Genomic DNA, 71,954 nt, shown 5'->3' on the forward strand with positions numbered 1-71,954 from the left:
TTCGAGAGTCTGGTTATGCCTTTCGGTCTGACCAATGCACCTGCGGTATTCCAGCATTTCATAAACGATATTTTCCATCATTTGGTGGGGAGGTTTGTGGTGGTCTATCTGGATGATATTTTGGTTTATTCACCTGATTTTGAGACACATCGGGGGCATGTTAAGCAGGTGCTCCAGATATTAAGGAATAACAAACTTTATGCCAAACTAGAGAAATGTGTTTTCGCTGTCCCTGAGGTGCAGATTTTGGGCTACTTGGTGTCATCTTTGGGTTTTCGGATGGATCCGGAGATGATCCGTGCTGTCCTTGATTGGGACCATCCCGAGAACCTGAAGGCTCTACAGCACTTTCTGGGCTTTACTAATTTTTACCCGAAATGTATCCAAAATTATTCGATAATTGTGAAACCCCTCACTGACATGACTAAGAAGGGGTCTGATTTTTCCATATGGTCGGATGCTTCCCTCTCGGCTTTTTCTTCCTTAAAGAATCATTTTGCCACGGCCCCTATACTCAGCCAACCCGATGTTTCCCAACCCTTTATTGTGGAGGTTGATGCGTTGGATGTCGGGGTTGGGGCTGTGTTGTCTCAGGGTCTATGCGCTTTCTGTTCTGAAAAATTGTCTTCAGCTGAGAGATATTATGACGTGGGTAATAGGGAACTTTTGGTGATCAAATTGGCGTTCGAGGAATGGCGACATTGGTTGGAGGGGGCTGTCTATCCTATTACTGTTATTACTGACCATAAGAACCTGTCCTATCTCCAGTCAGCTAAACGTCTCATCGCTTGGCAAGCCAGATGGTCCCTGTTTTTTGCTAGGTTCAATTTTGTTGTCACTTTTCGTCCAGGGGTCAAAAATGTCAAGGCTGAAGCTTTGTCCCGGAGCTTCCCTGGTGGTGGTGACCGTGAGACCCCTGCCCCGATATTACAGAAGGGGGTGGTCATTTTGGCTCTTCATCCTGAACTGGAGGGTGAGGTGTTGGAGGCTCAGGGGGACGCTCCTGCCTCCTGCCCTTCAGGAAGGTTATTTGTACCATCTGATCTGCGCCGGAAAGTATTTAAGGAACATCATAACTCTGTGCTTGCTGGTCATCCAGGTGGTAAGGCCACCGCGGACCTCCTCTCTCGTCATTTTTGGTGGCCGGGGTTGCATCGGGATGTGATTGAACACGTAGCTGCTTGTAGTATTTGCGCGCGTTCTAACGTTTTGCATACCCGTCCGTCTGGTCCTCTTCTTCCGCTACCTATCCCTAGCAGGCCATGGACACACTTGTCCATGGATTTTATTACTGACCTACCGGTTTCTGCAGGGAAAACGGTGGTTTTGGCGGTTGTAGATGGTTCAGTAAAATGGTTCACTTCGTCACTTTACCGGCACTTCCCAATGCTAAGACACTTGCTCAGGTGTTCATAAATGAAATCGTGAAGCTTCACGAGCTTCCTTCCGATGTGGTGTCAGATCGGGGGTCCCAGTTTGTTTCCAAGTTCTGGAAGGCATTCTGTACTCGACTGGGGGTGCAGCTGTCCTTTTCCTCTGCCTTCCATCCTCAGTCGAATGGACAGACCAAGCGGGTCAATCAGAACTTGGAGACCTACCTCAGGTGTTTCATCTCCGAAAATCAGGAGGATTGGGCATCCTACTTACCGCTGGCAGAATTTACCATTAATAATCATCGTCAAGAATCCACGTGCTGGTCACCGTTCTTCGGTGCATACGGTTATCACCCACAGTTTGGTACCTTTGGTGGAGGAGCTTCAGGAGTTCCTGAGGGGGAACGTTTTGCCTCGTCGCTCTCCTCGGTATGGCGGGGTGTTCTGAATAATTTAAAGATCATTGGAGACAGGTATAAACGTATGGCTGACAGAAAACGCTTGCCAGGTCCAGGCCTGAATGTGAATGACTTTGTGTGGTTGTCTACCAGGAATATTAGATTGAAAGTTCCTTCTTGGAAGCTGGGACCTAGGTTTATTGGTCCCTATAAAATAACCACCGTCATTAACCCAGCAGCGTTTCGCCTTAAACTTCCTCGGGCCCTTAAAGTCCACAACGTGTTCCATAGGTCCTTACTCAAGAAATATGTGGAACCTCTTGAGCCCTCTCCTCTACCACTGCCCCCAGGTCCTCAGCGGGCCACCGAGCAGGACTGCATTGCAGTGCGGCTGATGAGGGCAATCTGGCCTGCTTCTTGGACCCCCATGTTCCGGAGGGCCCATGGCCAGATTGCCCTCGTCCTGTGCGGCGGGCAGGGAGCGATCCCTCCAGCTCCGCTCACGACACTAGGGAAAATGCCAGCGGAGCTGCTGGGATCCGTCCTCACCTCTGCTTCCTGCCCACCGCTTCCTCCCTGACACAGGTTCGCGCTGCTTGATGACCTCAGTATGCAGCGCGAGCCTGTGTCAGGAAGGACGATGCTGCGGGGGAGTGGTCTGAGGGCGAGCAATGGTGATGGTGGGTGGGAGATGAGGGCGAGCAATGGTGATGGTGGGTGGGAGATGAGGGCGAGCAATGGTGATGGTGGGTGGGAGATGAGGGCGAGCAATGGTGATGGTGGGTGGGAGATGAGGGCGAGCAATGGTGATGGTGGGTGGGAGATGAGGGCGAGCAATGGTGATGGTGGTGGGAGATGAGGGCGAGCAATGGTGATGGTGGTGGGAGATGAGGGAGAGCAATGGTGATGGTGGTGGGAGATGAGGGAGAGCAATGGTGATGGTGGGTGGGAGATGAGGGCGAGCTATGGTGATGGTAGGTGGGAGATGAGGGAGAGCAATGGTGATGGTGGGTGGGAGATGAGGGAGAGTAATGGTGATGGTGGGGGGAGGTGAGGGAGAGCAATGGTGATGGTGGGGGGAGGTGAGGGAGAGCAATGGTGAAGGTGGGTGGGAGATCAGGGCGAGCAATGGTGATGGTGGGTGGGAGAAGAGGGAGAGTAATGGTGATGGTGTGGGGGAGATGAGGGAGAGCAATGGTGATGGTGGGTGGGAGATGAGGGAGAGTAATGGTGATGGTGGGGGGGAGATGAGGGAGAGCAATTGTGATGGTGGGGGGGGGATGAGGGAGAGTAATGGTGATGGTGGGGGGGATGAGGGAGAGTGATGGAGGAGGTGGGAGAAGATATGACATGGCACTGGTGATGGAGGAGGTGGGGGGAGATATGGCAATCATGATGGAGCAGGTGAGGGAGATATGACATGGCACTGGTGATGGAGGAGGTGGGGGGAGATATGGCAATGATGATGGAGCAGGTGAGGGAGATATGGCATGGCATGGTGATGGAGGAGGTGGGGGGAGATATGGCAATGATGACGGAGGTGGTGGGGGGAGATATGACAATGATGGAGAAGGTGGGGGAGATATGACAATGATGGAGGATGTGGGGGGGGGGCAATGATGGGGAATTATTTGGACGCTATATGCTGTTAATATCTGGTCACAGTGTGGTGGTATTTCTCCCTTGTATGTATTATTCATTCACTATGTGATGGTAATATGTGGTCTGGTCACGGTGTGGTGGTATTTCTCCCTTGTATGTATTATTCGGTCACTATGTGGTGGTAATATGTGGTCTGGTCATGGTGTGGCAGTATGGGGTTCTCCGGGGGAAACAAGTAATAACCTCTCCACAGGATAAATGATAAAATATTGATTAGTGGGGGTCTGACTGCTGGGACCTGAACCGATGGGGATAAAAGCTCCACATTCTAACAATTCATTCCCTCAGTGGTTGTTCTTGTTTTTTTCTGGAAGCCCCAAATAGAATGAATGGAGCTGCGGTCAGACGTCCCACCCACTGCTGCATTTTAAAAAGGGGAGGTGTCCTGTCAGGGATAAAACGTCCCCATTCTTCCGATAGGTGCGTTTTTCAATGCTCGGACCCAAATGATCAGTAAGTGATCACCGATCCTGTGGATCTCATGGATCAGTGATAACTCGTTTTAACCAAAGGACCCCTTTAATGCAAACTACCGTAATTCTACATCCCAGTTACAGTATGTGCAGAGTAGATGTGAAGGAGCCCCCTGTGATTTACAGTCGACGCTCCACTATAACCGGGATATAGCTGTAGGGTGGGACCCGAGGATCAATTCTCCTGTGGGCCCCAGACACCCCAGTCCGACACTGGCCCCCAGTAATGGTTGATGGTAATCTAGAGTTCGAGATTTCGAGGATTGTAGATTCTCGTCTCCAACGTCGTTCCCTACAATACTTGGTGCACTGGAGGGGTTATGGTCCGGAGGAGAGGACGTGGGTTTCAGCATCAGAGGTGAATGCTCCCAGATTGGTTCGCTCTTTTTCTGAGTGTCCGGAGGCCACTCGTAGAGCGGGGGGTACTGTCACGGATGTGTCAGAGGTGACAGACAGTCGCCCTGCAGTGGTTTGCAGGAGATCTCCACGTTTTGCAATGCAGACAGCTGCCTAGATAGGAGGCTGTGTTTAGGACCCAGCGATTACCTCCCTTTAGTGTGGGTGTATATATACCTGGTGTGTCTAGGTGGGCGTCACCGGTTATACTCACTTCTACTTGGAACTTGGCTGAAACAGCATCACGTCCTCTCTGGAGTCTTGAGGCAGTGTGCCCTGTTGGAGTTTCTTCTAAAGCTGAGTTGTTGTCCCCCTGTGTTGTCTTCCCCTTTTGTCTTTAGAGTGCTAGCGGAGGTTGACTAGTGCTCATCTCCTTCCACCCCCAGCTATAGCCTTACGCCAGGGATAGTAGGTCGAGGCACGTGATCGGCGACAGCTGCAGAGGTTGTATAGGGACGTTAGGGGGAGACAGGGTGACGCTAGTCCAGATTAGGAGGTCACCTCTTCCCCCTTACCCTAGTGTCTGGGCTCCCTTTCCCTTTCCCCTGTGTGTTACACTCACATCTGGCATGACAGGTGGCTGCAGACAGGATCTTATGTTTCTCTGTATACAGGGAGCTCCCCCTAGTGGTGGCTGCAGACAGGATCTTATCATGTATCTCTGTATACAGGGAGCTCCCCTAGTGGTGGCTGCAGACAGGATCTTATCATGTATCTCTGTATACAGGGAGCTCCCTCTAGTGGAGGCTGCAGACAGAATCTTATCATGTATCTCTGTATACAGGGAGCTCCCCCTAGTGGTGGCTGCAGACAGGATCTTATCATGTATCTCTGTATACAGGGAGCTCCCTCTAGTGGAGGCTGCAGACATACAAGGAGTTATACAGGCATCCTCCCCTCCGTGCTCACAGACAGGACACACCCCGCACACAGTGATGACACAGCCGGATAGAGTTGTCAGGGTTGCTCTTTATTTCGGACCAGTCAGAGGTTGCACAGATTTCACAGTTCTGTTCGCGGCCGTCCTGCCTGTTCTGGTCGGAGCGGCGCTGCAGTCAGTCACTTATTGCCGTGTACAATAAGTAAAGTGCTTACATGGAGGAAAAAAAAAAATACATTTGTATAAAGATCCAATGATGTGGTTAGGTTTTGGTTAAGACGCGGTTTCTGTAGTGAGAGCTGAGGGGCTTGGGGCGGGGGGCTTTACACGGGGAGGGGGGGCACAGAGCAGCCTCATCTACAATTTACAAAGAGTCATTTACACGGGCTCTGTATGTACAACATGCTACATGTGGCGGCAGCGCCCGTCTCCTCCATATTGTCCTATTTACACCTTCATTGAGACAAATCAGTGACCAAAAAGACGAGACCCCCGAAGGCGTTACACGGGGGGGGGAGCGATGAGGCGGAGGTAGAGACGCAGCGCAAGAATGCAACATGGCACTCATGTTCACCTGGAGGCGTGCACACAGCGATTACCCCGGGGAGACCACAACGGCTCCAGACTGCGCAGCCACGTCGGCGGCGCAGCCACGTCACCAGAGTGCGCAGCTTGTGAGTCGGGGTCTATCAGCGGCAGCTTTACACCCAACATGGCCGGGATCGGTGAGTGACTGCTGCTGGCTGCAGTCACCTCGCTTTCCCAGACTCCTTTGCTACCTTCATGGAGAATTCTGGGTAATCAGGGCGCCATTGCAGCTGCTCCAGTTTCTGCCTCATGCCCAGCAGCGACATATATGGCGCTGTGAGTAAAACACACATCACCCTGAAGAGGGCGCCGACACAGAGCGCGGGGATTTTGGTCTAGCCTGTGCGTAAAATCAGCACCGAACAATTGCTCCCCCTAGAGGAGGATCAGCGACGCCACAACACCCAGCGACTCAACACGCAACATTACCGGCGTCTTACCGGGATCCCGCGACTATATTACATATATACACTGCAAGGCAAATCCGTCCGCCGCCATCTAGAGTCCCAACAGACGAGAAGGACGGCGGAGCTCGCACCGCGCGGCACCGGTCTCTAAAGTGCGTCAAGAAGAAGAGTAAGGAGCGGCCGCAGAGGAGGAGGTACGGAGTGCTTCCAGTTACCGGGGCGGGATGCACCCTCAGTCCCACCGACATTCACATTCTACAGTATGGGGGGGCCGGGGGCCCCACAGGTTGTATCCAGTGGGTGAAATGCAGGAGCAAAGACCACAAGTGACGCACCACGGACGGCACCCACAGGAGCAGGAGCCACAATCCTGCGCCGGCGGCAAATCAAGTAACGCTATAAATAACAGACGCAAAATATTAAATTAAAACGAAAAATAAAACGTCGCCGGGCGTCGCGGTAATGAAGAAAGAAACGTATGAGAAGGCAAGAAAAGGGAACCCCGCTGTCCAGAGCGTCCGGCAGCGGCGGCGTGGTCCCGGCAGAGTCCGGAGAAGACATCGATAGAGAGGTCCCACGGCTCATCTGCTTATTCAGGAAGGCTCAGGCCCATCACCTCCGGCTTCATCTGAAAGTACTGGCTCAGCCGAACAATGGCGTACCTGGGGGGAGAGCGAGAGTCAGGAGATCCCAGGACACACCACTAGAGAGAGAGCGAGAGAGTCAGGAGATCCCAGGACACACCACTAGAGAGAGAGCGAGAGAGTCAGGAGATCCCAGGACACACCACTAGAGAGAGAGCGAGAGAGTCAGGAGATCCCAGGACACACCACTAGAGAGAGAGCGAGAGAGTCAGGAGATCCCAGGACACACCACTAGAGAGAGAGCGAGAGAGTCAGGAGATCCCAGGACACACCACTAGAGAGAGAGCGAGAGAGTCAGGAGATCCCAGGACACACCACTAGGGGGAAGAGCGAGAGAGTCAGGAGATCCCAGGACACACCACTAGGGGGAAGAGCGAGAGAGTCAGGAGATCCCAGGACACACCACTAGAGAGAGAGCGAGAGAGTCAGGAGATCCCAGGACACACCACTAGAGAGAGAGCGAGAGAGTCAGGAGATCCCAGGACACACCACTAGAGAGAGAGCGAGAGAGTCAGGAGATCCCAGGACACACCACTAGGGGGAAGAGCGAGAGAGTCAGGAGATCCCAGGACACACCACTAGGGGGAAGAGCGAGAGAGTCAGGAGATCCCAGGACACACCACTAGGGGGAAGAGCGAGAGAGTCAGGAGATCCCAGGACACACCACTAGGGGGAAGAGCGAGAGAGTCAGGAGATCCCAGGACACACCACTAGGGGGAAGAGCGAGAGAGTCAGGATGTCCCAGGACACACCACTAGGGGGAAGAGCGAGAGAGTCAGGATGTCCCAGGACACACCACTAGGGGGAAGAGCGAGAGAGTCAGGATGTCCCACGACACACCACTAGGGGGAAGAGCGAGAGAGTCAGGATGTCCCACGACACACCACTAGGGGGAAGAGCGAGAGAGTCAGGATGTCCCACGACACACCACTAGGGGGAAGAGCGAGAGTCAGGATGTCCCACGACACACCACTAGGGGGAAGAGCGAGAGTCAGGAGATCCCACGACACACCACTAGGGGGAAGAGCGAGAGTCAGGAGATCCCACGACACACCACTAGGGGGAAGAGCGAGAGTCAGGAGATCCCACGACACACCACTAGGGGGAAGAGCGAGAGTCAGGAGATCCCACGACACACCACTAGGGGGAAGAGCGAGAGTCAGGAGATCCCACGACACACCACTAGGGGGAGAGCGAGAGTCAGGAGATCCCACGACACACCACTAGGGGGAGAGCGAGAGTCAGGAGATCCCACGACACACCACTAGGGGGAGAGCGAGAGTCAGGAGATCCCACGACACACCACTAGGGGGAGAGCGAGAGTCAGGAGATCCCACGACACACCACTAGGGGGAGAGCGAGAGTCAGGAGATCCCACGACACACCACTAGGGGGAGAGCGAGAGTCAGGAGATCCCACGACACACCACTAGGGGGAGAGCGAGAGTCAGGAGATCCCACGACACACCACTAGGGGGAGAGCGAGAGTCAGGAGATCCCACGACACACCACTAGGGGGAGAGCGAGAGTCAGGAGATCCCACGACACACCACTAGGGGGAGAGCGAGAGTCAGGAGATCCCACGACACACCACTAGGGGGAGAGCGAGAGTCAGGAGATCCCACGACACACCACTAGGGGGAGAGCGAGAGTCAGGAGATCCCACGACACACCACTAGGGGGAGAGCGAGAGTCAGGAGATCCCACGACACACCACTAGGGGGAGAGCGAGAGTCAGGAGATCCCACGACACACCACTAGGGGGAGAGCGAGAGTCAGGAGATCCCACGACACACCACTAGGGGGAGAGCGAGAGTCAGGAGATCCCACGACACACCACTAGGGGGAGAGCGAGAGTCAGGAGATCCCACGACACACCACTAGGGGGAGAGAGAGAGTCAGGAGATCCCACGACACACCACTAGGGGGAGAGCGAGAGTCAGGAGATCCCACGACACACCACTAGGGGGAGAGCGAGAGTCAGGAGATCCCACGACACACCACTAGGGGGAGAGCGAGAGAGTCAGGAGATCCCACGACACACCACTAGGGGGAGAGCGAGAGAGTCAGGAGATCCCACGACACACCACTAGGGGGAGAGCGAGAGAGTCAGGAGATCCCACGACACACCACTAGGAGGAGAGCGAGAGAGTCAGGAGATCCCAGGACACACCACTAGGGGGAGAGCGAGAGAGTCAGGAGATCCCAGGACACACCACTAGGGGGAGAGCGAGAGAGTCAGGAGATCCCAGGACACACCACTAGGGGGAGAGCGAGAGAGTCAGGAGATCCCAGGACACACCACTAGGGGGAGCTCACTCCATACAGATTTATACAGCTCTCGTTGATAAATCCTGTATGCAGAAAGCTCCTCCTAGTGGTCACTGCAGGCAGTAGAATTACTGATTATAGACTGATATTGGAAACCTGACAATACTTACCCCAAGAAGTCAAAGTCAATTTTGGAATATTTTGCTTGAATCAACGCCCAGAGACCCCAGAAGAAGTGAGAAGCCTGAAGTGAAGAGAAAACACAAGTCAGGCGGCTTCAGCAGGACGGACCTCCGTTATCTACAGGACTGGACCCTATAAAATCTCCAGGCTGACGATAGACAACACTGAGCGCCTCGCCCCAGGTCACTCACCAGAGCGAACTGGTTGACCTGCACATACAGGCGCTCCACCTCGCTCTCCGACACCTCGGCTCTGACACCCTTGTACTCCTTGTAGGCCTCCAGATAGGCTTGTAACCACTGGAGCTGTAGCGCCCTCTCTGGATAGAGGCTGTAGTCCACCTCGTTCACCCCTGGTGAGGAGAAGAAGGACAGGTCAGCAGCTGCCACGGGAACCACGGAAATAACAGGAGAGGACACGAGACGCTCTGTACCTGCAAACTCATTGAAGTGATTCCCGATGTCGTACGCCTGGTAGTTGTATCCGGAGTATTCATAGTCAATGAACTGCAGGTCATCTAGAGACAGAAGAAGGGTCATCGGTGCGGCGGGGGGAGGGGGTCACCGGTGCGGCGGGGGAGGGGGGTCATCTAGAGACAGAAGAAGGGTCACCGGTGCGGCGGGGGAGGGGGTCATCTAGAGACAGAAGAAGGGTCACCGGTGCAGCGGGGTGGGGAGGGGGTCATCTAGAGACAGAAGAAGGGTCATCGGTGCGGCGGGGGGTCATCGGTGCGGCGAAGGGCCCACACTGGAGCTGTAAACATTACAGGACCAGAGCTACTGTGTGAAATTATCAGCTGTACTTTTCACATTGTCCACCAGGGTCACTCGCGGTCGGGGGGGAGCGGGGCGCTGGGGGTCACTCGCAGTCAGGGTCACCCACCTCTCTTGTCATTGTAGATGATGTTCTTGCACAGCAGGTCGTTGTGGCACAGGACCACCGGGGAGCCCAGACTGGACAGCGTCGTCTCCATCCACACCATCTCCTCCTCCAGAAGCTGCCGGTCCGGGACGTCACGTACAAACCTGGAGGAAACGAAGAGATGAGACGACCCCAGGGGACGGCAGATAAATGGGAGCGCAGACGCCATGACACGCAGAGGACGGCCGTCAGCATCCCCAGAACGTAACAAGGGGAGGTTACAATGTATCTGTGTAGATGGACTCTCCCGCCTACACTGATACATTGTAACAAAGATCCTGAGACAGCAAGGAGCTGAAGTCTGCTGGAAAGCAGAAGGTTTCCGTTCATGATGAGCCGGCGGCGTCACACCGGGATCCCATCCTCACCTGTCGTGGACGAGCGGCTCCGAGAACTCTGTGGGGACGAGGGAGAAGTACGCCCGCATCTTCAGCCACAGGTTGGACTTGGGGATCCAGCCGTTGTGTGCGTGGATGGCGTGGATCTTAGCGAGCTGCCGGGCGATGAGCCTGCGATAGAGAAGGGGAGAAATAATGTAACAGCCCAGAAACAAGGCGACACTGCGAGAAAGAAAGACAATGGGGGGGGGGGGGGACGACAAGGCGACACTGCGAGAAAGAAAGACAACGGGGAGAAAAACAAGGCGACACTGCGAGAAAGAAAGACAACGGGGGGGGGGGACAAGGCGACACTGCGAGAAAGAAAGACAACGGGGGGGGGGGACAAGGCGACACTGCGAGAAAGAAAGACAACGGGGAGAAAAACAAGGCGACACTGCGAGAAAGAAAGACAACAGGGAGAAAAACAAGGCGACACTGCGAGAAAGAAAGACAACGGGCGGGAAACAAGGTGACACTGCGAGAAAGAGACAACGGGGGGGGGGAACAAGGCGACACTGCGAGAAAGAAAGACAACGGGCGGGAAACAAGGCGACACTGCGAGAAAGAAAGACAACGGGGGGAAACAAGGCGACACTGAGAAAAAGACAGGGGGGATACAAGGCAACATTACAGCGAGGGGGGATACAAGGCAACATTACAGCGAGGGGGGATACAAGGCAACATTACAGCGAGGGGGGATACAAGGCAACATTACAGCGAGGGGGGATACAAGGCAACATTACAGCGAGGGGGGATACAAGGCAACATTACAGCGAGGGGGGATACAAGGCAACATTACAGCGAGGGGGGATACAAGGCAACATTACAGCGAGGGGGGATACAAGGCAACATTATAGCGAGGGGGAGGATACAAGGCAACATTACAGCGATGGGGGAGGATACAAGGCAACATTACAGCGATGGGGGATACAAGGTAACATTACAGCGAGGAGGGATACAAGGCAACATTACAGCGAGGGGGAGGATACAAGGCAACATTACAGCGAGGGGGGATACAAGGTAACATTACAGCGAGGGGGGATACAAGGCAACATTACAGCGAGGAGGGGATACAAGGTAACATTACAGCGAGGGGGGATACAAGGCAACATTACAGCGAGGGGGGATACAAGGCAACATTACAGCGAGGGGGGGATACAAGGTAACATTACAGCGAGGGGGGATACAAGGCAACATTACAGCGAGGGGGAGGATACAAGGTAACATTACAGCGAGGGGGAGGATACAAGGCAACATTACAGCGATGGGGGATACAAGGTAACATTACAGCGAGGGGGGATACAAGGCAACATTACAGCGAGGAGGGGATACAAGGCAACATTACAGCGAGGGGGAGGATACAAGGCAACATTACAGCGAGGGGGAGGATACAAGGTAACATTACAGCGAGGGGGGATACAAGGCAACATTACAGCGAGGAGGGGATACAAGGCAACATTACAGCGAGGGGGGATACAAGGCAACATTACAGCGAGGGGGGATACAAGGCAACATTACAGCGAGGGGGGATACAAGGCAACATTACAGCGAGGGGGATACAAGGCAACATTACAGGGAGGGGGGATACAAGGCAACATTACAGGGAGGGGGGATACAAGGCAACATTACAGCGAGGGGGGATACAAGGCAACATTACAGCGAGGGGGATACAAGGCAACATTACACCAAGGGGGGATACAAGGCAACATTACACCAAGGGGGGATACAAGGCAACATTACAGCGAGGGGGAGGATACAAGGCAACATTACAGCGAGGGGGAGGATACAAGACAACATTACAGCGATGGGGGATACAAGGCAACATTACAGCGAGGGGGGATACAAGGTAACATTACAGCGAGGGGGGATACAAGGTAACATTACAGCGAGGAGGGGATACAAGGTAACATTACAGCGAGGAGGGGATACAAGGTAACATTACAGCGAGGGGGGGGGGGATAACACATTCCGGGGGAGATACAATGTAACATCCTGGGGCTGAGGGGGTCACAGCAGCCTATACAGGACCGTACACTGAGGGGCACAGACACTGGACCGCCGTATCCGCAGGTACAAGCTGCCGGTCCGAGCCTGATCACACCCTATTATGGCCACCGTAAGTTCCCTCCTTTTGGTGGCCCTGTGCGGTTGGGGGAAACCTCCAGATACCCCAGCTGTGACCCCACACCGCAGCGCTGCCCGGGGTCAGGGGTACAGAAGTTCCTTCAGAGCCGGGGACCAATACATAGATCAGTAGAGTATACAGCCCCCACCCCGCTACAAGGACTAATTCCTAGACATGTACAGCAAACTATTCCTGAAAGTTAGGACACCCCGCAGGCATGGACGGAGATTAATGGGGCGGATCGCCGGCTGATCCCATTAATGAGGAGAATGTGCGCAGTGACCACTGAGCCACAAAAGCCTCTTAACCGCTGACCGCTTACACAGGACAGAGGCGAATTACACAGATTTACCACTGTCACCTTCACAGAATCAGAGAAAAGAAGCGTCCACAAGGGGGCAGTAACAGGCAGGGCGGGGGTCTGCACACGAGAGGTCAGAAAAATGCAACCACCTCAGACACCGTCCTGTATACCCCACAGCAGCCCCTCATACTGCCCCGTATACCAGAGACCCCACAGCAGCCCCTCATACAGCCCTGTATACCAGAGACCCCACAGCAGCCGCTCATACAGCCCTGTATACCAGAGACCCCACAGCAGCCCCGTATACCAGAGACCCCACAGCAGCCCCTTATACAGCCCCGTATACCAGAGACCCCACAGCAGCCCCTCATACAGCCCTGTATACCAGAGACCCCACAGCAGCCGCTCATACAGCCCCGTATACCAGAGACCCCACAGCAGCCCCTCATACAGCCCCGTATACCAGAGACCCCACAGCAGCCGCTCATACAGCCCCGTATACCAGAGACCCCACAGCAGCCGCTCATACAGCCCCGTATACCAGAGACCCCACAGCAGCCCCTCATACTGCCCCGTATACCAGAGACCCCACAGCAGCCCCTCATACTGCCCCGTATACCAGAGACCCCACAGCAGCCGCTCATACAGCCCTGTATACCAGAGACCCCACAGCAGCCGCTCATACAGCCCTGTATACCAGAGACCCCACAGCAGCCGCTCATACAGTCCTGTATACGAGACCCCACAGCAGCCGCTCATACAGCCCTGTATACCAGAGACCCCACAGCAGCCGCTCATACAGCCTCGTATACCAGAGACCCCACAGCAGCCCCATATACCAGAGACCCCACAGCAGCCGCTCATACAGCCCCATATACCAGAGACCCCACAGCAGCCGCCTCATACAGCCCCGTATACCAGAGACCCCACAGCAGAAGCTCATACAGCCCCGTATACCAGAGACCCCACAGCAGCCGCTCATACAGCCCTGTATACCAGAGACCCCACAGCAGCCGCTCATACAGTCCTGTATACCAGAGACCCCACAGCAGCCGCTTATACAGCCCCGTATATCAGAGACCCCACAGCAGCCCCTTATACAGCCCAGTATACGAGACCCCACAGCAGCCCCTTATACCAGAGACCCCACAGCAGCCCCTCATACAGCCCCGTATACCAGAGACCCCACAGCAGCCCCATATACCAGAGACCCCACAGCAGCCCCTCATACTGCCCCGTATACCAGAGACCCCACAGCAGCCCCTCATACAGCCCTGTATACCAGAATCATAGAATCATAGAATGGTAGAGTTGGAAGGGACCTCCTGGGTCATCTGGTCCAACCCCCTGCTCAAAGCAGGATTCACTAGATCATCTCAGACAGATGTCTGTCCAGCCTCTGTTTGAAGACGTCCATTGAAGGGGAACTCACCACCTCTCGTGGCCGCCTGTTCCACTCATTAATCACCCTAACTGTCAAAAAGTTTTTTCTAATATCTAATCTGTGTCTACTCCCATTTAGTTTCATCCCATTGCTTCTAGTCTTTCCTTGTGCAAATGAGAATAAAGATGATCCTTCTACAATGTGACAGCCCTTGACATATTTGTAGACAGCTATTAAGTCTCCTCTCAGTCTTCTTTTTTGCAAGCTAAACATTCCCAAATCCTGCAACCGTTCCTCATAGGACATGGTTTGCAGACCGGTCACCATTCTGGTCGCTCTTCTCTGAACTTGCTCCAGTTTGTCGATGTCTTTTTTAAAATGTGGTGCCCAAAACTGTACACAGTATTCCAGATGAGGTCTGACCAAAGAGGAGTAAAGTCCGATAATGACTTCACGTGATCTAGACTGTATGCTTCTGTTAATACATCCCAGAATTGTATTTGCCTTTTTTGCTGCTGCATCACACTGTTGACTCATGTTCAGTCTATGATCTATTAGTATACCTAAGTCTTTTTCACATGTACTGTTGCTTAGCTCTATTCCTCCCATTCTGTATATGCTTTTTTCATTTTTATTGCCCAGATGTAGTACTTTGCATTTTTCCCTGTTAAAAACCATTCTGTTGGTTGCTGCCCACTGCTCCAGTTTATTTAGGTCTTTTTGAATCCTCTCTCTCTCTTCTCTAGTATTAGCTATCCCTCCTAGCTTTGTGTCATCAGCAAATTTAATCAGTTTACCCTCAATTCCTTCATCTAAATCATTGATAAAGATGTTGAACAATACAGGTCCCAGGACGGAGCCCTGTGGTACCCCACTTGAGACATTCATCCAGCTGGATGTGAAGCCATTTACAACCACCCTTTGAGTCCGATCACTAAGCCAGTTATGAATCCACCTAACAGTTGCCTGGTCCATTGCATACTTGGTCATTTTTTCAATAAGGATGGTGTGAGATACTTTGTCAAATGCTTTGCTGAAGTCAAGATATACTATATCTACAGCATTTCCCTGATCCACCCAGTCAGTGATTCTGTCATAGAAGGAAATTAAGTTAGTCTGACATGACTTGTTAGTTACAAACCCATGCTGACTCTGGTTAATCACTTCATTCTTATCCAGGTACTTACATACATGTTGTTTAATAATTTGTTCAAAGATCTTTCCTGGTATAGAAGTCAGACTCACCGGCCTATAGTTCCCTGGGTCCACCTTCTTCCCCTTTTTGAAGATAGGAACAACATTTGCTCTTCTCCAGTCTTCTGGGACTTCTCCTGTTCTCCAAGAATTTTCAAAGATTGTGGAGAGTGGTTCTAAAATTTCTTCTACAATCTCCTTCAGTACTCTGGGGTGTAATTCATCTGGACCTGGAGACTTGAACTCATTTATGTTAGCTAAATATTCCCTCACAATCTTTCTGTTTACTGATAACTTGGATTCCTCTATTCCTTTAAAAGGACAGTGAAGATCAGTTGATGTTACATTTTCTTTCTGAGAGAAAACAGATGCAAAATAGGAATTAAAAAGTTCGGCCTTCTCAACATCCTCTCTTACCATTTCTCCATTTTCATCCTGTAAAAATCCTATAGCATCTTTGACTTTTCTTTTACTTTTGACATACCCCCAAAATCCTTTTTTATTGCTTTTGACATCTCTTGCAAGCCTTAATTCATTGTCAGCTTTAGCTAACCTGATACGTGCCCTGCAGGATCTGCAGACTGCATTATAATCTTCTTTAGATATGCCTCCCTCTTTCCATTTAATAAACATTTCTTTCTTTCTTTTTAGCATGTGTTTAAGTTCTGTGTTCATCCATCCTGGTTTCCTTAAATGCTTCCCATTCTTCCTACTTTTCGGGATTGTTAACGATTGTGCTTTGAGAATCTCATTTTTAAAAATTTCCCATCCTTCCTGGACATTTTTGTCCTTAAGGACATCAAGCCATTGGATCCCTCCTATTCTCTTTCTGAGTCTCTTAAAATCTGCCTTTCTAAAATCTAACCTTGAAGTTTGAGTCTTCACATGTCTTCCTCCTCTAGTTATCCAAAATTCTATAATAGCATGATCGCTGCCTCCTAGGGTCCCAGCCACCTTTACCTCCTCAACCATTTCCTCCCTGTTTATAAGAATTAGATCCAAAGTAGCAGATCCCCTTGTTTTCTCCCCTACCTTTTGGAAGATAAAGTTGTCAGCAAGAGAGGATAAGAATTTGCTTGACCTGTTAGTTTTACTTGAGAGAGATTCCCAACAAATGTCTGGATAGTTGAAATCTCCCATGACCACTACGTCATATTTTTTGGAGAACTTGGTCATTTGATACATAAAGAGTTCATCCATATCTTCAGCTTGCCCAGGTGGCCTGTAGTAAATGCCTACAATGGTGTCCTTTCCGTTGTTCTCTCCTTGTATTCTTACCCAAACAGTTTCCACAGAACTCCCAGTCTCTGAAGCTTCAATCTCTGTGCAGATATTCGCTTTTCTAACATACAATGCAACACCTCCTCCTTGTTTATCAAGTCTGTTTCTTGCAAATAAGTTGTATCCTTTTAGCCTTTTATTCCAATCATGTGTATCGTCCCACCAAGTTTCAGTGATTCCAATGACATCATATTCCTTTTCCTGCATTAGTAGTTCCAATTCTCCTTGTTTGTTGCCCATGCTTTGTGCATTTGTATAAAAACATTTTAGTTTGTGATTGGTTTCTCTTCCTCCCATATTTTTATTATTTAGATTTTTTTGTCTTTGTTCTTCTTTTCCACTTCCAGTAGCAGAGATCTCAATAGTATTTGTCAGCTGTATGGCTTTTTCTGGCCTTTTGCTTCCCTTCCCACATTGTTCTAGTATAAAGCTCTCCTGATGAGTGTAGCAAGGCGACTTCCAAATACATGTTTTCCAGTCTTCGTAAGGTGCACCCCATCTCTAGCAAGTAGTCCATCGTATAGGTAATTCATTCCGTGATCCAGAAATCCAAATCCTTGTTGACGGCACCATCGACGTAGCCAGTTGTTCACCTGTAGAATCTTATTCCACCTCATTGTTCCATGGCCATCCACTGGGAGGATGGATGAGAAGACCACCTGCGCTCCCAATTCTTTCACTTTCTTGCCTAAGTCTTCAAAGTCACTGCAGATGGTTTCCAGGTCCTTTCTTGCGGTGTCATTTGTCCCCACATGTATTAGCAGGAATGGGTAGTGATCTGTAGGTCTGAAGAGTCTTGATATCCTGTCAGACACATCTGTAATTTTTGCTCCTGGAAGACAGCACATTTCTCTTGAGGTTATGTCTGGTCTGCAGATAGCGGCCTCTGTTCCTCTTAACAGGGAATCCCCCATGACCACCACTCTCCGTTTTTTCTTCACAACATTCTTCTTTCTCCATCCAGGAGGATTCTGAGGGCTTACAAGGTTATTCATTGCTGGCAAAGTCTTATTTTGCTGTATTTCTTCATGGTTCTCCTGCGTGAGAGCCTGGTACTGGTTCCTGAGCAGTATGGGTGCTGACTGCCTCTCGATCCTCCTGCTTCTGTGGGTCACAGGCTTCCATTCCTCTGTTTCCTCAGGTGCAGAGAGAATTTCTTCTCTTTCTGAATCATGAAGAGATAATTCTGCTCTGTCTAAGAACTCTTCAACTTCCTTAATGATTTTCAAGGTAGTTAACCTCTCTTCTAGATTTCCCAACTTTTCCTCCAACAGGGACACAAGCTGCATTTCTGGCATGTGAAGTTTGGCTTTTCCACTGGCAAGTCTGTGAACATGTAGCAGGATATGCAGCTCACCAAATGGCTCCTGGACTCTTCCATGTTCTTATTGTTAATGTTCTGAAAACAGTGAAAAAAGCTTAAAAAAAAGCTTCAAAATGCGCGCGCCGTTAGGCGCGCGGTTTACCGATGTCCTCTTTTCAGCTCCAACAGCCAAAATCCAGTGTTCTTTGAGCTCACGGAGACTCTTCACTTACCCCAAAATGCAGTGGGAATATGCAAATTATCTCCTCAGGACTCCTCCCTGGTTTACCGATGTCCTCTTTTCAGCTCCAACAGCCAAAATCCAGTGTTCTTTGAGCTCGCGGAGACTCTTCACTTACCCCAAAATGCAGTGGGAATATGCAAATTATCTCCTCAGGACTCCTCCCTGGTTTACCGATGTCCTCTTTTCAGCTCCAACAGCCAAAATCCAGTGTTCTTTGAGCTCACGGAGACTCTTCACTTACCCCAAAATGCAGTGGGAATATGCAAATTATCTCCTCAGGACTCCTCCCTGGTTTACCGATGTCCTCTTTTCAGCTCCAACAGCCAAAATCCAGTGTTCTTTGAGCTCGCGGAGACTCTTCACTTACCCCAAAATGCAGTGGGAATATGCAAATTATCTCCTCAGGACTCCTCCCTGGTTTACCGATGTCCTCTTTTCAGCTCCAACAGCCAAAATCCAGTGTTCTTTGAGCTCGCGGAGACTCTTCACTTACCCCAAAATGCAGTGGGAATATGCAAATTATCTCCTCAGGACTCCTTCCCTGGTTTACCGATGTCCTCTTTTCAGCTCCAACAGCCAAAATCCAGTGTTCTTTGAGCTCGCGGAGACTCTTCACTTACCCCAAAATGCAGTGGGAATATGCAAATTATCTCCTCAGGACTCCTCCCCTGGTTTACCGATGTCCTCTTTTCAGCTCCAACAGCCAAAATCCAGTGTTCTTTGAGCTCGCGGAGACTCTTCACTTACCCCAAAATGCAGTGGGAATATGCAAATTATCTCCTCAGGACTCCTCCCCTGGTTTACCGATGTCCTCTTTTCAGCTCCAACAGCCAAAATCCAGTGTTCTTTGAGCTCGCGGAGACTCTTCACTTACCCCAAAATGCAGTGGGAATATGCAAATTATCTCCTCAGGACTCCTCCCCTGGTTTACCGATGTCCTCTTTTCAGCTCCAACAGCCAAAATCCAGTGTTCTTTGAGCTCGCGGAGACTCTTCACTTACCCCAAAATGCAGTGGGAATATGCAAATTATCTCCTCAGGACTCCTCCCCTGGTTTACCGATGTCCTCTTTTCAGCTCCAACAGCCAAAATCCAGTGTTCTTTGAGCTCGCGGAGACTCTTCACTTACCCCAAAATGCAGTGGGAATATGCAAATTATCTCCTCAGGACTCCTCCCCTGGTTTACCGATGTCCTCTTTTCAGCTCCAACAGCCAAAATCCAGTGTTCTTTGAGCTCGCGGAGACTCTTCACTTACCCCAAAATGCAGTGGGAATATGCAAATTATCTCCTCAGGACTCCTCCCCTGGTTTACCGATGTCCTCTTTTCAGCTCCAACAGCCAAAATCCAGTGTTCTTTGAGCTCGCGGAGACTCTTCACTTACCCCAAAATGCAGTGGGAATATGCAAATTATCTCCTCAGGACTCCTCCCCTGGTTTACCGATGTCCTCTTTTCAGCTCCAACAGCCAAAATCCAGTGTTCTTTGAGCTCGCGGAGACTCTTCACTTACCCCAAAATGCAGTGGGAATATGCAAATTATCTCCTCAGGACTCCTCCCCTGGTTTACCGATGTCCTCTTTTCAGCTCCAACAGCCAAAATCCAGTGTTCTTTGAGCTCGCGGAGACTCTTCACTTACCCCAAAATGCAGTGGGAATATGCAAATTATCTCCTCAGGACTCCTCCCCTGGTTTACCGATGTCCTCTTTTCAGCTCCAACAGCCAAAATCCAGTGTTCTTTGAGCTCGCGGAGACTCTTCACTTACCCCAAAATGCAGTGGGAATATGCAAATTATCTCCTCAGGACTCCTCCCCTGGTTTTTTGAGACCCCACAGCAGCCGCTCATACAGCCCTGTATACCAGAGACCCCACAGCAGCCCCTTATACAGCCCCGTATACCAGAGACCCCACAGCAGCCCCTCATACAGCCCTGTATACCAGAGACCCCACAGCAGCCGCTCATACAGCCCCATATACCAGAGACCCCACAGCAGCCCCTCATACAGCCCCGTATACCAGAGACCCCACAGCAGCCGCTCATACAGCCCCGTATACCAGAGACCCCACAGCAGCCGCTCATACAGCCCCGTATACCAGAGACCCCACAGCAGCCCCTCATACTGCCCCGTATACCAGAGACCCCACAGCAGCCCCTCATACTGCCCCGTATACCAGAGACCCCACAGCAGCCCCTCATACTGCCCCGTATACCAGAGACCCCACAGCAGCCGCTCATACAGCCCCGTATACCAGAGACCCCACAGCAGCCGCTCATACAGCCCTGTATACCAGAGACCCCACAGCAGCCGCTCATACAGCCCTGTATACCAGAGACCCCACAGCAGCCGCTCATACAGCCTCGTATACCAGAGACCCCACAGCAGCCCCATATACCAGAGACCCCACAGCAGCCGCTCATACAGCCCCATATACCAGAGACCCCACAGCAGCCGCCTCATACAGCCCCGTATACCAGAGACCCCACAGCAGAAGCTCATACAGCCCCGTATACCAGAGACCCCACAGCAGCCGCTCATACAGTCCTGTATACCAGAGACCCCACAGCAGCCGCTCATACAGTCCTGTATACCAGAGACCCCACAGCAGCCGCTCATACAGCCCCGTATACCAGAGACCCCACAGCAGCCCCTTATACAGCCCAGTATACGAGACCCCACAGCAGCCCCTTATACCAGAGACCCCACAGCAGCCCCTCATACAGCCCCGTATACCAGAGACCCCACAGCAGCCCCATATACCAGAGACCCCACAGCAGCCGCACATACAGCCCCATATACCAGAGACCCCACAGCAGCCCTCATACGGCCCCGTATACCAGAGACCCCACAGCAGCCCCTCATACAGCCCCATATACCAGAGACCCCACAGCAGCCCCTCATACTGCCCCGTATACCAGAGACCCCACAGCAGCCCCTCATACTGCCCCGTATACCAGAGACCCCACAGCAGCCGCTCATACTGCCCCGTATACCAGAGACCCCACAGCAGCCCCTCATACAGCCCCTATACCAGAGACCCCACAGCAGCCCCTCATACTGCCCCGTATACCAGAGACCCCACAGCAGCCGCTCATACAGCCCCGTATACCAGAGACTCCACAGCAGCCGCTCATACAGTCCTGTATACCAGAGACCCCACAGCAGCCGCTCATACAGCCCCGTATACCAGAGACCCCACAGCAGCCCCTCATACTGCCCCGTATACCAGAGACCCCACAGCAGCCCCTCATACTGCCCCGTATACCAGAGACCCCACAGCAGCCCCTCATACAGCCCCGTATACCAGAGACCCCACAGCAGCCGCTCATACAGCCCCGTATACCAGAGACCCCACAGCAGCCGCTCATACAGTCCCGTATACCAGAGACCCCACAGCAGCCGCTCATACAGTCCTGTATACCAGAGACCCCACAGCAGCCGCTCATACAGTCCTGTATACCAGAGACCCCACAGCAGCCGCTCATACAGTCCTGTATACCAGAGACCCCACAGCAGCCCCTTATACAGCCCCATATACCAGAGACCCCACAGCAGCCGCTCATACAGCCCCATATACCAGAGACCCCACAGCAGTCCCTCATACGGCCCCATATACCAGAGACCCCACAGCAGTCCCTCATACGGCCCCGTATACCAGAGACCCCACAGCAGCCCCTTATACAGCCCCATATACCAGAGACCCCACAGCAGCCCCTCATACTGCCCCGTATACCAGAGACCCCACAGCAGCCCCATATACCAGAGACCCCACAGCAGCCCCATATACCAGAGACCCCATAGCAGCCCCATATACCAGAGACCCCACAGCAGCCCCTCATACAGCCCCATATACCAGAGACCCCACAGCAGCCGCTCATACAGCCCCGTATACCAGAGACCCCACAGCAGCCCCTCATACAGCCCTGTATACCAGAGACCCCACAGCAGCCCCTCATACTGCCCCGTATACCAGAGACCCCACAGCAGCCGCTCATACAGCCCCGTATACAAGAGACCCCACAGCAGCCGCTCATACAGCCCTGTATACAAGAGAACCCACAGCAGCCGCTAATACAGTCCCGTATACCAAAGACCCCACAGCAGCCCCTCATACAGTCCCGTATACCAGAGACCCCACAGCAGCCGCTCATACAGCCCCATATACCAGAGACCCCACAGCAGCCGCTCATACAGCCCCATATACCAGAGACCCCACAGCAGCCCCTCATACTGCCCCGTATACCAGAGACCCCACAGCAGCCCCTCATACTGCCCTGTATACCAGAGACCCCACAGCAGCCCCTTATACAGCCCTGTATACCAGAGACCCCACAGCAGCCGCTCATACAGCCCTGTATACCAGAGACCCCACAGCAGCCCCTTATACAGCCCTGTATACCAGAGACCCCACACCAGCCGCTAATACAGTCCTGTATACCAAAGACCCCACAGCAGCCCCTCATACAGTCCTGTATACCAGAGACCCCACAGCAGCCCCTTATACTGGCCCGTATACCAGAGACCCCACAGCAGCCCCTTATACTGGCCCGTATACCAGAGACCCCACAGCAGCTCCTCATACAGCCCCTCATACCAGAGACCCCACAGCAGCCCCTCATACAGCCCCGTATACCAGAGACCCCACAGCAGCCCCTTATACAGCCCTGTATACCAGAGACCCCACAGCAGCCCCTTATACAGCCCCGTATACCAGAGACCCCACAGCAGCCCCTCATACAGTCCTGTATACCTGAGACCCCCCCGGTGGTCGCTCATACAGTCGCGGCTGTGATCAGGTACCTGCAGATCTTCGGGTTGCAGACGTGCTCCGGATCCAGCGCCGCTCCTGGCATGAACTCGTAGCAGAGGCCGTTGTTGAAGGTGCAGTACAATTTGGGGGCGCAGCCGTGCGACTGGAGAACCCGGAAACTCTTCAGCTCCTCGTCGCGGTCCACGAACAGCTCGGTCTTATTCCCGTAGATTCGCACCAGTACCACGTCCTCCATCGCCTCTCCGACATAGCAGCCAATCAGCTTATTGGTGATCCCGTCTGTGAAGACCTGAAGAGCAACACGGAGAAGGTGTAAACGTATGGGACGGGTACCCCGATAATGAACAGAATATCACCGCTTCCACACTTCGCCACCTGCCTGACGTCACAGTTACGTCAGACGGATCACGTAATACGGATCTGCCCTTTGCACCAACGTGACGTTCTGAATCCCCTCAGGGACGTGTAAGGTCAGATTGCTACAGTTCTACACAGACACCCCTGTCCACACAGGTACAGGAAGGCACCGGGAATGAGAAGAGGTGGCCCACTCAGTCACTGACGTGGCACCACACTCGCTCACACCCCTGACAGGCTGTGAGGTCCCTTCACTAGTCCTAGAGAAGCAGAACCCTGTCGGCCTGGTAGAGCTGCCACCAGTTCCTATTAAATATAATTCCCGCTAGCGGACCATGGGATTTTAATCGGGCCAGGAACCAGCCCCGGTAGCCTGTTCGTTGGACCAAATAACGGACATGAGAGTTCGTGGATCGAGATAAAAGAGCAGCCCAAGGTTAAATGATATATTTAATCGCCTTAAGGGCACACTAGACAATATACTATATACATAAGGGTTATACATACATAATGGTCAGATATGCAAACACAATAGTAGTGGTACAAAAGATATAAGCAGATATTAAGAGTCAGTTACCAGTCAGATGGAAGGCCTAGCTTGACGGGGTGGGGCTGCCACATGAGAGGCTTGTGGTCCCCTTTGTTACGGGACTTCTCCCATACGATGTGTCGTCGCGACCTCCCAGGGAAAAAGACACTGGGCTATAGCTGCAGGAGCGCTTAACCTCTCTGGGTCACTCCCCCTCCTGCCCCCTGGTTGGACCTAAATCTCCACCCCTGGTCTCGCTCAGCTAAAAACTCCAAAAACTAAAATAGACTATACTTCCCTAATGGACGGTCCTAGGGTGTCGGTTTTGGTGTCACTGGATCCAGCAGGGCCCCTGCTACGCGGGGAGACCAAACACAGTGGCCCTAGGGGTTTCAGAAAGGCTGTGCAGTGCATCTCCTCATCCCTACGTGCTAGACTGTGCTGGAAGCCAGGGTGACATTCCTCCTGTTTGTGTGATTCCAAAAATCTATTTGGTGTATCACTTGGATGTATCGTATTCCCATAACTCGGTATTGAATTATACTTGTCTAACAAAGGACATGTCACATGGCTGGGGTCCACAGGGGGTCTTCCTGTGGCAGCTCCACAGCAGAATGTGGGGGTTTTGTCACTCACTATCCCTCAGCCCCTCCCTTCTTGTTTAGCTATAAAAGTGTCCGGTTACAGCTGTACATTGTAGACCTCTATAAATCACCCGCCAAACAGGGCACACTGATTGACATGGGATTATATCTTGAATATTCTTCACAACGGATACCCTGATAATCAAAGAAGGTATAAGTGTAGGGGGCGGGTACCCCAGTAATGTATAGGGCAGGTACCCCGATAATCAAAGTATAAATGTACAGGGCGGGTACCCCGATAATGTACAGGGCAGGTACCCTGATACACAGAAGGTATAAACGTATGAGGTGGGTACCCCGATACACGGAGAAGGTATAAACGTATAGGTCGAGTACCCCGATAATGTACAGGGCAGGTACCCCGACAAAGGAGAGAGGTCGCCAGCGCTGCCGATAAACAGTCTCACTGACATTACACGATTATAGAAAGTTGTATGAGAAGTCTTTGCTCGGTAAATAACTTCTTACATGATGACGGAGCGTTACTGGGCGCATCGTCCACATTACACAATTATCAGGAACGAGGGGGTCCGGATGGGCCGGTGACAGTCGCTGGATACATTGTGTCTCTTTACATTGGAGACGTCTCCCGGATTCTCCATAAACCACAGTATTAACTTCCTGGGCCTCGATGTGATACATCCCGGTCAGATCTGATGAAGGAGACGACCGGGAAAGTGACTGATCCTGAGGGGAGAATACAAGAGTCCGGGTCGACAAACGACGGCAGAACGTAGAGACGTCAGTGCAAAGACTTCGGATGTAACCGCATATATACAGTTAGGGCTTGAGGGCAGCTCACTTCTTCTTGGAGACGACTAACCGGGAGCCATTGGTGTGAATTTATATTGGAATTGATGGAATTTGTAATAACAACTTTTGTTTTCAAGGATAGATTCTACATACAGAAATAAGGCACCGCCATGGGCACGGCGTGTGCTCCATCATATGCAAATCTGTTTCTCGGTTGTTGGGAGAGACAGATTTTCCACGGACCTGGTGCAAAGTTTTATTAATCTGGCAGGGCACTGAAATTGAGTTCATCCAATTCATACAGGCCATTAATTGCAATTCCTTCTATATTAAATTCACTCATAAGTGGCATAAATCTAAAATGGACTTCTTGGATATAGGACCGTGTGTCGAGGAGGATGGATTGACGCAAACTGATATTGTTAAGAGACAGCAGTAAACTGCCACATGCCTCATCGGCACATATCTATCCAGTCATCTCGGTTGGACATTTCCTGAGAACCCAACCAATTTGCTCCATGATCGAGCGGTTCGAACATCAACCCAATATCCTCAAAGATAGATTCAAATGAAGGGATACCAGCAGAAGGAGCATCAGAAATAGAGGAATAGAAATACAGAAGAACTCCAGGGATGATCTCGATACATTCCAAGAAAGCGACACATATCGGCCATGAGACCCGCTACATATCTCATGGTCATTGGAGCAGGAGACGTAAAATAAATATGAAAGATTGGCCATGATTACAGACCGATGAAGTACTGGGGGCCCCTCTACCCCAGAATGACACCAAGAAGCAGCAGGAATCTCCAAGATCTTTTAAGAAGCCATTATGTAACGTGTACCGTTCATGACTTGGGGCCGCAGACATGGCTGCTATCCTTGTGGCAATTGTGTGGCGTGTCCAATCATCTTGAGATAAGGTCCATTGTGTTATCAGGGGCGTCAATGAGTAACAGGCTCTTGCCCAACGAGAATGTAAATGGATTGTGACGCTGGACACGATATCACCAATCGGCATCAATGAGAAACTGAGCTTTCTCCATTTTTTATAATGGACTTCTCGACTTTTGTTTTGTTTCTTGCAGCTTGATGTTTTTTAGTTTTTCTGTATGTTTGTCTTGCTTTTAGTACATGCCTATAGACGGCCCGACTGACGGCGGCCTCGTCCCCCCGCGCCTACAGGCGGCCCGACTGACGGCGGCCTCGTCCCCACAGGCGGCCCGACTGACGGCGGCCTCGTCCCCACAGGCGGCCCGACTGACGGCGGCCTCGTCCCCACAGGCGGCCCGACTGACGGCGGCCTCGTCCCCACAGGCGGCCCGACTGACGGCGGCCTCGTCCCCACAGGCGGCCCGACTGACGGCGGCCTCGTCCCCACAGGCGGCCCGACTGACGGCGGCCTCGTCCCCACAGGCGGCCCGACTGACGGCGGCCTCGTCCCCACAGGCGGCCCGACTGACGGCGGCCTCGTCCCCACAGGCGGCCCGACTGACGGCGGCCTCGTCCCCACAGGCGGCCCGACTGACGGCGGCCTCGTCCCCATAGGCGGCCCGACTGACGGCGGCCTCGTCCGCACGCGCCCACAGGCGGCCCGACTGACGGCGGCCTCGTCCGCACGCGCCCACAGGCGGCCCGACTGACGGCGGCCTCGTCCCCACAGGCGGCCCGACTGACGGCGGCCTCGTCCGCACGCGCCCACAGGCGGCCCGACTGACGGCGGCCTCGTCCGCACGCGCCCACAGGCGGCCCGACTGACGGCGGCCTCGTCCGCACGCGCCCACAGGCGGCCCGACTGACGGCGGCCTCGTCCGCACGCGCCCACAGGCGGCCCGACTGACGGCGGCCTCGTCCGCACGCGCCCACAGGCGGCCCGACTGACGGCGGCCTCGTCCGCACGCGCCCACAGGCGGCCCGACTGACGGCGGCCTCGTCCGCACGCGCCCACAGGCGGCCCGACTGACGGCGGCCTCGTCCGCACGCGCCCACAGGCGGCCCGACTGACGGCGGCCTCGTCCGCACGCGCCCACAGGCGGCCCGACTGACGGCGGCCTCGTCCGCACGCGCCCACAGGCGGCCCGACTGACGGCGGCCTCGTCCGCACGCGCCCACAGGCGGCCCGACTGACGGCGGCCTCGTCCGCACGCGCCCACAGGCGGCCCGACTGACGGCGGCCTCGTCCGCACGCGCCCACAGGCGGCCCGACTGACGGCGGCCTCGTCCGCACGCGCCCACAGGCGGCCCGACTGACGGCGGCCTCGTCCGCACGCGCCCACAGGCGGCCCGACTGACGGCGGCCTCGTCCGCACGCGCCCACAGGCGGCCCGACTGACGGCGGCCTCGTCCGCACGCGCCCACAGGCGGCCCGACTGACGGCGGCCTCGTCCGCACGCGCCCACAGGCGGCCCGACTGATGGCTGCGCCCATCTGTACTTCACAAGGACGGCCGCCAACGCTGGTTTCCTCTGGTGTGAGGCTTTTCAGCAATGATGGCCTGAAGTCTGGAGGCCATGGCTGTCACCATCACTGGTTTCCTCTGGTGTGAGGCTTTTCAGCAATGATGGCCTGAAGTCTGGAGGCCATGGCCGTCACCATCACTGGTGTCCTCTGGTGTGAGGCTTTGCAGCAATGGCGACCTGAAGTCTGGAGGCCATGGCCGTCACCATCGCTGGTGTCCTCTGGTGTGAGGCTTTTCAGCAATGGCGACCTGAAGTCTGGAGGCCATGGCCGTCACCATCGCTGGTGTCCTCCGGTGTGAGGCTACGCAGCAATGACGGCCTGAAGTCTGGAGGCCATGGCTGTCACCATCGCTGGTTTCCTCTGGTGTGAGGCTACGCAGCAATGACGGCCTGAAGTCTGGAGGCCATGGCCGTCACCATCGCTGGTGTCCTCCGGTGTGAGGTTTTGCCTTTACTGCAGTGATTTCAGTTCTCGCTTGTTTGTGGCCCTTTCTGCCTTTAGTCTTCAGCCAGTGAAATGCGGCTCTATGGGCTGAGATCTGGTGAGGACTCGGCCATTGCAGAATATTCCTCTTTGCTTCCACAGAATGTTTCGGGTCATTGTCCATCTGTCCTGTGAAGCGTCGTCCAATCAACCTTGCTGCATTTGGTTGGATCTGAGCAGAAAGTCCCTGTACACACTGGATTCATCCGGCTGCTTCTGTCTTCAGTCACATCATCAATAACCACTAGTGTCCCGGTGTCATTGGCAGACATGCATGCCCGCGCCATCACACCGCCTCCACCATGTGTCACACCGGATGTGCCGAGGACCAGGAGCCGCTCCAAGCCTTCTCCAGACTTTCCTCTTCCATCATTCTGGTGCAGGTTGATCTTGGTTTTGCTTTTCCAGACCTGGGCGGCTTCTTTAGATATTTTTTGGTAAAGTCTAATAGTCTAATCCGGCCTATTTAGCGGCTGATTAGTGATTTGCACCTTGTGGTGACTCCTCGGTATTCGCTCTCACGACGTCTTCTCTTTATGGTGGACTTGGACATTAAGACACCAACATCCTGGAGAGTCTTCACTTGGATCTTGGATGGATGTCGTGAAGGGTTTTCTTCCCCATGGGAAGGATTCTGCGATCATCCACCACTGGTGTCTTCCGGTACCAAACTGTTGATTTGGCTGCTCCTCACATTTCTCCTCTCTGAGGGATTTGTTTTGTTTTTTTAGCCCAATGATGGTTGGTTTCTCCTCCATTGAGAGCTTCTCTGACCGTGTGTTGTGGGTTCACAGCAACAGCTTTTAAATGAAAAGGACGCACTTTGAATCAGCGCCATACCTTTTACCTCTTTAATTGCTGATGGATTAATGAGGGAAAAGCCCATGCCGCCCATTAACGAGCTTCTGAGATAATTGTCTAATTACCTTTGGTCCCTTTAATAAGACGCAGCTCCAAAGAGCCGTAATTCCTAAAACCTTCCCCCAATGAGGATGTGAATCCCTCAGATTAAAGCTGACAGTCGGCACTTTACGCCCAGATTGATGATAAAACTGGACCTGGAATATGTTCTGGTAACCGGCTAAAATGCAAAAACTCGTGTCACTGTCCAAATATCTCAGCATCTAAGTATATATACAGTGGGTACGGAAAGTATTCAGACCCCTTTACATTTTTCACTGTATGTTTCATTGCAGCCATTTGGTAAATTCTATAAAGTTCATTCTTTTTCTCCTTACATTACACTCTGTTCCCATCTGGACTGAAAAAAAAAACAATTTATTAAAAAAGAAAAACTGAAATATCACATGGTCATAAGTCTTCAGCCCCTTTGCTCAGTATTGAGTAGAAGCCTTTTGAGCTAGTACAGCTATGAGTCTTCTTGGGAATGATACAAGTTTTTCACCCCTGGATTTGGGGGTCCTCGGCCATTCTTCCTGGCAGATCCTCTCCAGTTCCGTCAGGTTGGATGGTGAACGTTGGTGGACGGCCATTTTCAGGTCTCTCCAGAGAGGCTCCATTGGGTTTAGGTCAGGGCTCTGGCTGGGCCGGTCAGGAATGGTCACAGTTGTTCTGAAGCCGCTCCTTTGTTATTTTAGCTGTGTGCTTAGGTCATTGTCTTGTTGGAAGGTGAACCTTCGGCTAAGTCTGAGGTCCAGAGCACTCTGGAAGAGGTTTTCATCCAGGATATCTCTGTACTTGGCAGCATTCATCTTTCCTTCAATTGCAACCAGTCATCCTGTCCCTGCAGCTGAAAAACACCCCCATAGCATGATGCTGCCACCACCATGTTTTACTGTTGGGATTGTATTGGGCAGGTGATGAGCAGTGCCTGGTTTTCTCCACACATACCGCTTAAAATTATCACCAAAAAGTTCTATCTTCTTCTCATCAGACCAGAGAATCTTATTTCTCATAGTCAGGGAGTCTTTCATGTTTTTTTGAGCAAACTCTATGCGGCTTTCATATATCTTGCACTGAGGAGAGGCTTCCATCAGGCCACTCTGCCATAAAGGCCTGAATGGTGGAGGGCTGCAGTGATAGTTGACTTTGTGGAACTTTCTCCCATCTCCCTATTGCATCTCTGGAGCTCAGCCACAGTGATATTGGGGTTCTTCTTTACCTCTCTCACCAAGGACCTTCTCCTACGATTGCTCAGTTTGGCTGGACGGCCAGGTCTAGGAAGACTTCTGGTGGTCCCAATCTTCTTCCATTTAAGGATTATGGAGGCCACTGTGCTCTTGGGAATCTTGAGTAATGCAGAGATTCTTTTGTAACCTTGGTCAGATCTGTGCCTTGCTACAATTCTGTCTCTGAGCTCCTTGGGCAGTTCCTTTGAGCTCATGATTCTCACTTGGTCTGACATTCTCTGTGAGCTGTGAGGTCTTATATAGACAGGTGTGCGCCTTTCCAAATCAAGTCCTATCAGTTTAATTAAACACAGCTGGACTCCAATGAAGAAGTAGAACCATCTCAAGGAGGATCACAAGGAAATGGACAGCATGTGACTTAAATATGAGTGTCTGAGCAAAGGGTCTGAAGACTTATGACCATGTGAGATTTCTGGGTTTTTTTTGTTTTTTTTTAACAAATTTGCAAAAATTTCTACATTTCTGTTTTTTTTTTCAGTCCAGATGGGAACAGAGTGTAATGTAAGGAGAAAAAGAATGAACTTTGTTTCATTGTAGCCATTTGGTAAATTCTATAAAGAGTGAAAAATGTAAAGGGGTCTGAATACTTTCCATACCGTATGTATACACACACCTATCTATATATCGTCCTCTGATATTGGAAATAGTTTTGGACGGAGATTTGATGATTTGTGGCAGATCTGTGATAGGAGAAGTGACCCCATTATAACCAGTATAACACCGATCCTGTACAGGCTGGATGATATCAGGGGGTCTCCGCACTGCAGATATGGGGGAGGCTTCAACACTTCATGTCTCTTCCCCAAGCAGTACGGGCAGCATGCAATGGCTGACAGCAGAGAACAATAGCTTGTATTCAGCAGGGTGCGCTGTGGGTGTGATGCTCGGAGCCGGGGCTCCTCGGTATTTTGGGAATGTCACATGGTGGGCCGTCAGATTACAATTCATCATAGGAAGCAAAATGCTCCTCGTGTCATAAGGATCAGAAGCGTGCGCCTGATCCCGGAGTAGGGGGCTGACACCAGGGGGCCCCAGATACAACACAAGCACACTATCCCCCCAGACCCTGTATCAGCGCAACATTCATCCTGTGAGCCAAACTCCGGGGTGCAGGGACCCTGCGACCACAAGTGACCCCCCCTTCCCCGTGTGACGCAGGTCACAGGTCCGCCACCATCTCCACCGCACCCTCCACCATGCAAAGGGGATCACATTGCCTCCATCCGGGCCCCATATATACACAGGGCCTCACCCAGAGCCAGGGCCCCGCAGCCTCCATCCGGGCCCAGCATATACACAGGGCCTCACCCTGAACCAGGGCCCCGCAGCCTCCATCCGGGCCCCATATATACACAGGGCCTCACCCTGAGCCAGGGCCCCGCAGCCTCCATCCGGGCCCCATATATACACAGGGCCTCACCCTGAGCCAGGGCCCCGCAGCCTCCATCCGAGCCCCATATATACACAGGGCCTCACCCCGAGCCAGGGCCCCGCAGCCTCCATCCGGGCCCCATATATACACAGGGCCTCACCCCGAGCCAGGGCCCCGCAGCCTCCATCCGAGCCCCATATATACAGTCATGGCCAAAAGTATTGAGAATAAGACAAATAGTAATTTTTCCAAAGTATATTGCTTCATTTTTTGTAATGGCAATTTGCATATACTCCTGGATGTCAAAGAGTGATCAGCTTAACAGCAATTACTGTACTTGCAAAGTCAATATTTGCCCAGAAAATGAACTTTAACCCCTAAAACACATTTCAACAACATTGCAGTCCTGCCTTAAAAGGAGCAGCTGACATCATTTTAGTGATTGATCCATTAACACAGGTGTGGGTGTTGATGAGGACAGGGCTGGCGATCAATCAGTCATGATTAAGTAAGAATGACATCACTGGACACTTTAAAAGGAGGCTGGTTCTTGGTATCATTGTTTCTCTTCAGTTAACCATGGTTATCTCTAAAGAAACACGTGCAGCCATCATTGCACTGCAAAAAAATGGCCTAACAGGGAAGAGTATCGCAGCTACAAAGATTGCACCTCAGTCAACAATCTATCGCATCATCAAGAACTTCAAGGAGAGAGCTTCCACTGTTGTCAAAAAGGCACCAGGGCGCCCAAGAAAGACCAGCAAGCGCCAGGACCGTATCTTAAAACTGTTTCAGCTGCGGGATCGGACTACCAGCAGTGCCGAGCTTGCTCAGGAATGGCAGCAGGCTGGTGTGAGTGCTTCTGCACGCACTGTGAGGCGGAGACTCTTTGAGCAAGGGCTGGTTTCAAGGAGGGCAGCAAAGAAGCCACTTCTCTCCAGAAAAAACATCAGGGACCAACTGATATTCTGCAAAAGGTACAGGGAGTGGACTGCTGAGGACTGGGGCAAAGTCATTTTCTCTGATGAATCCCCTTTTCGATTGTTTGGGACATCTGGAAAACAGCTTATTCGGAGAAGAAGAGGTGAGCGCTACCACCAGTCTTGTCTCATGCCAACTGTAAAGCATCCTGAAACCATTCATGTGTGGGGTTGCTTCTCAGCCAAGGGAATCGGCTCACTCACAGTCTTGCCTAAAAACACAGCCATGAATAAAGAATGGTACCAGAATGTCCTCCAAGAGCAACTTCTCCCAACCGTCCAAGAGCAGTTTGGCACCCAACAATGCCTTTTCCAGCTTGATGGAGCACCTTGCCATAAAGCAAAGGTGATAACTAAATGGCTCATGGAACAAAACATAGAGATTTTGGGTCCATGGCCTGGAAACTCCCCAGATCTTAATCCCATTGAGAACTTGTGTTCAATCATCAAGAGACGGGTGGACAAACAAAAACCAACAAATTCTGGCAGAATGCAAGCATTGATTATGCATGAATGGACTGCTATCAGTCAGGATTTGGTCCAAAAGTTGATTGAGAGCATGCCAGGGAGAATTACAGAGGTCTTGAAGAAGAAGGGGCAACACTGCAAATATTGACTTGCTGCAATAACTCATTCTAACTGTCAATATAACCTATTGGTACTCATAATATGATTGCAATCATATTTCTGTATGTGATATAAACATCTGACAAACACTAATAAAAACTAGAGGCCAGCAGATCATGTGAAAATATAATTTTGGTGTCATTCTCAAAACTTTTGGCCATGACTGTACACAGGGCCTCACCCTGAGCCAGGGCCCCGCAGCCTCCATCCGGGCCCCATATATACACAGGGCCTCACCCTGAGCCAGGGCCCCGCAGCCTCCATCTGGGCCCCATATATACACAGGGCCTCACCCTGAGCCAGGGCCCCGGAGCCTCCATCCGGGCCCCATATATACACAGGGCCTCACCCTGAGCCAGGGCCCCGCAGCCTCCATCCGGGCCCCATATATACACAGGGCCTCACCCTGAGCCAGGGCCCCGGAGCCTCCATCCGGGCCCCATATATACACAGGGCCTCACCCTGAGCCAGGGCCCCGCAGCCTCCATCCGGGCCCCATATATACACAGGGCCTCACCCTGAGCCAGGGCCCCGGAGCCTCCATCCGGGCCCCATATATACACAGGGCCTCACCCTGAGCCAGGGCCCCGCAGCCTCCATCCGAGCCCCATATATACACAGGGCCTCACCCTGAGCCAGGGCCCCGCAGCCTCCATCCGGGCCCCATATATACACAGGGCCTCACCCTGAGCCAGGGCCCCGCAGCCTCCATCCGGGCCCCATATATACACAGGGCCTCACCCTGAGCCAGGGCCCCGCAGCCTCCATCTGGGCCAAATATATACACAGGGCCTCACCCCGAGCCAGGGACGCGCAGCCTCCATCCGGGCCCAGCATATACACAGGGCCTCACCCTGAACCAGGGCCCCGCAGCCTCCATACGGGCCCCATATATACACAGGGCCTCACCCCGAGCCAGGGCCCCGCAGCCTCCATCCGGGCCCAGCATATACACAGGGCCTCACCCTGAACCAGGGCCCTGCAGCCTCCATACGGGCCCCATATATACACAGGGCCTCACCCTGAGCCAGGGCCCCGGAGCCTCCATCCGGGCCCCATATATACACAGGGCCTCACCTTGAGCCAGGGCCCCGCAGCCTCCATCCGGGCCCCACATATACACAGGGCCTCACCCCGAGCCAGGGCCCCGCAGCCTCCATCCGGGCCCAGCATATACACAGGGCCTCACCCTGAATCAGGGCCCCGCAGCCTCCATCCGGGCCCCACATATACACAGGGCCTCACCCCGAGCCAGGGCCCCGCAGCCTCCATCCGGGCCCCATATATACACAGGGCCTCACCCTGAACCAGGGCCCCGCAGCCTCCATACGGGCCCCATATATACACAGGGCCTCACCCTGAGCCAGGGACGCGTAGCCTCCATCCGGGCCCCATATATACACAGGGCCTCACCCTGAGCCAGGGCCCCGCAGCCTCCATCCGGGCCCCATATATACACAGGGCCTCACCCTGAGCCAGGGCCCCGCAGCCTCCATCTGGGCCCCATATATACACAGGGCCTGACCCTGAGCCAGGGCCCCGGAGCCTCCATCCGGGCCCCATATATACACAGGGCCTCACCCTGAGCCAGGGCCCCGCAACCTACATCCGGGCCCCATATATACACAGGGCCTCACCCTGAGCCAGGGCCCCGCAGCCTCCATCCGGGCCCCATATATACACAGGGCCTCACCCTGAGCCAGGGCCCCGCAGCCTCCATCCGGGCCCCATATATACACAGGGCCTCACCTTGAGCCAGGGCCCTGCAGCCTCCATCCGGGCCCCATATATACACAGGGCCTCACCCTGAGCCAGGGCCCCGCAGCCTCCATCCGGGCCCCATATATACACAGGGCCTCACCATGAGCCAGGGACCCGCAGCCTCCATCCGGGCCCCATATATACACAGGGCCTCACCCTGAGCCAGGGCCCCGCAGCCTCCATCCGGGCCCCGCATATACACAGGGCCTCACCCTGAGCCAAGGCCCCGCAGCCTCCATCCGGGCCCCATATACACACAGGGCCTCACACTCAGCCAGGGCCCCGCAGCCTCCATCCGGGCCCCATATATACACAGGGCCTCACTCTCAGCCAGGGCCCCGCAGCCTCCATCCGGGCCCCATATATACACAGGGCCTCACCCCGAGCCAGGGACGCGTAGCCTCCATCCGGGCCCCATATATACAAAGGGCCTCACCCTGAGCCAGAGCCCCGCAGCCTCCATCCGGGCCCCATATATACACAGGGCCTCACCCTGAGCCAGGCACCGCAGCCTCCATCCGGGCCCCATATATACACAGGGCCTCACCCTGAGCCAGGGCCCCGCAACCTCCATCCGGGCCCCATATATACACAGGGCCTCACACTGAGCCAGGGCCCCGCAGCCTCCATCCAGGCCCCATATATACACAGGGCCTCACACTGAGCCAGGGCCCCGGAGCCTCCATCCGGGCCCCATATATACACAGGGCCTCACCGAGAGCCAGGACCTCGCAAACTCCATCCGGGCCCCATATATACACAGGGCCTCACCCTGAGCCAGAGCCCCGCAACCTCCATCCGAACCCCATATATACACAGGGCCTCACCCCGAGCCAGGGACGCGTAGCCTCCATCCGGGCCCCATATATACACAGGGCCTCACCCTGAGCCAGAGCCCCGCAGCCTCCATCCGGGCCCCATATATACACAGGGCCTCACCCTGAGCCAGGGCCCCGCAGCCTCCATCCGGGCCCCATATATACACAGGGTCTCACACTGAGCCAGGGCCCCGCAGCCTCCATCCGGGCCCCATATATACACAGGGCCTCACCCAGAGCCAGGACCTCGCAACCTCCATCCGGGCCCCATATATACGCAGGGCCTCACAGCCTCCATCCGAGCCCCACATATACACAGGGCCTCACCCAGAGCCAGAGCCCCGCAGAATTCATCCGGGCCCCGCATATACACAGGGCCGCACCCTGAGCCAGGGCCCCGCAGCCTCCATCCGAGCCCCATATATACACAGGGCCTCACAGCCTCCATCCGGGCCCCATATATACACAGGGCCTCACCCTGAGCCAGGGCCCCGCAGCCTCCATCCGAGCCCCATATATACACAGGGCCTCACCCAGAGCCAGAGCCCCACAGCCTCCATCCGGGCCCCATATATACACAGGGCCTCACCCAGAGCCAGAGCCCCACAGCCTCCATCCGGGCCCCATATATACACAGGGCCTCACCCTGAGCCAGGGCCCCGCAGCCTCCATCCGGGCCCCATATATACACAGGGCCTCACCCTGAGCCAGGGCCCCGCAGCCTCCATCCGGGCCCCATATATACACAGGGCCTCACCCTGAGCCAGGGCCCCGCAACCTCCATCCGGGCCCCATATATACACAGGGCCTCACACTGAGCCAGGGCCCCGCAGCCTCCATCCAGGCCCCATATATACACAGGGCCTCACACTGAGCCAGGGCCCCGGAGCCTCCATCCGGGCCCCATATATACACAGGGCCTCACCCAGAGCCAGGACCTCGCAAACTCCATCCGGGCCCCATATATACACAGGGCCTCACCCTGAGCCAGAGCCCCGCAACCTCCATCCGAACCCCATATATACACAGGGCCTCACCCCGAGCCAGGGACGCGTAGCCTCCATCCGGGCCCCATATATACACAGGGCCTCACCCTGAGCCAGAGCCCCGCAGCCTCCATCCGGGCCCCATATATACACAGGGCCTCACCCTGAGCCAGGGCCCCGCAGCCTCCATCCGGGCCCCATATATACACAGGGTCTCACACTGAGCCAGGGCCCCGCAGCCTCCATCCGGGCCCCATATATACACAGGGCCTCACCCAGAGCCAGAGCCCCGCAGAATTCATCCGGGCCCCGCATATACACAGGGCCGCACCCTGAGCCAGGGCCCCGCAGCCTCCATCCGAGCCCCATATATACACAGGGCCTCACAGCCTCCATCCGGGCCCCATATATACACAGGGCCTCACCCTGAGCCAGGGCCCCGCAGCCTCCATCCGAGCCCCATATATACACAGGGCCTCACCCAGAGCCAGAGCCCCACAGCCTCCATCCGGGCCCCATATATACACAGGGCCTCACCCAGAGCCAGAGCCCCACAGCCTCCATCCGGGCCCCATATATACACAGGGCCTCACCCTGAGCCAGGGCCCCGCAGCCTCCATCCGGGCCCCATATATACACAGGGCCTCACCCTGAGCCAGGGCCCCGCAGCCTCCATCCGGGCCCCATATATACACAGGGCCTCACACTGAGCCAGGGACCCTCAGCCTCCATCCGAGCCCCATATATACACAGGGCCTCACCCTGAGCCAGGGACCCGCAGCCTCCATCCGGGCCCCATATATACACAGGGCCTCAACCTGAGCCAGGGACCCGCAGCCTCCATCCGGGCCCCATATATACACAGGGCCTCACCCCGAGCCAGGGACGCGTAGCCTCCATCCGGGCCCCATATATACACAGGGCCTCACCCTGAGCCAGGGCCCCGCAGCCTCCATCCGGGCCCCATATATACACAGGGCCTCACACTCGGCCAGGGCCCCGCAGCCTCCATCCGGGCCCCATATATACACAGGGCCTCACCCTGAGCCAGAGCCCCGCAGCCTCCATCCGGGCCCCATATATACACAGGGCCTCACCCTGAGCCAGGGCCCCGCAGCCTCCATCCGGGCCCCATATATACACAGGGCCTCAACCTGAGCCAGGGCCCCGCAACCTCCATCCGGGCCCCATATATACACAGGTCCTCAACCTGAGCTAGGGCCCCGCAACCTCCATCCGGGCCCCATATATACACATGGCCTCACACTGAGCCAGGGCCCCGCAGCCTCCATCCGGGCCCCATATATACACAGGGCCTCACACTGAGCCAGGGCCCCGGAGCCAACATCCGGGCCCCATATATACACAGGGCCTCACCCAGAGTCAGGACCTCGCAAACTCCATCCGGGCCCCATATATACACAGGGCCTCACCCAGAGTCAGGACCTCGCAAACTCCATCCGGGCCCCATATATACACAGGGCCTCACAGCCTCCATCCGAGCCCCACATATACACAGGGCCTCACACTAAGCCAGGGCCCCGCAGCCTCCATCCGGGCCCCATATATACACAGGGCCTCACACTCAGCCAGGGCCCCGCAGCCTCCATCCGGGCCCCATATATACACAGGGCCTCACCCTGAGCCAGGGCCCCGCAGCCTCCATCCGAGCCCCATATATACACAGGGCCTCACCCCGAGCCAGGGACGCGTAGCCTCCATCCGGGCCCAATATATACACAGGGCCTCACCCTGAGCCAGAGCCCCGCAGCCTCCATCCGGGCCCCATATATACACAGGGCCTCAGCCTGAGCCAGGGCCCCGCAGCCTCCATCCAGGCACCATATATACACAGGGCCTCACCCTGAGCCAGGGCCCCGCAGCCTCCATCCGGGCCCCATATATACACAGGGCCTCACACTGAGCCAGGGCCCCGCAGCCTCCATCCGGGCCCCATATATACACAGGGCCTCACCCAGAGCCAGGACCTCGCAACCTCCATCCGGGCCCCATATATACACAGGGCCTCACAGCCTCCATCCGAGCCCCACATATACACAGGGCCTCACCCAGAACCAGAGCCCCGCAGCCTTCATCCGGGCCCCGCATATACACAGGGCCGCACCCTGAGCCAGGGCCCCGCAGCCTCCATCCGAGCCCCATATATACACAGGGCCTCACCCCGAGACAGGGCCCCGCAGCCTCCATCCGGGCCCCATATATACACAGGGCCTCACCCTGAGCCAGGGCCCCGCAGCCTCCATCCGGGCCCCACATATATACACAGGGCCTCACCCTGAGCCAGAGCCCCGCAGCCTCCATCCGGGCCCCATATATACACAGGGCCTCACCCTGAGCCAGGGCCCCGCAGCCTCCATCCAAGCCCCATATATACACAGGGCCTCACCCCGAGCCAGGGACGCGTAGCCTCCATCCGGGCCCCATATATACACAGGGCCTCACCCTGAGCCAGAGCCCCGCAGCCTCCATCCGGGCCCCATATATACACAGGGCCTCACCCTGAGCCAGGGCCCCGCAGCCTCCATCCGAGCCCCATATATACACAGGGCCTCACCCCGAGCCAGGGACGCGTAGCCTCCATCCGGTCCCCATATATACACAGGGCCTCACCCTGAGCCAGGGCCCCGCAGCCTCCATCCGGGCCCCATATATACACAGGGCCTCACCCTGAGGCAGGGCCCTGCAGCCTCCATCCGGGCCCCATATATACACAGGGCCTCACCCTGAGGCAGGGCCCCGCAACCTCCATCCGGGCCCCATATATACACAGGGCCTCACCCTGAGCCAGGGCCCCGCAGCCTCCATCCGGGCCCCATATATACACAGGGCCTCACCCTGAGCCAGGGCCCCGCAGCCTCCATCCGAGCCCCATATATACACAGGGCCTCACCCCGAGCCAGAGCTCCGCAGCCTCCATCCGGGCCCCATATATACACAGGGCCTCACCCTGAGCCAGGGCCCCGCAGCCTCCATCCGGGCCCCATATATACACAGGGCCTCACACTGCGTCAGGGCCCCGCAGCCTCCATCCGGGCCCCATATATACACAGGGCCTCACCCAGAGCCAGGACCTCGCAATCTCCATCCGGGCCCCATATATACACAGGGCCTCACAGCCTCCATCCGGACCCCATATATACACAGGGCTTCACACTGAGCCAGGGCCCCGCAGCCTCCATCCAGGCCCCATATATACACAGGGCCTCACCCTGAACCAGGGCCCCGCAGCCTCCATCCGGGCCCCATATATACACAGGGCCTCACCCTGAGCCAGGGCCCCGCAGCCTCCATCCGGGCCCCATATATACACAGGGCCTCACCCTGAGCCAGGGCCCCGCAGCCTCCATCCGGGCCCCATATATACACAGGGCCTCACCCTGAGCCAGGGCCCCGCAGCCTCCATCCAGGCCCCATATATACACAGGGCCTCACAGCCTCCATCCGGGCCCCATATATACACAGGGCCTCACCCTGAGCCAGGGCCCCGCAGCCTCCATCCGGGCCCCATATATACACAGGGCCTCACCCCGAGCCAGAGCCCCGCAGCCTCCATCCGGGCCCCATATATACACAGGGCCTCACCCTGAGCCAGGGCCCCGCAGCCTCCATCCGGGCCCCATATATACACAGGGCCTCACACTGAGCCAGGGCCCCGCAGCCTCCATCCGAGCCCCATATATACACAGGGCCTCACCCTGAGCCAGGGCCCCGCAGCCTCCATCCGGGCCCCATATATACACAGGGCCTCACCCTGAGCCAGGGCCCCGCAGCCTCCATCCGGGCCCCATATATACACAGGACCTCACCCTGAGCCAGGGCCCCGCAGCCTCCATCCGGGCCCCATATATACACAGGGCCTCAACCTGAGCAAGGGCCCCGCAGCCTCCATCCGGGCCCCATATATACACAGGGCCTCACCCTGAGCCAGGGCCCCGCAGCCTCCATCCAGGCCCCATATATACACAGGACCTCACCCTGAGCCAGGGCCCCGCAGCCTCCATCCGGGCCCCATATATACACAGGGCCTCACAGCCTCCATCCAGGCCCCATATATACACAGGGCCTCACCCTGAGCCAGGGCCCCGCAGCCTCCATCCGAGCCCCATATATACACAGGGCCGAGCCCCGCAGCCTCCATTCGGGCCCCATATATACACAGGGCCTCACCCTGAGCCAGGGCCCAGCAGCCTCCATCCGAGCCCCATATATACACAGGGCCTCACCCTGAGCCAGGGCCCCGCAGCCTCCATCCGGGCCCCATATATACACAGGGCCTCACCCTGAGCCAGGGCCCCGCAGCCTCCATCCGGGCCCCATATATACACAGGGCCTCACCCTGAGCCAGGGCCCCGCAGCCTCCATCCGGGCCCCATATATACACAGGGCCTCACCCTGAGCCAGGGCCCCGCAGCCTCCATCCGGGCCCCATATATACACAGGGCCTCACCCTGAGCCAGGGCCCCGCAGCCTCCATCCGGGCCCCATATATACACAGGGCCTCACCCTGAGCCAGGGCCCCGCAGCCTCCATCCGGGCCCCATATATACACAGGGCCTCACCCTGAGCCAGGGCCCCGCAGCCTCCATCCGGGCCCCATATATACACAGGGCCTCACCCTGAGCCAGGGCCCCGCAGCCTCCATCCGAGCCCCATATATATACAGGGCCTCACCCCGAGCCAGAGCCCCGCAGCCTCCATCCGGGCCCCATATATACACAGGGCCTCACCCTGAGCCAGGGCCCCGCAGCCTCCATCCGGGCCCCATATATACACAGGGCCTCAGCCTGAGCCAGGGCCCCGCAGCCTCCATCCAGGCACCATATATACACAGGGCCTCACCCTGAGCCAGGGCCCCGCAGCCTCCATCCGGGCCCCATATATACACAGGGCCTCACCCTGAGCCAGGGCCCCGCAGCCTCCATCCGGGCCCCATATATACACAGGGCCTCACCCAGAGCCAGGACCTCGCAACCTCCATCCGGGCCCCATATATACACAGGGCCTCACAGCCTCCATCCGAGCCCCACATATACACAGGGCCTCACCCAGAGCCAGAGCCCCGCAGCCTTCATCTGGGCCCCGCATATACACAGGGCCGCACCCTGAGCCAGGGCCCCGCAGCCTCCATCCGAGCCCCATATATACACAGGGCCTCACCCCGAGCCAGGGACGCGCAGCCTCCATCCGGGCCCCATATATACACAGGGCCTCACCCTGAGCCAGGGCCCCGCAGCCTCCATCCGGGCCCCATATATACACAGGGCCTCACCCTGAGCCAGGGCCCCGCAGCCTCCATCCGAGCCCCATATATACACAAGGCCTCACCCAGAGCCAGAGCCCCACAGCCTCCATCCGGGACCCATATATACACAGGGCCTCACCCTGAGCCAGGGCCCCGCAGCCTCCATCCGGGCCCCATATATACACAGGGCCTCACCCTGAGCCAGGGCCCCGCAGCCTCCATCCGGGCCCCATATATACACAGGGCCTCACACTGAGCCAGGGCCCCGCAGCCTCCATCCGGGCCCCATATATACAAAGGGCCTCACCCCAAGCCAGGGCCCCGCAGTCTCCATCCGGGCCCCACATATACACAGGGCCTCACCCCAAGCCAGAGCCCCGCAGCCTCCATCCGGGCCCCACATATATACACAGGGCCTCACCCCGAGCCAGGGCCCCGCAGCCTCAATCCGGGCCCCACATATACACAGGGCCTCACACTGAGCCAGGGCCCCGCAGCCTCCATCCGGGCCCCACATATACACAGGGCCTCACCCTGAGCCAGGGCCCCGCAGCCTCCATCCGGGCCCCATATATACACAGGGCCTCACCCTGAGCCAGGGCCCCGCAGCCTCCATCCAAGCCCCATATATACACAGGGCCTCACCCCGAGCCAGGGACGCGTAGCCTCCATCCGGGCCCCATATATACACAGGGCCTCACCCTGAGCCAGAGCCCCGCAGCCTCCATCCGGGCCCCATATATACACAGGGCCTCACCCTGAGCCAGGGCCCCGAAGCCTCCATCCAAGCCCCATATATACACAGGGCCTCACCCCGAGCCAGGGACGCGTAGCCTCCATCCGGGCCCCATATATACACAGGGCCTCACCGAGCCAGAGCCCCGCAGCCTCCATCCGGGCCCCATATATACACAGGGCCTCACCCTGAGCCAGGGCCCCGCAGCCTCCATCCGAGCCCCATATATACACAGGGCCTCACCCCGAGCCAGGGACGCGTAGCCTCCATCCGGTCCCCATATATACACAGGGCCTCACCCTGAGCCAGGGCCCCGCAGCCTCCATCCGGGCCCCATATATACACAGGGCCTCACCCTGAGGCAGGGCCCTGCAGCCTCCATCCGGGCCCCATATATACACAGGGCCTCACCCTGAGGCAGGGCCCCGCAACCTCCATCCGGGCCCCATATATACACAGGGCCTCACCCTGAGCCAGGGCCCCGCAGCCTCCATCCGGGCCCCATATATACACAGGGCCTCACCCTGAGCCAGGGCCCCGCAGCCTCCATCCGAGCCCCATATATACACAGGGCCTCACCCCGAGCCAGAGCTCCGCAGCCTCCATCCGGGCCCCATATATACACAGGGCCTCACCCTGAGCCAGGGCCCCGCAGCCTCCATCCGGGCCCCATATATACACAGGGCCTCACACTGAGCCAGGGCACCGCAGCCTCCATCCGGGCCCCATATATACACAGGGCCTCACCCAGAGCCAGGACCTCGCAATCTCCATCCGGGCCCCATATATACACAGGGCCTCACAGCCTCCATCCGGACCCCATATATACACAGGGCTTCACACTGAGCCAGGGCCCCGCAGCCTCCATCCAGGCCCCATATATACACAGGGCCTCACCCTGAACCAGGGCCCCGCAGCCTCCATCCGGGCCCCATATATACACAGGGCCTCACCCTGAGCCAGGGCCCCGCAGCCTCCATCCGGGCCCCATATATACACAGGGCCTCACCCTGAGCCAGGGCCCCGCAGCCTCCATCCAGGCCCCATATATACACAGGGCCTCACCCCGAGCCAGAGCCCCGCAGCCTCCATCCGGGCCCCATATATACACAGGGTCTCACCCTGAGCCAGGGCCCCGCAGCCTCCATCCGGGCCCCATATATACACAGGGCCTCACCCTGAGCCAGGGCCCCGCAGCCTCCATCCGGGCCCCATATATACACAGGGCCTCACACTGAGCCAGGGCCCCGCAGCCTCCATCCGAGCCCCATATATACACAGGGCCTCACCCTGAGCCAGGGCCCCGCAGCCTCCATCCGGGCCCCATATATACACAGGGCCTCACCCTGAGCCAGGGCCCCGCAGCCTCCATCCGGGCCCCATATATACACAGGGCCTCACCCTGAGCCAGGGCCCCGCAGCCTCCATCCGGGCCCCATATATACACAGGGCCTCACCCTGAGCCAGGGCCCCGCAGCCTCCATCCGGGCCCCATATATACACAGGGCCTCACCCCGAGCCAGAGCCCCGCAGCCTCCATCCGGGCCCCATATATACACAGGGCCTCACCCTGAGCCAGGGCCCCGCAGCCTCCATCCGGGCCCCATATATACACAGGGCCTCACCCTGAGCCAGGGCCCCGCAACCTCCATCCGGGCCCCATATATACACAGGGCCTCACCCTGAGCCAGTGCCCCACAGCCGCTAATACTCCATGTGGTCGGCAGCCGGAGAGCAGAGCGAGGAGTCGGCAGCGGAGGACGGAGCTGCGGCACATGGCGACCTCTGACACTGCAACCAATAGCGACCGGGGAACATCACATGACCTGACGGCAGCTGATCCGGGGCCACATTCACACTATCAGGGACGGGAAGGCACAGACCCCAATAATGACGGTGGAGCCCCTCAGAGCGGCAGCCGCTGATCACCGCACACAGAGACGGCACCGGTCATGTGACTGCGCAGCCGCCATCACCACCAGCAGACGCTGAATACCCGGCAGAAGATGGGAGTCACTGTCCAATAGAGAAGCCGCCACAAAGTACAGGGGGCGGAGTCTGAGCCAGCTCTTATAAGCCACGCCTCCACTGGAATAACCCCGCCCCCAGGGAGCCAACATTACAGATGCACACAGGGGAACCACAAGTACCAAGCGTCCCGTGCTGCACACCCAGGGGCCACCGGCATCGACCACAGGGCAACTACTGACCCCAAATAATGCCCGACCCCAGGACCGGAGCCGCAACACCCCCACCTGACCACTCTGGCCCCAGGGGCCCCAAACATGCGTCTCCCCTCAGTAGGATCCTGTGTGGTCACCTGCTCCTCTCTCCCCTCCCCCGGTCCCCTCTCTCCCCTCCCCCGGGTCCTAGCCTCCTCATACCCGTGTGGTCGCCTCACCCCGGGTCCCGGACTCCTCTCTCCCCTCCCCCGGGTCCCGGACTCCTCATACCTGTGTGGTCCCGGCCTCCTCTCTCCCCTCCCCCGGTCCCGGCCTCCTCTCTCCCCTCCCCCGGTCCCGGCCTCCTCTCTCCCCTCCCCCCTCCCCCAGTCCCGGCCTCCTCTCTCCCCTCCCCCAGTCCCGGCCTCCTCTCTCCCCTCCCCCAGTCCCGGCCTCCTCTCACCTGTGTGGTCACCTCCTCCTCTTCCCCCGGTCTCCTCATACCTGTGTGGTTCCCTCCTCCTCTCTCCTCTCCCCCAGTCCCATCCTCCTCTCACCTGGGTGGTCACCTCCTCCTCTCTCCCCTCTCCCAGTCCCGGCCTCCTCTCTCCCCTCTCCCCTCCCCCAGTCCCGGCCTCCTCTCTCCCCTCCCCCAGTCCCGGCCTCCTCTCTCCCCTCCCCCAGTCCCGGCCTCCTCTCTCCCCTGCCCCAGTCCCGGCCTCCTCTCTCCCCTGCCCCAGTCCCGGCCTCCTCTCTCCCCTGCCCCAGTCCCGGCCTCCTCTCACCTGTGTGGTCACCTCCTCCTCTTCCCCCGGTCTCCTCATACCTGTGTGGTTCCCTCCTCCTCTCTCGTCTCCCCCAGTCCCATCCTCCTCTCTCCCCTCCCCCGGTCCCGTCCTCCTCTCACCTGGGTGGTCACCTCCTCCTCTCTCCCCTCCCCCGGTCCCCTCTCCCCCCTCCCCCAATCCCGGCCTCCTCTCTCCCCTCCCCCGGTCCCGGCCTCCTCTCACCTGTGTGGTCACCTCCTCTCACCTGTGTGGTTCCCTCCTCCTCTCTCCCCTCCCCCAGTCCCGGCCTCCTCTCTCCCCTCCCCCAGTCTCCTCATACCTGTGTGGTTCCCGGCCTCTTCTCTCCCCTCCCCCGGTCCCGGCCTCCTCTCAGCTGTGTGGTCACCTCCTCCTCTCTCCTCTTCCCCCGGTCTCCTCATACCTGCGTGGTTCCCTCATCCTCTCTCCCCTCCCCAGGTCCCAGCCTCCTCTCACCTGTGTGGTCACTTCTTCCTCTCTCCCCTCCCCCGGTCTCCTCTCACCTGTGTGGTCACCTCTTCCTCTCTCCCCTCCCCCGGTCTCCTCTCACCTGTGTGGTCACCTCTTCCTCTATCCCCTCCCCCGGTCTCCTCTCACCTGTGTGGTCACCTCTTCCTCTCTCCCCTCCCCCAGTCTCCTCTCACCTGTGTGGTCACCTCCTCCTCTCTCCTCTTCCCCCGGTCCCCTCTCACCTCTCCCTCAGTCCAGGCCTCCTCTCACCTGTGGTCACTTCCTCCTCTCTCCCCTCCCCCGGTCTTGCCTCACCTGTGTGGTCACCTCCTCCTCTCTCCCCTCCCCCAGTCCCGACCTCCTCTCTCCCCTCCCCCGGTCTCCTCTCACCTGTGTGGTCACCTCCTCCTCTCTCCCCTCCCCCGGTCTCCTCTCACCTGTGTGGTCACCTCCCCCTCTCTCCCCTCCCCCGGTCTCCTCTCACCTGTGTGGTCACCTCCTCCTCTCTCCCCTCCCCTGGTCTCCTCTCACCTGTGTGGTCACCTCCTCCTCTCTCCCCTCCCCCGGTCCCGGCTTCCTCTGTCCTGTGTGGTCACCTCCTCCTCTCTCCCCTCCCCCGGCCTCCTCTTACCTGTGTGGTCACCTCCTCCTCTCTCCCCTCCCCCGGTCCCGGCCTCCTCTCACCTGTGTGGTCACCTCCTCCTCTCTCCCCTCCCCCGGTCTCCTCTCACCTGTGTGGTCACCTCCTCCTCTCAACTGTGTGGTCACCTCCTCCTCTCTCCCCTCCCCCGGTCTCCTCTCACCTGTGTGGTCACCTCCTCCTCTCTCCCCTCCCCTGGTCTCCTCTCACCTGTGTGGTCACCTCCTCCTCTCTCCCCTCCCCTGGTCTCCTCTCACCTGTGTGGTCACCTCCTCCTCTCTCCCCTCCCCTGGTCTCCTCTCACCTGTGTGGTCACCTCCTCCTCTCTCCCCTCCCCCGGTCCCGGCTTCCTCTGTCCTGTGTGGTCACCTCCTCCTCTCTCCCCTCCCCCGGCCTCCTCTCACCTGTGTGGTCACCTCCTCCTCTCCCCTCCCCCGGCCTCCTCTCACCTGTGTGGTCACCTCCTCCTCTCTCCCCTCCCCCGGCCTCCTCTCACCTGTGTGGTCACCTCCTCCTCTCTCCCCTCCCCCGGCCTCCTCTCACCTGTGTGGTCACCTCCTCCTCTCTCCCCTCCCCCGGCCTCCTCTCACCTGTGTGGTCACCTCCTCCTCTCTCCCCTCCCCCGGCCTCCTCTCACCTGTGTGGTCACCTCCTCCTCTCTCCCCTCCCCCGGCCTCCTCTCACCTGTGTGGTCACCTCCTCCCCTCTCCCCTCCCCCGGCCTCCTCTCACCTGTGTGGTCACCTCCTCCTCTCTCCCCTCCCCCGGTCTCCTCTCACCTGTGTGGTCACCTCCTCCTCTCACCTGTGTGGTCACCTCCTCCTCTCTCCCCTGGTCTCCTCTCACCTGTGTGGTCACCTCCTCCTCTCTCCCCTCCCCCGGTCCCGGCTTCCTCTGTCCTGTGTGGTCACCTCCTCCTCTCTCCCCTCCCCCGGCCTCCTCTCACCTGTGTGGTCACCTCCTCCTCTCTCCCCCTCCCCCGGCCTCCTCTCACCTGTGTGGTCACCTCCTCCTCTCTCCCCTCCCCCGGCCTCCTCTCACCTCTGTGGTCACCTCCTCCTCTCTCCCCTCCCCCGGCCTCCTCTCACCTGTGTGGTCACCTCCTCCTCTCTCCCCTCCCCCGGCCTCCTCTCACCTGTGTGGTCACCTCCTCCTCTCTCCCCTCCCCCGGCCTCCTCTCACCTGTGTGGTCACCTCCTCCTCTCTCCCCTCCCCCGGCCTCCTCTCACCTGTGTGGTCACCTCCTCCTCTCTCCCCTCCCCCGGCCTCCTCTCACCTGTGTGGTCACCTCCTCCTCTCTCCCCTCCCCCGGCCTCCTCTCACCTGTGTGGTCACCTCCTCCTCTCTCCCCTCCCCCGGCCTCCTCTCACCTGTGTGGTCACCTCCTCCTCTCTCCCCTCCCCCGGCCTCCTCTCACCTGTGTGGTCACCTCCTCCTCTCTCCCCTCCCCCGGTCTCCTCTCACCTGTGTGGTCACCTCCTCCTCTCTCCCCTTCCCCGGTCTCCTCTCACCTGTGTGGTCACCTCCTCCTCTCTCCCCTCCCCCGGTCCCGGCCTCCTCTCACCTGTGTGGTCACCTCCTCCTCTCTCCCCGGTCCCGGCCTCCTCTCACCTGTGTGGTCACCTCCTCCTCTCTCCCCTCCCCCGGCCTCCTCTCACCTGTGTGGTCACCTCCTCCTCTCTCCCCTCCCCCGGCCTCCTCTCACCTGTGTGGTCACCTCCTCCTCTCTCCCCTCCCCCGGCCTCCTCTCACCTGTGTGGTCACCTCCTCCTCTCTCCCCTCCCTCCTCTCACCTGTGTGGTCACCTCCTCCTCTCTCCCCTCCCCCGGCCTCCTCTCACCTGTGTGGTCACCTCCTCCTCTCTCCCCTCCCCCGGCCTCCTCTCACCTGTGTGGTCACCTCCTCCTCTCTCCCCTCCCCCGGCCTCCTCTCACCTGTGTGGTCACCTCCTCCTCTCTCCCCTCCCCCGGCCTCCCCTCACCTGTGTGGTCACCTCCTCCTCTCTCCCCTCCCCCGGCCTCCCCTCACCTGTGTGGTCACCTCCTCCTCTCTCCCCTCCCCCGGCCTCCCCTCACCTGTGTGGTCACCTCCTCCTCTCTCCCCTCCCCCGGCCTCCCCTCACCTGTGTGGTCACCTCCTCCTCTCTCCCCTCCCCCGGCCTCCCCTCACCTGTGTGGTCACCTCCTCCTCTCTCCCCTCCCCCGGCCTCCCCTCACCTGTGTGGTCACCTCCTCCTCTCTCCCCTCCCCCGGCCTCCTCTCACCTGTGTGGTCACCACCTCCTCTCTCCCCTCCCCCGGTCCCGGCCTCCTCTCACCTGTGTGGTCACCTCCTCCTCTCTCCCCTCCCCCCGGTCCCGGCCTCCTCCTCTCACCTGTGTGGTCCCGGCCTCCTCCTCTCACCTGTGTGGTCCCGGCCTCCTCCTCTCACCTGTGTGGTCCCGGCCTCCTCCTCTCACCTGTGTGGTCCCGGCCTCCTCCTCTCACCTGTGTGGTCCCGGCCTCCTCCTCTCACCTGTGTGGTCCCGGCCTCCTCCTCTCACCTGTGTGGTCCCCTCCTCCTCTCTCCCCTCCCCCGGTCCCGGCCTCCTCTCACCTGTGTGGTCCCGGCCTCCTCCTCTCTCCCCTTCCCCCGGTCCCGGCCTCCTCCTCTCTCCCCTTCCCCCGGTCCCGGCCTCCTCCTCTCTCCCCTTCCCCCGGTCCCGGCCTCCTCCTCTCTCCCCTTCCCCCGGTCCCGGCCTCCTCCTCTCTCCCCTCCCCCGGTCCCGGCCTCCTCTCACCTGTGTGGTCACCTCCTCCGGCCTCCACTCCGGCCTCAGCTCCCTCAGCAGCCCCAGCGCGCCCTCCCGGTAGGCGGCCTCCAGCACGGTGAGCTCCAGGCGCGGCACCTCCGGGGATCCTGGAGGAACATGGATGTAATTCGCCATCAGCGGGAGCCTGGAGCGGACACGGCCGCGGAGCAGAGACAGCAGCGCCCGGCCCGACGTCCCGCACAGCCCGCCCGTGTCCCCGAGCACCGCGACACCAAGAGCAGTCCCAACAGCGAGCAGCGCACCACACCGCCACAGCACTGAATGGAAAATTCCGACACCGCAGGCACGCCCCCCTCCTGACAGCGCAAGTGGCCTGACCCGTGACGTCACACCGACTGTCAACGTCTACCGTAAAGGCCCGAATAGAGAGTCCTGACCAATCAGGACACCGCTCCAACAGTCACCTGACGATGCCGCAGCCTGTGATGTCACCAGACAGCCTGAGGAGCGGCACCGTAATCACCAGAAGAAAGGCGCACAGCCAAACTCTGAATCACTGCAGGAATAACTGCACACAAAAGATAATAACACCGCCGGTCACTATAACACCGCCCCCGCCAGTCACTGTAATACCGCCCCCCCCGGTCACTGTAATACCGCCCCCACCGGTCACTATAATAACCCCCCACCAGTCACTATAATAACCCCCCCACCGGTCACTATAACACCGCCCCCCACCGGTCACTGTAATACCGCCCCCGCCAGTCACTGTAATACCGCCCCCGCCAGTCACTGTAACACCGCCCCCCACCGGTCACTATAACACCGCCCCTACCGGTTACTGTAATACCGCCCCCACCAGTCACTATAACACCGCCCCCGCCGGTCACTGTAATACCGCCCCCACCAGTCACTATAATAACCCCCCACCGGTCACTATAACACCGCCCCCCACCGGTCACTGTAATACCGCCCCCGCCGGTCACTGTAATACCGCCCCCACCAGTCACTATAATAACCCCCCACCGGTCACTATAACACCGCCCCTCACCGGTCACTATAACACCGCCCCCCACCGGTCACTATAACACCGCCCCCGCCGGTCACTATAATAACCCCACCATCGGTCACTATAATAACCCCCCACCGGTCACTATAACACCGCCCCTCACCGGTCACTATAACACCGCCCCCCACCGGTCACTATAACACCGCCCCTCACCGGTCACTGTAATACCGCCCCCGCCAGTCACTGTAATACCGCCCCCGCCGGTCACTATAACACCGCCCCCCGCCGGTCACTATAACACCGCCCCTACCGGTCACTGTAATACCGCCCCCACCGGTCACTATAATAACCCCCCCATCGGTCACTATAACACCGCCCCTACCGGTCACTGTAATACCGCCCCCACCGGTCACTATAACACCGCCCCTACCGGTCACTGTAATACCGACCCCACCGGTCACTATAACACCGCCCCCACCGGTCACTATAATAACCCCCCCATCGGTCACTATAATAACCCCCCCATCGGTCACTATAACACCGTCCCCCACCGGTCACTATAATAACCCCACCATCGGTCACTATAATAACCCCCCCCCACCGGTCACTATAACACTGCCCCCCACCGGTCACTATAACACCGCCCCCACCGGTCACTATAACACCGACCCTCACCGGTCACTATAACACCGACCCCCACCGGTCACTATAACACTGCCCCCCACCGGCCACTATAACACCGCCCCCACCGGTCACTATGACACCGACCCCCACCGGTCACTATAACACCGACCCCCACCGGTCACTATAACACCGACCCCCACCGGTCACTATAACACTGCCCACCACTGGTCACTATAACACCGCCCCCCATCGGTCACTATAACACCGCCCCCCCATCGGTCACTATATTACCACCCCCCACTGGTCACTATAATAACCGCCCCATGGGTCACTATAATAACCCCCCCCACCGGTCACTGTAACACCGCCCCCCATCGGTCACTATATTATCGCCCCCCACGGTCACTATAACACCGCCCCCCATCGGTCACTATATTACCGCCCCCCACCGGTCACTATAACACCGCCCCCCATCGGTCACTATATTACCGCCCCCCACGGTCACTATATTATCGCCCCCCACGGTCACTATAACACCGCCCCCCATCGGTCACTATATTACCGCCCCCCACCGGTCACTATAACACCGCCCCCCATCGGTCACTATATTACCACCCCCCACGGTCACTATATTATCGCCCCCCACGGTCACTATAACACCGCCCCCCATCGGTCACTATATTATCGCCCCCCACGGTCACTATATTATCGCCCCCCACGGTCACTATAACACCGTCCCCATCGGTCACTATATTACCGCCCCCCATCGGTCACTACAACACTGCCCCCCATCGGTCACTATATATTACCGCCCCCCACCGGTCACTATAACATCGCCCCCCATCGGTCACTATAATACCGCCCCCCACCGGTCACTATAACACTGCCCCCCATCGATCACTATATATTACCGCCCCCCACCGGTCACTATAACACCGCCCCCCATCGGTCACTATAATACCGCCCCCCACCGGTCACTATAACACCGCCCCCCATCGGTCACTATATTACCGCCCCCCATCGGTCACTAGAAGAAAGGTAGAAATCTGAGGGCACAACTAATATTAATGGGGTCACTGATAACAGAATTAATGAACACATTATGGGAGAAGAACGAGAAGTGTGAAACCAGGATCAGCAGAAATACAAAATATCTACATTCTATTAATGAACGATTCAGAACAGTTAAAAAGCCGACATGGCTGACAAGGACCACCAATAAGGACCGGATAGGGACCGGCCATCCTCCTCCAATATCACCGTGTAAATCATGGAGCAATTACATTTATATTACATATTCCGTCTAATATTTCTCTTTTTTAATTTTTATTAGTTTTTTACATATTCAACACAAATGTGGCACCTCCTCCAATGTGTTATATACGATGGCTACACTGTGTAGCAATATATAATATACTGTGGATTTAGCACTATATATATATATAGAACGTATTCACTTGTTTCAAAACTTGTTTTGTCGTGTGAATTATCCTCCTCATACAAAGTAAATGTTTAGACACGGTCTACTATGTACTGTAGGGATCGTACTCGCTCACGTGCGGTGTGAGGCCAACAGGAGGCATGTTCCTTTAAGTGTCCATAGCGGTTTATTGGCTTCATAAACCGATCAAAAGCAAAATGCAAACAAACAGCCTTCAGTGCAGGCAAAACAAAGAAAACCGTCCTTATAGCAAAGCCTCTGGTTAGCCAGCGCTGTGGTCACACAGGCTGGATAGCATCCAGTGCACGGCCCAGTCTGGAGACAACCAGACACAGGGCGCCTTCTCCCTCCAGATACACAGACCATGTGTCAAACAACAGCCTCCATTATATAGGCTGTTAATCACACCCACAGGTGAGGTATGTGGGTAGCTGGACCCGCCCATCTCTCCAAGCTACCCGTAACCCGGTCCCAGGTGCACCAAATGATCCTCTCAGTGCTTATGTGCACTAGAGAACTACTCCGGGTTACATCACAGAGACCATCCATCTCTGGGACACATACCTCCCATCTACTACGCAACCATTAGCCACCTTACATACCTCCCCCTCTGCCTAAAGACGTGTAGCTTGGCTCTTTCTACTACCAGAAAAGGGATTTGTCACGGGTGTGTCAGAAGTGAGTCGCCCTGCAGTTGGTAGCAGGAGAGCTCTACATTTGTCATTGCAGACACCTTCTTAGAGACTGTCTCTCTAGGACCCAGCGGCTACCTTCCTCTGGCTAATTAACACCCTGGCCTGGGTGTATAAATACCTGCTGTCTGCTAGAGGGAGGTGCCGGCGATACTCACATTTCCCTTTGTGGAGGCTCGGAGCAAGTGCAGCACTTCTTCATCTCTGGAGCTATGAGGACGGGTGTTCATCTCTCTGAAGTCGACTAAGAGCTAAGCTATCTTCCCTTGTTTGTTCCCCTTTGTTGTCTTTAGTGGTCAGTGGGGATCGACTAGCGCTCATCCCTTCCCTAGCCAGGGCCAAACGCCAGGGAAAGACAGGGCGAGGTTTCTGTTTAGTGATTGGTGAAGAGCCAATATAGGGACGTTAGGGGAGACAGGGTGATATAAGGTCAGCCTAGGAGGTCTCCACTCCCCCCTTTCCCTTGAGTCTGGGCTCCCTTTCCTTCTTCCCTTTGGGCTGCACTTAGTCTTTCCCACACCTTTTGTGACAGGATTCTGGAGAGGGTATCGGCATTACCATGTAGCTTTCCTGCTCTATGTTCTACATGGAAGTTAAAGTCCTCAAGGGCTAGGAACCAGCGGGTGACCCTGCCATTTTTTCCCTTTGTTTCCCTCATCCATCTGAGTGGGGCATGGTCGGATACCAACTTAAACTTCCGACCTAACAGATAGTATCGTAACGTGTCCACCGCCCACTTTATGGCCAAGCTCTCCTTCTCTATGACCGAATAGTTCTTCTCGCAGGAGGACAGCTTCCTACCCGGGTAGAGGACAGGGTGCGTCTCCCGTGTATCTCCTGGGAAAGGACTTCTCCCAAACCCACATCTCAGGCGTCTGTCTGGAGTATGAACTCTTTCTTAAAGTCGGAGCCACCAGGACCGGTTGCCTACACAGCGCCACCTTCATCTCTTGAAAGGCCGTCTCCGCCTCTGCAGTCCACTTGGCCATAGCCGATTTCATCCCCTAAAGGAGGTCAGTCAGGGGTGCAGCCATCAGGGCGAAGTTTGGGACGAACCTCCTGTAGTATCCCACGATCCCCAGGAAGGCTCTAACCTGTTTCTTTGACAGTGGTCTCGGCCAGGTTTAGATTGCCTCCACTTTAGTAATTTTGGGTTTGATCTCACCTCTACATACATATCCCAGGTACTTGGCTTCTTCTTTCCCCATTGCACATTTCTTCGGAAAAACCTCACCTTCCTCAGAACATCAAACACTGCCTGAACCTTTTCCAGAGGACTCTCCCAGTCCGGGCTGAAGATAACAATATCGTCCAGGTATGCCGCGGCGTATTGCTTATGGGGTGCAACGATTTGATCAATGGCTCTCTGGAAGGTGGCAGGGGCCCCCTGCAGTTCAAAAGGCATCCCCTGGCTGGGAGTAGAAAGTGCCAAGCTACACGGCTTTAGGCAGAGGGGGAGGTATGTAAGGTGGCATCCGAGGTTGGACTGCCACCTTCCAGAGAGCCATGGATTGAATCCTTGCAGGTGAGGTATGTGGGTAGCAGGATCCGCCCAACTCTCCAAGCTACCCGTAACCCGGCTCCCAGGTGAACCATTCATTCCTCTTAGTGCTACATGCACTAGAAAAAATATACCGGGTTACATCACAGAGGGCAGCCATCTCTGGGATACATACCTGCCATCGACTACACGACCATTAGCCACCGTACAGTACCTTTTACTGTGCATGCATGACGTCTGCATTCATCCTTACGAACAACTTTACAATCTGAGCTTAAGAAGCTGATGTGAAACTGCTTCTGCCCTGAGTATTAGCTGAATAATGCAGAACCAGACTGATCCGTTCACGTCAGCGCTGTGATCCGGACATGTCACCACATCGGAGGCCCTGATAGCAGGAGCGGCACTGTGGGTACACTGTCACGTGAAGACGTGGACCTGCTGTGTCACACAGGCGCTGCGAGCAATGGCTGATACTTTAGTAACGAGGCGGAATCTGTGACTGATATTCTACACCGAGGCCTGGACTTATACATGCTGCATGCGCAGGCGCCATGTACACGCTTCTCCACTGACTCCATATGGTAACAATTACTTCATTATCTCATGTATATCTATAGAATGATGTTTAATAACTGTCCTATCCATCCTTACCCCTGAGGAAGCAACACTAAGAGGAGGCGAAACGCGTGGGGTCCTCCCTCCATTATCACACGGCAGACCCGCTCTATATGATAAATCATTTCACACAATAAGACCTAGAGTCACTAAGTCTCACTTACTCTAACTCAAGCATAGTATATTAGAGACAGACTCTGACTATATATACGCTCTATATTCACTGTATACCATCTCTATCTGTGTTTGGACTTCTATGACATAATCCCTCCAAGTGATATCTTATACATTGTATTCAACAGATTCTGCACCAGTCTCTATAATACTGCCCCCTATGTACAACAATATAACTAATATAATACTGCCCCCTATGTACAACAATATAACTACTATAATACTGCCCCTATGTACAAGAATATAACTACTATAATACTGCCCCCTATGTACAAGAATATAACTATTATAATACTACCCCCTATGTACAAGAATATAACTACTATAATACTGCCCCCTATGTACAAGAATATAACTACTATAATACTGCCCCCTATGTACAAGAATATAACTACTATAATACTGCCCCCTATGTACAAGAATATAACTACTATAATACTGCTCCTATATACAAGAATATAACTACTATAATACTGCCCCTATGTACAAGAATATAACTACTATAATACTGCCCCCTATGTACAAGAATATAACTACTAGAATACTGCCCCTATGTATAAAAATATAACTACTATAATACTGCCCCCTATGTACAAGAATATAGCTACTATAATACTGCCCCCTATGTACAAGAATATAACTACTATAATACTGCCTCCTATGTACAAGAATATAACTACTATAATACTCACCCCTATGAACAAGAATATAACTACTATAATACTGCTCCTATATGCAAGAGTATAACTACTATAATACTGCCCCCTATGTACAAGAATATAACTACTATAATACTCACCCCTATGAACAAGAATATAACTACTATAATACTGCCCCTATATACAAGAATATAACTACTATAATACTGCCCCTATGTACAAGAATATAACTACTATAATACTGCCCCTATGTACAAGAATATAACTACTATAATACTGCCCCTATGTACAAGAATATAACTACTATAATACTGCCCTTATATACAAGAATATAACTACTATAATACTGCCCCTATGTATAAGAATATAACTACTATAATACTGCCCCCTATGTACAAGAATATAACTACTATAATACTCACCCCTATGAACAAGAATATAACTACTATAATACTGCTCCTATATGCAAGAGTATAACTACTATAATACTGCCCCCTATGTACAAGAATATAACTACTATAATACTGCTCCTATATACAAGAATATAACTACTATAATACTGCCCCTATGTACAAGAATATAACTACTATAATACTGTCCCCTATGTACAAGAATATAACTACTATAATACTGCCCCTATGTACAAGAATATAACTACTATAATACTGCTCCTATATGCAAGAGTATAACTACTATAATACTGCCCCCTATGTACAAGAATATAACTACTATAATACTGCTCCTATATACAAGAATATAACTACTATAATACTGCCCCTATGTACAAGAATATAACTACTATAATACCGCCCCTATGTACAAGAATATAACTACTATAATACTGCCCCTATGTATAAGAATATAACTACTATAATACTGCTCCTATATACAAGAATATAACTACTATAATACTGCCCCTATGTACAAGAATATAACTACTATAATACTGCCCCTATGTATAAGAATATAACTACTATAATACTGCCCCTATGTACAAGAATATAACTACTATAATACTGCCCCTATGTACAAGAATATAACTACTATAATACTGCCCCTATGTATAAGAATATTACTATAATACTGCCCCTATGTATAAGAATATAACTACTATAATACTGTCCCTATGTACAAGAATATAACTACTATAATACTGCCCCTATATACAAGAATATAACTACTATAATACTGCCCCCTATGTACAAGAATATAACTACTATAATACTGCTCCTATGTACAAGAATATAACTACTATAATACTGCCCCCTATGTACAAGAATATAACTACTATGACACTGCCCCCTAGGTACAAGAATATAACTACTATAATACTGCCCCCTATGTACAAGAATATAACTACTATAATACTGCCCCTATGTACAAGAATATAACTACTATAATACTGCCCCTATGTATAAGAATATAACTACTATAATACTGCCCCTATGTATAAGAATATAACTACTATAATACTACTCCTATATACAAGAATATAACTACTATAATACTGCCCCTATGTACAAGAATATAACTACTATAATACTGCCCCCTATGTACAATATAACTACTAGAATACTGCCCCTATGTATAAGAATATAACTACTATAATACTGCCCCCTATGTACAAGAATATAACTACTATAATACTGCCCCCTATGTACAACAATATAACTACTATAATACTGCTCCTATATGCAAGAGTATAACTACTATAATACTGCCCCCTATGTACAAGAATATAACTACTATAATACTGCTCCTATATACAATAATATAACTACTATAATACTGCCACTATGTACAAGAATATAACTACTATAATACTGCCCCCTATGTACAAGAATATAACTACTATAATACTGCCCCTATGTACAAGAATATAACTACTATAATACTGCCCCTATGTACAAGAATATAACTACTATAATACTGCCCTATGTACAAGAATATACCTACTATAATACTGCTCCTATATGCAAGAGTATAACTACTATAATACTGCCCCCTATGTACAAGAATATAACTACTATAATACTGCTCCTATATACAAGAATATAACTACTATAATACTGCCCCTATGTACAAGAATATAACTACTATAATACTGCCCCCTATGTACAAGAATATAGCTACTAGAATACTGCCCCTATGTATAAGAATATAACTACTAGAATACTGCCCCCTATGTACAAGAATATAACTACTATAATACTGCCCCCTATGTACAAGAATATAACTACTATAATACTGCCCCCTATGTACAAGAATATAACTACTATAATACTGCCCCTATGTACAAAAATAGAACTACTATAATACTGCCCCTATGTACAAGAATATAACTACTATAATACTGCTCCTATGTACAAGAATATAACTACTATAATACTGCCCCCTATGTACAACAATATAACTACTATAATACTGCCCCCTATGTACAACAATATAACTACTATAATACTGCTCCTATGTACAAGAATATAACTACTATAATACTGCCCCTATGTACAAAAATAGAACTACTATAATACTGCCCCTATGTACAAGAATATAACTACTATAATACTGCTCCTATGTACAAGAATATAACTACTATAATACTGCCCCCTATGTACAAGAATATACCTACTATAATACTGCCCCTATGTACAAGAATATAACTACTATAATACTGCTCCTATGTACAAGAATATAACTACTATAATACTGCCCCCTATGTACAAGAATATAACTACTATAATACTGCCCCCTATGTACAAGAATATACCTACTATAATACTGCTCCTATGTACAAGAATATAACTACTATAATACTGCCCCCTATGTACAAGAATATAACTACTATAATGCTGCCCCCTATGTACAAGAATATAACTACTATAATACTGCCCCTATGTACAAAAATAGAACTACTATAATACTGCCCCTATGTACAAGAATATAACTACTATAATACTGCTCCTATGTACAAGAATATAACTACTATAATACTGCCCCCTATGTACAACAATATAACTACTATAATACTGCCCCTATGTACAACAATATAACTACTATAATACTGCCCCCTATGTACAACAATATAACTACTATAATACTGCCCCTTATGTACAACAATAAAACTACTATAATACTGCCCCTATGTACAAAAATAGAACTACTATAATACTGCCCCTATGTACAAGACTATAACTACTATAATACTGCTCCTATATACAAGAATATAACTACTATAATACTGCCCCTATGTACAAAAATATAACTACTATAATACTGCCCCCTATGTACAAGAATATACCTACTATAATACTGCCCCCTATGTACAAGAATATAACTACTAGAATACTGCCCCTATGTACAAGAATATAACTACTATAATACTGCCCCCAATGTACAAGAATATAACTACTATAATACTGCTCCTATGTACAAGAATATAACTACTATAATACTGCCCCCTATGTACAAGAATATAACTACTATAATACTGCCCCCTATGGACAAGAATATAACTACTATAATACTGCCCCCTATGTACAACAATATAACTACTATAATACTGCCCCCTATGTACAAGAATATAACTACTATAATACTGCCCCTTATGTACAAGAATATAACTACTATAATACTGCCCCCTATGTACAACAATATAACTACTATAATACTGCCCCCTATGTACAAGAATATAACTACTATAATACTGCCCCCTATGTACAACAATATAACTACTATAATACTGCCCCCTATGTACAACAATATAACTACTATAATACTGCCCCTATGTACAAGAATATAACTACTATAATACTGCCCCCTAGGTACATGAATATAACTACTAGAATACTGCCCCTATGTACAAGAATATAACTACTATAATACTGCTCCTATGTACAAGAATATAACTACTATAATACTGCCCCTATGTACAAGAATATAACTACTATAATACTGCCCCTATGTACAAGAATATAACTACTATAATACTGCTCCTATGTACAAGAATATAACTACTATAATACTGCCCCCTATGTACAAGAATATAACTACTATAATACTGCCCCCTATGTACAAGAATATAACTACTATAATACTGCCCCCTATGTACAAGAATATAACTACTATAATACTGCCCCTATGTACAAGAATATAACTACTATAATACTGCCCCTTATGTACAAGAATATAACTACTATAATACTGCCCCCTATGTACAAGAATATAACTACTATAATACTGCTCCCTATGTACAAGAATATAACTACTATAATACTGCCCCTTATGTACAAGAATATAACTACTATAATACTGCTCCTATGTACAAGAATATAACTACTATAATACTGCTCATATGTACAAGAATATAACTACTATAATACTGCCCCTATGTACAAGAATATAACTACTATAATACTGCTCCTATGTACAAGAATATAACTACTATAATACTGCTCCTATGTACAAGAATATAACTACTATAATACTGCTCCTATGTACAACAATATAACTACTATAATACTGCCCCTATGTACAAGAATATAACTACTATAATACTGCCCCCTATGTACATGAATATAACTACTAGAATACTGCCCCTATGTACAAGAATATAACTACTATAATACTGCTCCTATGTACAAGAATATAACTACTATAATACTGCTACCTATGTGCAAGAATATAACTACTATAATACTGCTCCTATGTGCAAGAATATAACTACTATAATACTGCCCCAATGTACAAGAATATAACTACTATAATACTACCCCCTATGTACAAGAATATAACTACTATAATACTGCCCCTATGTACAAGAATATAACTACTATAATACTGCCCCTATGTACAACAATATAACTACTATAATACTGCCCCCTATGTACAACAATATAACTACTATAATACTGCTCCTATGTACAAGAATATAACTGCTATAATACTGCCCCTATGTACTAGAATATAACTACTATAATACTGCCCCCTATGTACAACAATATAACTACTATAATACTGCCCCCTATGTACAACAATATAACTACTATAATACTGCTCCTATGTACAAGAATATAACTGCTATAATACTGCCCCCTATGTACTAGAATATAACTACTATAATACTGCTCCTATATACAAGAATATAACTGCTATAATACTTTTCCCTATGTACAGGTATATACCTCCTATAATACTGCCTCTATAGAGATGCCATGGAGGTGAGTGCGGCTATATGTGAGCCCTCGTCGGTATTAGTTTAGCGTCACACATATCCGGTGCCCTCTGCTCCGAGTCTTTTCGGGGTCTCCCTGTTTTTCGGGTTTCTGGTGTTTTCCATGGTTCCCTGGACCTTTGTCAGGATCTGTTGGTGTTGCCGTCGCAGTGATATTTTTCGGGGACACCCCGATGCTTTGCTCTCTGCACCGCACCGGACATGTTTGCACTTTGCCTTCTTCTCATTTCTGGAGAGTCTTCGTGCAGATGGTGATCTCTCGTTTTTCTTCTTCGCAGGTTTATAGTTGATGATGGGAATGTCAGATAAGTATTTTGTGTCCTTAACAGAGATTTGTGTTTTGCGTTTTTTTACTTATTTGCCGGTTATTCACCTTGTGGGGGAAGTTCATCTTTGGCTCTGGTCATTGGGCTGCAGAGCGTCGCTCCTCGGTGTCACGGTCTCAAGTGTTCTCCTTTCCATTCTCATTTCCTTTCATTTGTAGCTTAGTTTGGCCGCTCGCTCGGAGTTGGTGGAAGGAGAGAAGCTTCTCCCTTGTCTCCTGCCTCTATGTAGCGCGTGTTCAGAAGCTGCTGCAGAATGAAGGACAATATCTATCAGTACTGAGCAGTGTATCTGTGAATTCAGCTCTGGTGTGAGCGAGAAAGCTTACTACAAATCATCAGCAGCTTGGAGGCCAATATTCAGGGTACTGAGCAATGTAACTGCGAATCCTACACTGGGGTGAGATAAAATGCTTACTAGAAATTCAGCAGCAAATGGAGGACATTATACATCACTACTGAACACTGTAACTGTGAATCCAGCATTAGAATGTGATAAAACACTTACTAGTGATCAGTAGCATTAAGCATTACATAGGATTACTAAGCTATATAGCTATAAATCCAGCACCAGTGTGAGATAAAACAAAGCAGGAGCATGGACTCCAGTACTGAGTAGTGTAGCGATGAATCCAGCTCTGGGGTAAAGACTTGTCATGGAGAGCATTATTTAGCAGTACCGAGCAGTGTTGCTTTAAATCCAGCAATTGAGTGAGATAAACACATTAGATGGAGCATAGAGGATATTATTCGACAGTACTGAGCGGTGGAGCTGTGAATCAAACATTGGATTGTGATAAATCACTCCCTAAAGAGCAGGAACATGGAGGACATGAGACATAATATACAGTAGTACTGAGCAGTGTGGTTGTTAATACAGCTCTGTGGTGAGATAAAACACTAGAAACAGCAACATGGAGGATATTCTCCAGAAGTACTGAGCAGTGTGGTTGTGAATACAGCTCTGTGGTGAGATAAAACACTAGAAACAGCAACATGGAGGATATTATACAGAAGTACTGAGCAGTGTGGTTGTGAATACAACTCTGTGGTGAGATAAAATACTAGGAACAGCAGCATGGATGATGTTATACAGAAGTACTGAGCAGTGTGGTTGTGAATACAGCTTTGTGGTGAGATAAAATACTAGGAACAGCAGCATGGATGATATTATACAGAAGTACTGAGCAGTGTGGTTGTGAATACAGCTCTGTGGTGAGATAAAATACTAGGAACAGCAGCATGGATGATATTATACAGAAGTACTGAGCAGTGTGGTTGTGAATACAGCTCTGTGGTGAGATAAAATACTAGGAACAGCAGCATGGATGATGTTATACAGAAGTACTGAGCAGTGTGGTTGTGAATACAGCTCTGTGGTGAGATAAAATACTAGGAACAGCAGCATGGATGATATTATACAGAAGTACTGAGCAGTGTGGTTGTGAATACAGCTCTGTGGTGAGATAAAATACTAGGAACAGCAGCATGGAGGATATTATACAGAAGTACTGAGCAGTGTGGTTGTGAATACAGCTCTGTGGTGAGATAAAACACTAGGAACAGCAGCATGGAGGATATTATACAGAAGTACTGAGCAGTGTGGTTGTGAATACAGCTCTGTGGTGAGATAAAATACTAGGAACAGCAGCATGGAGGATATTATACAGAAGTACTGAGCAGTGTGGTTGTGAATACAGCTCTGTGGTGAGATAAAATACTAGGAACAGCAGCATGGATGATATTATACAGAAGTACTGAGCAGTGTGGTTGTGAATACAGCTCTGTGGTGAGATAAAATACTAGGAACAGCAGCATGGATGATATTATACAGAAGTACTGAGCAGTGTGGTTGTGAATACAACTCTGTGGTGAGATAAAACACTAGGAACAGCAGCATGGAGGATATTATACAGCAGTACTGAGCAGTGTGGTTGTGAATACAGCTCTGTGGTGAGATAAAATACTAGGAACAGCAGCATGGAGGATATTATACAGAAGTACTGAGCAGTGTGGTTGTGAATACAGCTCTGTGGTGAGATAAAACACTAGGAACAGCAGCATGGAGGATATTATACAGAAGTACTGAGCAGTGTGGTTGTGAATACAGCTCTGTGGTGAGATAAAACACTAGGAACAGCAGCATGGAGGATATTATACAGCAGTACTGAGCAGTGTGGTTGTGAATACAGCTCTGTGGTGAGATAAAACACTAGGAACAGCAGCATGGAGGATATTATACAGCAGTACTGAGCAGTGTGGTTGTGAATACAGCTCTGTGGTGAGATAAAATACTGGAAACAGCAGCATAGAGGATATTCTACATGAGTACTGAGCAGTGTGGTTGTGAATACAGCTCTGTGGTGAGATAAAACACTAGGAACAGCAGCATGGAGGATATTATACAGCAGTACTGAGCAGTGTGGTTGTGAATACAGCTCTGTGGTGAGATAAAACACTAGGAACAGCAGCATGGAGGATATTATACAGCAGTACTGAGCAGTGTGGTTGTGAATACAGCTCTGTGGTGAGATAAAATACTGGAAACAGCAGCATAGAGGATATTCTACATGAGTACTGAGCAGTGTGGTTGTGAATACAGCTCTGTGGTGAGATAAAACACTAGGAACAGCAGCATGGAGGATATTATACAGCAGTACTGAGCAGTGTGGTTGTGAATACAGCTCTGTGGTGAGATAAAACACTAGGAACAGCAGCATGGAGGATATTATACAGCAGTACTGAGCAGTGTGGTTGTGAATACAGCTCTGTGGTGAGATAAAATACTGGAAACTGCAGCATAGAGGATATTCTACATGAGTACTGAGCAGTGTGGTTGTGAATACAGCTCTGTGGTGAGATAAAATACTAGGAACAGCAGCATGGAGGATATTATACAGAAGTACTGAGCAGTGTGGTTGTGAATACAACTCTGTGGTGAGATAAAATACTAGAAACAGCAACATGGAGGATATTATACACAGTACTGAGCAGTGTAGTTGTGAATACAACTATGTGGTGAGATAAAATACTGGAAACAGCAGCATAGAGGATATTCTACATGAGTACTGAGCAGTGTGGTTGTGAATACAGCTCTGTGGTGAGATAAAATACTAGGAACAGCAGCATGGAGGATATTATACAGCAGTACTGAGCAGTGTGGTTGTGAATACAGCTCTGTGGTGAGATAAAATACTAGAAACAGCAGCATGGAGAATATTATACAGCAGTACTGAGCAGTGTGGTTGTGAATACAACTCTGTGGTGAGATAAAACACTAGGAACAGCAGCATGGAGGATATTATACAGCAGTACTGAGCAGTGTGGTTGTGAATACAGCTCTGTGGTGAGATAAAATACTGGAAACAGCAGCATAGAGGATATTCTACATGAGTACTGAGCAGTGTGGTTGTGAATACAGCTCTGTGGTGAGATAAAACACTAGAAACAGCAGCATGGAGAATATTATACAGCAGTACTGAGCAGTGTGGTTGTGAATACAGCTCTGTGGTAAGATAAAATACTAGAAACAGCAGCATGGAGGATTTTATACAGCATTACTGAGCAGTGTAGTTGTGAATACAACTCTGTGGTGAGATAAAATACTGGAAACAGCAGCATAGAGGATATTATACAGCAGTACTGAGCAGTGTGGTTGTGAATACAACTCTGTGGTGAGATAAAATACTGGAAACAGCAGCATAGAGGATATTATACAGCAGTACTGAGCAGTGTGGTTGTGAATACAGCTCTGTGGTGATATAAAATACTGGAAACAGCAGCATAGAGGATATTCTACATGAGTACTGAGCAGTGTGGTTGTCAATACAGCTCTGTGGTGAGATAAAATACTGGAAACAGCAGCATAGAGGATATTCTACATGAGTACTGAGCAGTGTGGTTGTGAATACAGCTCTGTGGTGAGATACAATACTAGGAACAGCAGCATAGAGGATATTCTACATGAGTACTGAGCAGTGTGGTTGTGAATACAACTCTGTGGTGATATAAAATACTGGAAACAGCAGCATAGAGGATATTATACAGCAGTACTGAGCAGTGTAGTTGTGAATACAGCTCTGTGGTGATATAAAATACTGGAAACAGCAGCATAGAGGATATTCTACATGAGTACTGAGCAGTGTGGTTGTCAATACAGCTCTGTGGTGAGATAAAATACTGGAAACAGCAGCATAGAGGATATTCTACATGAGTACTGAGCAGTGTGGTTGTGAATACAGCTCTGTGGTGAGATAAAACACTAGAAACAGCAGCATGGAGAATATTATACAGCAGTACTGAGCAGTGTTGCTTTGAATCCTCCACTTGGGTGAGATGAACACTTACTGGAAGCAGAAGTGTAAGTGGCATTTTATAGCAGTACTGAGCAGTGTAGTTGTGAATACAACTCTGTGGTAAAATACTAGGAACAGCAGCATGGAGGATATTATACAGCAGTACTGAGCAGTGCTGCTTTGAATCCACCACTTGGGTGAACACTTACTGGAAGCAGACGTGTAAGGGGAATTTTACAGCAGTCCTGAGCAGTGGAGCTGTGAATCCAGCACTGGATGAGATAACACTTATTAGACACAGCAGTTTGAAGGGTTTTATATAGCAGTACTGAGCAGTGTAGCTGCGATTGCTGTTCTGGGATGAAATAAAACAAAGCAGTTTCCCTTCTGCCTCTCTCTCTACTTTTCCCTCCTCTTTGCTTCTCCATAGACTCCAATAGGCAGCTGCAATCTGGTAATTCAGTGCAGTAACAGTTTTTGTTTGTGTCTTGAGCTGGAGAGATTTTAGCAGCTCTTCAGATTGAATGATGAGTTCATCAGATGGAGATGGAAGTGGCTCATAAGTGGAGAAAGCAGACGATTTCTCTGATAAGACATTACTAAGTTTATAGTAACATCAGCCATGAATTTGATTGACGTTTTATTCTTTATTTGGGGTGCTTGTACCCCGGCCGATCAGGAACTGAATGTGCTCAGATTGGGGGCAGTAACTGCCCTCTCTATAGTATTTCTACATTTACCTACATGGAAAGTTCTGGGTTAAAGGGTTATTTTACCCTTATACATGAGACCCCCAACGATCCCGAGTGTGGGGGTCTGGGATCCGAGAATGTGACTGAATGGCAGTGTGCATGTGACTCGCCCCCTGGGCCGTGGGGCACTCGGATCAGGGCAATAGGGGAACGATGGGGGTAGTAGTGGCAACCCGGTTCCGTGGCTCAGGGTGGTCAGACCAATGGTAATCTGCTATATACTGTTGATAATGTCCGACTACGCCACCTGTGGATTGCGGTTATTATGAACCGCCGCTGCTAGGTAATCCCCTGAGGCTGATGGTGTGTGCAGCTGAGATTGGATAACTCCCCACAGGAAAAGTGTAACCTCAGGGCAGTGCAATGGATGGTGGGGGTGATGGTGACGAGAGTCCTGGTACCGATAGTGCTGGAGGAGCAAGGAACACACAGACAACGTGTTGCAGTCCAGGGTCTTTTACTCACAGTTCGTATATTCTCAGTCACTTCTGCCAGCAATGACCGCCCGAGCCGTGCTGCGTCCACCAGGTGAGGCTGAGCCACAGCTCCCTGTCACATCTCCACTCTGCTCCTTCTCTGACAGAACTGACCCAGAACTAAGATGGTGCCCACCTTATATACCCTTCCCTAGTGTGTGAGCTCAGGTGACCAGCAACCAATGAGCTCCTTCCTATGCTCTGAAACCAACCCCTATCTGCTCCTACATCACTGGGTTTTCCTCCCCCCTCATCACTCCAGTCAGGGACAGATTCTGTCGTGCCTGCATTACTGTCTAATGGGAGCACCGTTGAGCCGTCCCTCGGAAATGGGGTGAGTGTGCTGTATGCAGCTAACTGAGCCCTGGTCCACACTCCATCCTTACCTGGGAGTGGGATATCACACCTCTGGCAGAGGTGCAATACCCCTGTAGCGGCCGAACCCTCGGGGCGCTACATTCCCCCCCGGTAAACCACAGCACGTCCTCGGGCTGGAAAAGAGCAAAGATATTTGATTACAAGACATGCAAAACTTTTTACAGTAGCAAACGGACGACATTGTTCAATTCCCTTTATGGGAAACACTTTTCTTTGTCACTGTTAATGCTACTGGAACTCTTTTGTCATATAAAACATCATATAAAACATTTGTATTATCACCTAGCAGCATATAAAACTCTCTTTACATAAAACATTTTTAAGCAAAACACATTCTTGGATCCTGGCCATGGTGTGCATTCTTCTTTTAAGTGCTGAAACTTTGGCAAACTTTTAGACGTGAGGGACTCTCTGTCCCGAGGTAGACGTTGCAGTCTTGTTATAAAACCAGTAGGGGGCGCTTTAGGAAGCGCAACTATTTACAGGGGATTGGCCATTCCCAGTCCTCGGCCGGTTAGAAAGGGGGATGGCTGTTCTCAGTCCTCAGCCAGGTTAGGGAAAAGGGATGGCTGTTCTCAGTCCTCAGCCAGGTAACTTAGGGGGTGGGGCAACTTTGACAGGTAACAGTCTCATAACAGTTCCTTTTACCCTGACGGGTAACTATATACAGTCACACTCTACCGTTTACTGGTAACGGTGTCCTCCTGATGCGCCTTGCTCCTCATGATGGTGATCTTCAGACCCGTCCGGGTCCTCTTGGTACTCGGGTTCTGAGTAGTACTGCTCCTCTTTTATCCGCTGGACATGAAGGGCATACCATTCCTTTAGGCCTCGGTGTAGGACACCAAGTCTCCTGGAAACAGATCCCGTTCCGGATGGCCCTCTGGCAGGCGACCCTCCACATCCCTCCTGTCAACATGGATGTCTGTGGCGGTGGCAGAGTCCCGAATGAACCCCCACCCTTTCTTCAGGTGGAACTTCACCACGGTCCCAGGTGTTTTAGGACCGCGTGCTGCATGGGGGTTCCGGCGGGTGCGCGTCTTCTCCTCCGCGCTTCGGGCCTGCAGCTGCTCCCTCTTCCAACGCCGTGCCCGCTCCTCCTCCGGACCTGCCAATTGAGCATACAAGTCCGTGCCCAGGGGTGGTGGTTTCGAGACCGGGGGCGCATGCGGTTGGGAGGCGCCTGGGGAGATTAGGCCTTGCGACCGGGCCTGGAGCGGGCCACTTCTTACCGCGCCCGGGGTCAGAGGACACGACAGGGGGCGTGGTTCAGTGACTGTGCTCGTGGCTTGCGGCCTAGGTGTTTGCGGCGGGCGCGTGGAAGTTGCAGCGGCTCCCGGGACTTCTGGCTCCGCGACGGGATCCAGAGGTAAGGCTACGGTGTCAGGACCCGGGGCAGGGGCGCCCGCCTTACTTGCCTCCTCTCTCCGTCCTCGGGGGCAGGCGCGCTGTCGGCTGCTGGCAGTGTCTCTTGCGGCTGGGTCACGGCCCGCCGGGCCATCTCCTCCTTCCACCCGGCGATGACGTCCCGCTGCGCTCGGACCATTCTCCGGTCCAGCTCCTCCAGCGCAGTCCGCATGAACTCTGGGTCTTCTTTGGGGAGTTGTGCTAGCAGATCCATGAAGCTGCATGGGGATTCGGCCTGCAGCAGGCCATGCGCCAGGGCACTGGATCCTGTCTCTATCTCCGGGTGCGGCCTGGTGAGACTGATCCAGACCACACCCTGCCCCACAGTTTTCTTCTCTTCCCACCCCATTGGGGGTGGTCCTGGGGCGACTTGGTAACAACCACTTTCAGGGGCAGCCCCCCCACCTTGATGGACATCTCCACAGCCGCACTCATGGCTGTTGGGGGTAGACTCCTTCTTTGGCGCCATTCTGGGACCTCACCCACGAAGGGAGGTGGCTTCCTGTGGTCTTTTGGCGCGCACATTATGGCGTCCGTTCTGCTGGGGCGGGCGCCATTTTCAACACAGTCAATTTCAATTAAACAGTCTCTTTTCAGGCGCGCAATACCCGTTTGTGGCGGGCTGGTAACGATCCTGCCGACTACGGCCAAAGCTGACTCGCCCCCTGGGCCGTGGGGCACTCGAGACCGGACTTCAGGGCAATGCTGGGAGTAGTAGTGGCGACCCGGTCCCATGGCTCAGGGTGGTCAGCTCAATGGTAGTCTGCTATGTACTGTTGATAATGTCCGACTACGCCACCCGTGGATTGCGGTTATTATGAACGGCCGCTGCAAGGTAATCCCCTGAGGCTGATGGTGTATGCAGCTGAGATTGGATAACTCCCCACGGGAAGAGTGTAACCCCAGGGCAGTGCAATGGATGGTGGGGGTGATGGTGACGAGAGTCCCGGTACCGATAGTGCTGGAGGAGCAAGGAACACACAGACAACGTGTTGCCGTCCAGGGTCTTTTACTCACAGTTCGTATATTCCCAGTCACTTCTGCCAGCAATGACCGCCCGAGCCGCGCTGCGTCCACCAGGTGAGGGGCTCGGTCAACTCCCAGGCAGTTCAGGAGCATGGCACAGGACCCCCTTTAATCCTTTCTCTGGCCTGCCTCACCAGTGACCCACTTTTGTCCAGCTGCCGCGGACTTGTGCGGTTAAACGTGGGCCCCGTCCTCCGCTGTCCTATATGGTGCCTTCCTAGCAGGTTTGATGAGGTGTCGCACCAATAGATGATCACGATGACCGGTCTTTGGCTGAGGGTAGTTTCTCCTCCACCAACTTGGGATCCGGTACCCTTAATCTGCCTGACCCTTCACCCCGTATTCTCGTGGGTTCTTAGGGTCCCTTCCACCTTCTTGTTTCTGAGCCTTTCCACACTTTGGATACTTCTCTTTCTTTTCTGTTCCTTTCTGTTCCTTTCTTCTACTCCGGTCTTCACTCGAGGCCTGTCTCATGGAGCTGGGCCGAGGCTGAGCCACCGCTCCCTGTCACATCTCCACTCTGCTCCTTCTCTGACTGAACTGACCCAGAACTAAGATGGTACCCACCTTATATACCCTTCCCTAGTGTGTGAGCTCAGGTGACCAGCGACCAATGAGCTCCTTCCTATGCCCAGAAACCCACCCCTATCTGCTCCTGACGCGCCCCCTGGGCCTGTGTTGTGCAGGGGAACCCGGAACCGGGCCTGTTGTAGAATGCTGGGGGTTGTAGTCTCCGTGTGGCGGTGACCCGGTCCGTGCCCAGGGTGGTCAAACCAGTGGCAGTCTTAATGTATAGCAAATGTCCGACTACGCCACCTGTGGATTGCGGTCAGTGGGGACCGCCGCTGCGCTGCCGACCGCTGAGGCTGATGTTGTTTGCGCAGCCGAGTATGGGATAACTCCCCACGGGAGGAGCATTGCCTCAGGGCAGCTAATGTGAGAGAGATGATGGGAGTGATGGTGTGAGCGTCCCAGTACTTATGGTGCTGGTGCGGCGAGGAATCACAGAGACGTGCAGTTGCAGTTTTCAAAGCTTTACTCACGGTTGTTATTCTGGTCACTTGTGCACATGAAGGACCGCCTGAGCCGTGCTGCGTCCACCAGGTGAGGGACTCGGCCAACTCCCAGGCAATTCCAGAGCGTGGCACAGGGCTCCCTTCTCTTCCTTTCTACTGGCCGTCCCCACCAGTGACCCACCTTTGTCCAGCTTCCTCGGGCCTTCTGTTGGCGAAACCTCTCTCCAGTTTCCCTGACCCTATACGGTATGCCTTTCTGGTGGATGTAGTGAGGGGTCGCACCAAGATGTGGTCACAACCTCCGGTTTTGGCTGAGGATTAGTCGCCTCCACCAATTTGGGTTCCGGTACCCTGCTCTGCCAACCCTTCACCCTGTATCTCCTGGGCATATGGGGTTCCTTCTGCCTTCGTGTCTCTGGGCCTTTCT

The 71,954-nt window shown here is 53.3% G+C and overlaps 1 protein-coding gene across 1 annotated transcript; it reads right to left on the reverse strand.

Annotated features, from left to right (window-relative positions):
- Positions 1-5,251: 5,251 nt before the first annotated feature.
- On the reverse strand, positions 5,252-50,302 carry ETNK1 (ethanolamine kinase 1). Its single transcript, XM_073650531.1, has 8 exons — positions 49,934-50,302; positions 23,208-23,467; positions 10,564-10,704; positions 10,157-10,299; positions 9,708-9,791; positions 9,466-9,626; positions 9,262-9,335; positions 5,252-6,839 (listed from the first exon to the last, which is right to left on the reverse strand). The coding sequence occupies exons 1-8, from the start codon at positions 50,078-50,080 to the stop codon at positions 6,767-6,769; spliced, it is 1,083 nt and encodes a 360-aa protein (XP_073506632.1). The 5' UTR covers positions 50,081-50,302; the 3' UTR covers positions 5,252-6,766.
- Between the last annotated feature and the right edge of the window lie 21,652 nt (positions 50,303-71,954).

The sequence above is a fragment of the Phyllobates terribilis genome, unplaced genomic scaffold (assembly GCF_046119375.1).
Source record: "Phyllobates terribilis strain yellow unplaced genomic scaffold, ASM4611937v1 Scaffold_10__3_contigs__length_209671492, whole genome shotgun sequence".
Taxonomy (NCBI): Eukaryota; Metazoa; Chordata; class Amphibia; order Anura; family Dendrobatidae; genus Phyllobates; species Phyllobates terribilis.

Coding starts and splice junctions, on each gene's coding strand:
- ETNK1 (XM_073650531.1), bottom strand. CDS start 50,080: ATGGCGAATTACATCCATGTTCCTCCAGGATCCCCGGAGGTGCCGCGC. Junction 10,300..10,563: donor GAGCCGCTCGTCCACGACAG/GTGAGGATGGGA, acceptor CGTTTCCTCCAG/GTTTGTACGTGACGTCCCGG. Junction 9,336..9,465: donor AGGTCAACCAGTTCGCTCTG/GTGAGTGACCTG, acceptor TCTTCACTTCAG/GCTTCTCACTTCTTCTGGGG.